Source organism: Hordeum vulgare, chromosome 6H (genome assembly GCF_904849725.1).
Source record: "Hordeum vulgare subsp. vulgare chromosome 6H, MorexV3_pseudomolecules_assembly, whole genome shotgun sequence".
Classification (NCBI taxonomy): Eukaryota; Viridiplantae; Streptophyta; class Magnoliopsida; order Poales; family Poaceae; genus Hordeum; species Hordeum vulgare.
Window position 1 is genome coordinate 532685026 of NC_058523.1, and position 72089 is coordinate 532757114.

The 72089-nt window shown below is 46.6% G+C and overlaps 2 protein-coding genes across 2 annotated transcripts; both read right to left on the reverse strand.

The window, feature by feature from the left end:
* Positions 1–30553: 30553 nt before the first annotated feature.
* On the reverse strand, positions 30554–33644 carry LOC123403022 (U-box domain-containing protein 35-like). The gene is made up of 4 exons (XM_045097001.1): positions 32759–33644; positions 32409–32676; positions 31012–32319; positions 30554–30911 (listed from the first exon to the last, which is right to left on the reverse strand). The coding sequence occupies exons 1-4, from the start codon at positions 33436–33438 to the stop codon at positions 30840–30842; spliced, it is 2328 nt and encodes a 775-aa protein (XP_044952936.1). The 5' UTR covers positions 33439–33644; the 3' UTR covers positions 30554–30839.
* Positions 33645–33747: 103 nt separating this feature from the next.
* LOC123403023 lies at positions 33748–37593 on the reverse strand. The gene is made up of 10 exons (XM_045097002.1): positions 37146–37593; positions 36991–37058; positions 36447–36517; positions 36069–36320; positions 35340–35503; positions 35193–35248; positions 35027–35079; positions 34814–34931; positions 34483–34580; positions 33748–34207 (listed from the first exon to the last, which is right to left on the reverse strand). The coding sequence occupies exons 1-10, from the start codon at positions 37553–37555 to the stop codon at positions 34139–34141; spliced, it is 1359 nt and encodes a 452-aa protein (XP_044952937.1). The 5' UTR covers positions 37556–37593; the 3' UTR covers positions 33748–34138.
* Positions 37594–72089: the final 34496 nt, after the last annotated feature.

The following is a 72089-nucleotide window of genomic DNA, read 5'->3' on the forward strand; positions in this document are numbered from 1 at the left end:
GAAGGATGCCCGTCAGTCCGGACGTGTAAGGTTGGTTTGAGAGGTCTTCGTTAACACACCATCGTCGTCTTCCAAAGCAACTATTGTCGTTCTTCCTTCCCTTTCATTAGCCACGCCGCGACGCATACCCGTGCAAGCTGTTCTTCAACAAGGCGCCGACGCCGTTCTAGTAGCTTCCAAACATATTCATTATTCGGATAATGAAGATGAGTACGGGCAGTTAGTGACAGCTCACGAATCGGATCCGTCCAAGCATCCACTCACATTACTGTTCCAACGCCAACCTCGTGAAATTGTCCAGTTCCGTGGCTACATGTGTTTATTTGGGTACGTTTTGTTTTGTATTCACAATCAATCTGGTAATTCGCGACCTGAGATAGTATACAGTTTTTAGAAGGCGAACACCGTATGCAAATTACTACAGTACTACCAATGAGGTTTCATTTCAGCATAGTTTTTTTTTATTATTAGAGCATCTACAACCATAATTTGCAAATCTCGTCCCTTAAATGTGTGGACGCGTCCGGACATGTTCGCGAATAATAATCCGTCACGCCTCAAATAATGCATTCTACAACCGGACATCTTAAATTAGAAACCTCAAATCCATATTATTACATGCATCGTAAACCTAGTAAGCTAAGCTCGTCTCGCTACGCCTGCCCATGTTCGGCGGCCGGCTGCGCCCCTCGCAATGTTAGTCCGGTCGCCGGCGAGGTAAAGTTAGACATGGGACACTAGCTGGCTCACACGAGTCGAGCTCCCGTCGTCTCCATGCCCTCCTCGTCAGAGCATGTGACCCGGACGGTGTCGGTGGACGTCAAGTCGATGACGGATCCTTTCTGGGAGGAGACGATGTTGACCACGACGTGGTTGCTGCGCCCGCACTCGTGCATTATACCGGGCACCGGAGAGTTCGACTCCACCTCTCCAACGTCCACCGCCGTTAGGGCCTTTGACGCCTCCAACGCCCGCTGCCTCGCACGACGGGCACGCCGCGTCATGTTAGCGTTTGAGGACGCCCAAGGTGCGTACTCGGCGCGCCAATGGAGGGGTTGTGCATCCACCACGGCGTTTGAACGCCATACGGACCGCACCGCCTCCGGTGAGGCAGCGATGCCGGATCCAGGCACCGGCTTAGCAGACGCAATGGATTCCCGACGTTGCGAATCCCCGCGCTGCCGAAGGGAGGCCGCCTCACGGGAGCGGTGGAGCGCAAGCCGGACGACCATATCCTCCTCGGGACTGCGTGAGATGAGCTCGTGGTCGACGTATCCGGAGGTGAAGGACTCGGATCCGCTGCCCGCGCATGCCAGAGGTGAGCTTGGGTGACGGGTGGGAGTGGAGTTAAGTGGCTAAGGTTTGGTCCGATGAGCAGATGGAAACGAATATATGTGGGGTCGATGTGGGCCAGCGTGGGCTAGTGCGGGCCAGGCGGACTTGCCCGGGGTCCCCCATACCCGCCCATATTTGAGATGGATATGTGGGGAGCTGGTCAGCCCGGGCATTTGAGACTCGTTTGAGGGGTCCGGCCGGATCGATGTTTCTTTACCGGTTAGTGGTTAGGCGGCTTGCTCGGGCGGTTGAGGCGGGTTTGAGGGGTTCGACTGTAGATGCTCTTAGGTAACATAGATAGAGCTTTGAATTTCATATCCAGGTTTGCCCCTTGCTCCTCTTACTCGTCGTCGTCGTCAGTGACCCACCGCATGACGTAGCCCTTGGTGCTGAGCTCCTCGCGCATGGCCTCTTGGCGCTGTTGGACGAACTCGAGGATGACCGTCAATCGCTTTCGAGCCTCGAGGATCATGTGTTTGATAACGGGGCCCGTTGGGATCGACTTGGGGTTGATGGAGAGCTTGCGTTGCATCGTTCCCATGGGCAGCTTCCTACACACCATCCTCTTGATATCGATCACTTTGCGCTCCCGCGACTCCTCCTCCTCCATCTGCGTCCCCCTCCTCTTCTGCCTGCGGCGCATGATCGTCCTGTCCTCCTTCAACTAGGGTGTTAGAGGATTTGCGGTCTGATTTGGGATCCTACAACCGGATGCCTCAAACAACCCTCATATGCCCGCGGACGCGCCTAGTCTGTGACCGGACATGACAGAGAAGGAAAAAAAATGATCCAACCACACCCCTTATATCATCCCTATACTCCGAGCTTTCCGCGAACCCACATATACATCTCAAATATGGGGAAGATATGAGGGCTCGTAGACGCGCCCAGGCATCCCTGCTAAATATGCCACGTAGGACCATCTTTTCCTTTTCTTTATTCATTCTCTTCTTTCTCTCACTTCCTCTCCACCAATGACGTGCAAGTGAACGGACATATGAAGAAGAAAATGAGGAGTGTGGCTACGCGGACGGACAAGTAGGGGACATGCTGATCACTGATCGGGCGCATCCGCGGGCGTTTAGGGGGTCATATTTGTTATGTCCGGCTATAGATGCTCTAAGAGCAACTCCAATCGGGTGACCCATTTATCAGCGCTCGTCCGTTTGCATCGTCGCGGACAGAAAACACGGTCCAATGCGCCGAACTAAACGGACGCACATCCGCTTTTTGTCCGCGTGTGACCCAGTCTAGGCCTAAATTTGGGCCACATTTGCGTCGACGCGGGCACAAAACGGGCATCCGCCTCGTCCGCGTGCTCCCGGGCCCGCCCGTCGGCGACACAATCTCGCCCTTTTCATCCCCTTTCCCCCTCTGTCGCTCGCAAGTGCATAAACCCTAGGCTGGCACCCATGTTTCCCCGGACACCTTGCTCTCCAGTCCCTCCCTCCTTCACCCAGTAGCACATCCACCGACGGGGTGTCTCCTTCGTGCCGGTGCGGAAGGCTAGTAGATCTTCGGCAGTGGCGGCAAGATTTGGCGCATCCTACCGATGGGATTTTGCGAATCTGGACGGCGGCGAACTGCGTTTGCCATGGATTGGCCGGGTACCGATCCACCCAGTCTAGGCAATGCCTCGATGTCGCATTCACGCACTCAATCCGCCTCTAGACGCTCGGATCTATACCGTCGTCGGTCCGCCGACAAAGCCACGTCCAGCCGTGGCCCTAGCTCAGCATTGGCCCAGATGCTTGCTGGCTCACCTTTGCCGTTCAAAACATGCGGCGACTGTCCGGTGTATGTTGTCCGGCGCGTTTCTTGGACACCGGAACATCCTGGTGCAACTTTTGGTATTGGAAAGAAGAATTCATCGATATATTGTTCGTCAAATGCAAAAATGACGGGGTAAGATTTTCGTGCGGCCTTTTGCTCGTAGATTCGATGCAATATTGGTAGCTTACTTTCTCAATTTTGTGTGTAGGCTGGACGCAAATTTTGGTATTGAAAAGAAGAATACATCAATATATTGAGCCTACGAAATTTGCTAAAAGTTCGTGCACATCTAGCTAGAACTGAAGCTATAGATGAGAGTAAAGAAGAGACCAAAGGAGAAGCAACGTCTAATTCTTTAAAATCAAAGAAGAAAGACATTGCTAAGCTCAAGAATCCACACATCTATAACCAAAAGATATAGAAGATCTTAATTCAACTAGTGAGAGCAGTTATGAAAGTTGTACATCTTTTAAAATGTTTAACTATGCTTTTTTTTCTTTGGTCTTATACTCATAATGAAGAATTGATAAAAAATGTATCCATTGAAATGTATTTGGTGAAATAAAAATAATGTGCAAATCTTAAACAAGAATAATGTATTATAAAAAATGGATGCTGGTCAACCGCGAGGACACGATTTAGGTTCATCCATCGAATGCACGATCAATTCATTTAAAAAAGAAAGCAAATACGTTGATTCAAACGAAAAAAGGACACTTTCATGTGGGAGAGACACGCGGTTGGAGTTACTCTAAACTCTGACTAGGATCGAAACCGGGGCGGACACCACATCCTAATCGTGACCGTCTTCATACTCAAAAAATAAAAAAATTGTGACCCACTTCAAACTTAATCAGGTAGGTGCGTGATCATTAATCGTGCAGCAATCGTGAACCTCTTCCATCTTTTTTCTAAAGATCCTACATCGCCGAAGCAACGAAAAACAACAAGATGACGAAGGTTTTAGGACCAAAAGATACAAAGATCAAAGAAAAAGAAAAATAGCAGTCCTAAAAAGCTGCAGCCTAACACTCCAAACAAATCACACTAGGTAGCGCATCTCCGACTACGACGGTGAACAATGGTGGAAAACAAGGCGAGGTTGGCGTCACTACGGGGTCACCGAACGAACCGTCTGTCAGGCGTCATCGTATACCATTGGTTCCCCATCGCGGCTTCACCTTAGCAGCAATAGAGAGACGAGACACATCCAGGACACGTCGGTGAAGAAGTGTCGGCTACCATGACCAAGGCCACGCCTCCGAAATTGCTCGTCGACGTCATCGTTGTCACAGAAGCCACCGTGCACGTCCAGTCGTAGGAAGCATCAAAGGGACCAAAGTCTTCAAGACGATGTCCTAAAAAGAGGAACGACGTTGAAGACGACGCCACCGCCCGACCCTACAACAGGATATGGGCTTTCACCCGAAAGAATTGATCCGGAAGAACTGGCTATGAGATTCCCAGCGACCCCTCCAAGGGTGATAGCGATGCCCGCACGCACCGTCGCCATCGGCCGGTCAACACCGGCCAGGATTTCACCCGAGCAGCCACTCCCGTGCAGTCAGACGTGGTCGACCTGTAACTCCATTGGACCCCCCCCCCCCGACACACAGCAAGCATGCCACTGATGTGCAGGGCCACCAGCAAGCCTTCCGACAACGGGCCTGTAGAGACTAGATCGGATCCTACACCCCGCATCCAGCCGCGGCCGGAGCCTCCCTGCTCCAACAAGCGACAACCGAACACTATTACGAGCCGACAATGCCCCTCACGGGCCGCCAACACCAGTAGAACTTGTAGATCCGGGCCCCTCGTGCTTCCGATGCGCCTGCAAAACCTCTCTACAACACGGCCTCGCCCACCTCAACCTTTGTGGGAAAAATCGACAAATTTGACCTTTGGGTCCAAAAAATTCACAAACTGAACTGCTTTCAAAAATATTTTGCCCGACTGACCCTTTTGTGTGGCGTCCGACACTTAGGCACCACACTACACTGTGTGACGCCTTAGCCGTAGGTGCCACACACTCGGCCACCCTGACACTGCAGGCCCCACCTCCAACAGTGTGACGTCTAAGCCTCAGGCGTTGCATTTACGGAAGTGTGACGCCGAACGCACGCCACACCCGAGTGATCAAATTCGCTACAGTAGGTTGAATCGCTAGTGGTCAACGGTCAGTGCCCCGATTCCCCTCTCGCCCCCACATCTCATCTCTTCTCCAGCGTGGCCCGACCACTGCGCTTCCCCACACCCTTGATAGCTCCAGCTTGGGACGCCACCTCACCGAACCACCTCGGCTGCTAGACGGGACGCGGGCTTGCCGACTCCTTCTTCCATCAGGCTTTGATCTGTGGCTGGGAGCTCACACTTGTCGATCTGAGTTGAGGCTTGACAGCTTGATCATGGAAGGATCCACTCCCTCGATCACAAGGTACATACTAGAGGTCGTGTCTTCATGTACTTTTTGGTATGGAGATGAGTCTCGCTAAAATCTAAACTCCACCAACCACCGCTATGTACCGGCGTTGCTAGGATTGTTGTGGTCACCGCTCGGAGCAAGGGGATCGGGCTGGGGGCGTGCAAGCAGCTGGCAGGCAGCGGCATCACGGTCCAGCGCCAGGAACCGCAGCCTCGGCAAGTCGAGCGTGGCCACGATCGCCATGTTCTCCCAGCCGTGATGCATCAGGGTGCCTCTCCCAGCAGTGGGTTGCTCGAGAACAGCAGGTCCTGGAGCGTCGGCATCCCCTTCACGAACTCCGGCAGGCCGTCGGTGAGGCTGTTGTTCTGGAGGTCGAGCAGCGTGAGGCTCTCGAGCCCGGAGAGCTCCGGCGGGATGTGACCGTCGAGGCGGTTGTTGCTGAGGTCCATGAGCAGCAGCAGCCACGATCATAGATTTAAGTGGCAGTGTAGCGCCGAGGCCGCTAGTGTAACGCGTGTCGCTTAGGCGTCACACTACTAGGGGCAGCGTGATTAAAGGTGCGGCGTCTACGACTAAGACGTCATACAGTATAGTATGACGCCTAAATGTCGGGCACCACGTAAAATGGTTAATTGAGTGGAACTTTTTCATACAGTATAGTTTGTGAATTTTTTACGTTCACGGATCACATTTGTCTATTTTGCCGCCCTTGTGTGCCGTCCGCTTCCTCCAACGCCGGATCCGGTGCGCCCGAGCCGTCATCGCGCAGCCACCCTGCTCGGAGCCATCATGCCCGCAGCCTCCCCGACACAGTCTTGCTGTGCCGCCGCACGCGCGCCTCCACGCGCTGAAGCACAGCCACCCTGACCCATGCACGCGCCAGATCGGACCGGATCGTCGCAACCTGTGGGTTACCCTGCTTCTCGTTGCAGTATACCAATACCAGCACTTGAGAGTTTCAGAGGACAGGCGGGCGTCTCTGCTTCTCTGAACGAGAGGACGAGGCATGCTCGTCTGTTCCGTTTTGCGCAACAGTACTGGCTACCACGCGGCAAAAATCAGCAGCGGCAGCAGGGAACTCGTGGGAGAAGAGTTGGCACAACTGCACAAGAGTCAGGGTCGTCTACAGACAGGCGAACCAAGACAACGTTGGTAGTATGTACAGGAGGTACCACGCTTTAGACAGGGTTTACAACGAGCTGGTGAAATGCTGTGATCGATCTGGTGCCGCAAGCATCCGTCAGTTTGGTGCAGGGGCCAGCTACAGAAATTACGAAACCAGGAGAAAGATTAGTTTGATCGGACAGACATTCAGACCAAGCATCAATGGTGGAAGCACTACACAACTATTGATTTCAGTACATGGTTTATTTTTGCGGGATAATACTTGTATTACTCAAAATCAAAATCAAGAATTAAAGTCACCACTGATAATGTCGAGAAGTTCATTTGGACCAGACCCAAGCCACACACTGTCTGATTCTATGTCGATTGGTCGGTTGCTCCACTGCAATGCAAGCATGAGTCCCTCCCCTTAGCAAGAATGACGGGTTATGATTTTCGTGCGGCCTTTTGCTCGTAGATTCAATGCAATTTCGGTACCTTAGAGCATCTATAATCGGACCCTTTAAATATGTCACGCCCAAGATGCGACCCTATCCTCAATTTGGCACGAAGGCCTCGTCAGGGATAGAAGCGCATCTCGTCGTGTCGCAAGAATGGATATCGTTACAAGTACATGTACTGAAAAGAAGAGATATATATACAGAGTTGGCTTACACTCGCCACACGCTACATCAGAGTCACATCAGTACATTACATAATCATCAAGAGTAAGAGCAGGGTCCGACTACGGACGAAAACAAACGAGAAAATAAGAACGACGTCCATCCTTGCTATCCCAGGCTGCCGGCCTGGAACGCATCCTAGATCGATGAAGAAGAAGAAGAAGAAGCAACTCCAAATAACAATCAACGCTCGCGTCAAGTAATCTTTACCTGTACCTGCAACTGGTGTTGTAGTAATCTCTGAGCCACAGGGGACTCAGCAATCTCATTTCCAAAGGTAACAAGACTAGCAAAGCTTAATAGGTGAGGCAAGGTTAAGTGGTGAGGTTGCAGCAGCGGCTAAACATATATTTGGTGGCTAAACTTACGAGTACAAGAATAAGAGGGGAAAGATCTACGCATAATGGACGTGAACTACAGATGATCAAATGAATGATCCTGAACACCTACCTACATCAGACATAACCCCACCGTGTCCTCGATCGGAGAAGGAACTCACGAAAGAGACAGTCACGGTTACGCACACAATTGGCAAGTTTTAATTAAGTTAACTTCAAGTTATCTAGAACCAGTGTTAAACAAAGTTTCCACGTTGCCACATAACCGCGGGCACGGCTTTCCGAAAAGATTTGACCCTGCAGGGGTGCTCCAACTAGTCCATCACAAATCACCACAAGCCGCATAGAAATCCTAAATCACGACGCTCGCGATCTCGTCGGATTCCCTAGTGGAAAACCTCAACTCTGAGATTACCCAAAGCATCACCGGAATCCCGATGCACAAGATATCTCGTCAAAGGTAAAACTAATCCAGCAAGGCCGCCCGGCGTGTCGACGATCCCGATAGGAGCCGCGTATCTCGTTCCGAGGACACGACGGATGGAACTAGCTACGGGTGCCAGACCTCGAGTTTCCCCGTGGTGGCCCCGCAGGCAGACCGTTTGGGACCAACACCATGAGCAGTGGCCCCCTCTGTTTATGTAAAATTACTCCTCGGGTTCATGACGCCCTATGCATTTCAATATTAACAAAATTATTATGTTGGGAAAATGTAGAACCAATGTTGGGTCTTGCCGGACCAGCTTTAATCTAAAACGAATTATCAAGGGGGTCCCCATAACAACCCCGATCGTGTTAGGAGCGCTCGTTTATGGAACATAACATCGGTAGCCGAAACTAAGGGGGCAAAGGTGGAACAAAACACCAGGCTAGAAAGGCCGAGCCTTCCACCTTTTACCAAGTATATAGGTGCTTTAAATTAAATAACATTTAATATGGTGTTATAACAAGGAACCCATGCTTTCACATGGAAGCAATGCACCTGCAACTAGCAACGCTAACACAGGGTTAAGCAAGCGGTAACATAGCCAATCAGTGGTTTGCTAGGTCGAACAGGTTGAAGGTTATCATGGCATGATTGAGAGGCTCATATTTAACAGGTGGTAAGCAACGAGACATAATTGAAAGCATCGAAATAACTAACATGGCAATGATAGTAATGGTATCTCGGGAAATGGTCATCTTGCCTGAGATCCCGATTAGAAGAAGAATGCCTCCGTGAAGCAGACGAACCGACGTAGTCGAACGGATCCTCACTTTCCGACACGCTTGCGGAACTCTAACGAGACGAAGCTAATGGAAACAAGAATCAACACACAATATTCACCACAGCACATGCACAACCGGATGCACTACCCAATATGATGCATGGATGCTCAACCCCTATTGATGCACTTAACCCATCCTACATCGGTAAACAAGTGCCACCTCATCATGAGTTGACACTTCAGCAGGACTCCCAAAACTGGAAATTACTACCTCCATTGGATTTACTCGGTTCTTCTACCCCAAATCCATATATCACACTGCTATATATGCATGCAGAAAACAGCAGTAACATCAAAGGAAAAACTACACAAGATCAAACTCCGCTAATAACAAGAACATGGGTTGTTCTTGATATGCCAGATTTGGCATATTCCTCTTCTGGAAAATTCCAGATTTGGATATACAACATAAAACTAAACAAACAAAACTAATTTAATCCTCAGGGGGTCCCACTGGTCATACACACCAGGGCCCCTAGTATGGCATGTGGGCTCTGGGCCCACTGACAGTGGCACACTACAACAAGCAACTAAAAACACAAGAAAAAAAATAACCTGGGAGTAGGGGACTCGAACCCACTACCTATTTGCAACATATCAGGGCAAACACCACTGAGCTAGGCTCGGTTCCCTGCCCTGACAGGGGGAGTAAACTACCTAAGCTATCTATGCACGCAGTGCAACAGGTTGAAATAAAACACAATAAAAAGTGGCGCGCGAGGGCTCGAACCCTCGACCTACTGGCGCTGCAGTGGCTCGGTTGCCACTACGATGGTGAACTGCTACTGCTAGAACAGGGAAAGAAAAGCAGATATGCAGCTAGCAGAGGAGAACAAAAATCGCAGAGATAAAAAAATGGGGTCTCGAACCCGAGACCTCGCAGTCTCTGCGCAGCGCTCAAACCAGTCGGACTAGGTGGGGGATTCTGAACTGAAACATGATCTGCACAGAATAAGCTAACAACACGGGCACCCTTCTTCTACCTCCAGACTGGAAGTACAGAGTAGAAGAGATCGACGCCGGCGAGCGGTGAGGCAACAACGGCGGCGAGGAACTACCGACGGGGGTGTGGGAACCCTAGGGGGTTCCATTCCCGGGGCTACGAGGCTCTAACGAGCTCGGCATGGCGGAGGCGTCGAGCTCGAGCACGGCCCGCTCCTGGCCAGGGACGCGGACGGCTACAGCGAGGCTACACGAAGGTAGGCACGCACGGGGAAGGGGGGATGCTCACCGAGGAATTAGGAGAGGAGATCGGGGCGGAGAAGACCGATCTACGCGAGCTCGAGTCGCAGGGGAGCGGCTGCCGGCGCGGGCGGAGATGAGGTAGAGGCCGAGGCGTTGAAGGTGCTTTGGCCACCCTAGGGCGGGAATGGAACGGCGCAGACGCCCTCGAGCACCTAGCCAGGCCATCACGGCCAGTCCCCACCACGACGCGAGGGGGGAGGCTCTAAACCTCCGACTCTTCTCTGAACCTCATGCCTACCTACCTGACAAAGAAGAAGATCGAGGAGAAGGGGGGAAATGGAGGGGAGAGGGAGATGGCGGCGGAGAGGAGGAAAGGGAGGAAGCTAGGGTTGCACGGGCTCCCTAGGGGGGTGGCGAAGAGGAGGAAGGGGCGGTACGGCAACAATCAGAACGGAGCCAAGGAGATCAGACGGTTCTCCATGGGTTCGTACAAGGAGGTGACGTAGGCAGAAGAAGGGGTGGTGGGCTTAATGGGCTGAGATCAACCAGGTAAGAGTTGGGCCTGCTCTGTTTATGTCTTCCTAGCCATTAATTCAATGAACAGATTTGGAGAAAAAGAAAATGAGAGGTAGAGAGAGAAATAGAGTTGGAGAAATATTTTTGAGGACCCATAAAAATATACTCTATTTTATAAAATTGGTTTGGAGATTTTTTACAGGAAACAAATTTAAACAAGTTTGATTTAAACTCATGCTTGCCTGAATTTAAAACCTAACCAAACCAATGTCAAATGGGACGAAATTTTGGAGGGTCACCCTACATAATAAATATGATTTATGGGAACAAGATGAACATTTCTGAAGGAAGTAAAAAAAATACCAAACATAATGAATTAAATTCGTTATGCTTGAATTCAAACTCCCTTTTAAATGAACTAAGGATGGGGGAATTTAAGAGGGTGGCTGGACCTTAAGCAAAAGAATTCTGTGCAAAGTTGAAGGCAAGAATTAAGATAGAAAAGAATGGAGTTAAATTGCAAGTGTGTTATGATTATAATATTTCTTTATAGCCCCCTAATGATATTGGGAGGATATGTTATATAGAGAAATCACCATGTGAATTCCCTTGATTTAAATGGACCAAGGATCTGTACCATTTATGCATTTGGGTTGCAAAAAAAAATGACGTGATGGCATGATGACATGATGAATGCAACAAACAAAATAAAACACATGGTGACAAGGGAATAAAATGGGAATCTTCTGGAGCGTCGGTCTCGGGCTGTCACAACTCTCCTACACTACAAGAGGATCTCGCCCCGAGATCCAAGAATGAAAGGGGGTGAGGATGAGAAAGAACAAGAGGTAAAACTTATTCGCTTCTTTGACAAACGAGTGAAACCAACAATCCTTGAAGGTTGCAGATAGATGAGGAATGATATGAGAAAGAAGCAAGAATTCACGGAAAATTTCGGTAGCACTTCGATAGGAAAATGGGATAAAAAATTCGATACAAAGAGAGAATTAGACAATATTCACAACAAACAAGTAAATAGAACAAGGGAACACCATGATCTTGATAGAACAACATAATAGACCCAAAAGAGCAACATCACAATGCCTCCGGAACAAGAGAATATGAACTAGCTCAAGCGGAAGAAGAGAATGAAGAAAGAATGCCAACTATCATCAAAATAGAATTGAAGAACCTCCGGACAGAGAATTGACGGAGTAGTTGGAGAATCAACAACGAAGAACAAGATAGTAGTGGGCTTATGAGAATCATCTCAACAAATGTGAGGTGACAACCAACCACTAAAAGAAACAAGGATAGATTGGGAGAAACAAGACATGAACAATTTCTTACACCAAGAGGACACATTGAGAACTTGGATTAATGACAAACACCATGATAGCAACAAACCATAGGAAAGGCTTTAGGTGAAATCCAAACCAAGATAGCTCAATGAAGAAATCATGGGTTGAAAATATCTCATGATCAAAGAATTGGTGGTTTTAATTATCTCATACTTGAATGGAAGTCTCTTCGAGGCTCCTACACTAACAAGAATGCTATAATACCACCTCAAATGATAAAGAAAGAACAATTGCACATATGAATGCAAGAGAAAGGATACTTGAGGTACTCCAACAGGAATTTTGAAGAACGCTTCAGAATGAATGAAATCTTGATGAACCACCAAGAAGGACCTCCGTATACAAATGAATGATGCAAAGACATGAAGGTAGAAAAAGAATAAGATTATGACCTTGTCAAGATTTAGATGAAGCTTCACGAAGAGATACTTGAGAAAACTTGGAACTCCGGAAAAGAAAAGATAAGAACACTTGAGAAAAAGGAATCGATATCATGAGCCACTCCGGAAGAAGAATTCAGATTACTGTGAACAAGAAAAAGATTTATGTTATGCTTATCCTTCATCAAGTTTAATTGATGACAAGCAACGAATTTAGCATACCACTTATTCCTCTTGAAATAATTTTGAAGAGATAGGGAGATAAGCACCACTTGAGGCATAATTGAAGGAAGCACCGGTAAGAAATCACAGTTCAATGGAAAACCAACAATCAATGGAGAAACAAGAGAATGAAGAGATCATAAGCCACCTGAGAGAAAACTTGAATAAGGCACTGGAATAATCGAGAGACGAACGAAGAGACAATAATTGAGAAGAATTGAGGATGAAAGCTGAAAGCTGAGAACGAAGAATCTTCTGAAATGATGGCCTTCGGAGGATCAAGAATGAAAACAATTCAAAATGCACCGGATAGCAAGAAAGGGATACTCATGATTGACAACAAATGAGAGGATACACGAAGCTGAGATGACAGACTTCACAAGAATGGAACAAGACTAAGAGAAACACTCCTTCGAAACTTCAATGGAGAGAATGACGAGAAGAACATCACCAAGAATACTGAGACACTCCGGAATAATGAAGAATGAAAGGTTTAGCCAAATATGAGAATTAATTCGAATAGATCTTGGAGAAGGGGTATGACTGATGAAATTCATACTTACGTCATAGTTGAAAAGAATTAAGGATCTCCGGAAAAAGATTAAAAGAGTCAGGAAAGATCCTGGGAAAAACTTGTGGGTTATGGGCCCACTCAAAGAAACCACCGTTGAAAAGATTGCTAGAACGAGAGATATTGCACCAGTATGAAGAGAACTAGATGAGGTTAGCACCTCGAAATAATTAAAGATCTGAAACAAGAAACTCTGAGATATCTTCAACACTCCGGATAGAATAGAGACAAATGCCAACAGAAGACTAGATAAGAATCTCTAACACAAGAGAGAATTTAAAGGATGAGAGGGATATGATGAACACGGATAACTGAATTAAATTCACCGGTAAGGATGACAAGAATGAACAAACATGACATGAATCTCCTGAGAATCTTCACAACGAATCACCGGGTAAGAGAGAAAAGAATAGACAGCGGAAGCACAATGAAAAGAAAACTCTTGGATGAACATTGAATCACTGAGAAAAGGGGGGAGGGTGGGGAAAAACAAAGAGAATTTGGGACAGATGAGATGAACTCCGGAATAAAGGGAGAATGATCTTGCAAAATTAGAAAATATTGAATTCAGTGAAGAGAAGCACACCGGTTAAAAAGGAATTAACATGACGACTCCGGTTAACAAGAATTGACATGACAATTGAACGAACAAAAGAATTTGCATTCTCACATAAAAATATGAGAACACCTCTTAGGAAAGATCTCAAATCACCACTTGACATCGAAGCAACTTGAATTACCATATTCCAACAAAACAAAGGGTGAGGCTTATGAAACAAGCCAGAACAAACTCATGAGAAAGATTTCGCCCGATATTTTCGTGGACAGGAATCCACTAGATGTCGAACCCCAACCTAACATCATGTATTTGTTGGAAGATTGTCCTATAAGCAACTACATGAATTCCCACCTATGAATCCCCGAAATATCTGGTCATGCAATCTGGTACACGGATACAAGGAGTAATAACACACAACTCCTATACTAACCCGTCACTTGTATCACATCCGTCGACACACGACCAGAATCTCGGACCTTCATCTACAACAAACCCTCGTGATCACAATGATACAAAGTATGGCAGTACTCCCGAACAATCTGCACCAGTACTGGGGACATCGGGGTTATCTCGCCACTACTAGTATTAAAGCAATTACGAACATCCTTCGTTCTGAGATACTAAGAAATCTGAATGATAACGATGTGCTCCAGAATCCCCTGGAGCTCAACTCCCCTGAGACTTAAAGCAGATAGGAGGCACCAAGACAGAACTCCGTCACATCGGCATCATATAGATCTCAAGAATATCCACGTGATCCTAAAAAAAATTTGAGTGAGAAGAGGAGTAGAGTAAATTATTACGTCAAGATTCCTCACCAGAGCATAAAAGAGGAGAAAAAAGAATCCTACTCTCCGATATATAACTAAGACTCAAATAGTTTTTCACTAGACTCGACTCGGCCAAGTTCGATCAATCAAGGGGGCTCCTAGGTCCGTACGGCTCTGATACCAACTTGTCACGCCCAAGATGCGACCCTATCCTCAATTTGGCACGAAGGCCCCGTCAGGGATAGAAGCGCATCTCGTCGTGTCGCAAGAATGGATATCGTTACAAGTACATGTACTGAAAAGAAGAGATATATATACAGAGTTGGCTTACACTCGCCACACGCTACATCAGAGTCACATCAGTACATTACATAATCATCAAGAGTAAGAGCAGGGTCCGACTACGGACGAAAACAAACGGGAAAATAAGAACGACGTCCATCCTTGCTATCCCAGGCTGCCGGCATGGAACGGATCCTAGATCGATGAAGAAGAAGAAGAAGCAACTCCAAATGAACAATCAACGCGCTCGCGTCAAGTAATCTTTACCTGTACCTGCAACTCGTGTTGTAGTAATCTGTGAGCCACAGGGGACTCAGCAATCTCATTTCCAAAGGTAACAAGACTAGCAAAGCTTAATAGGTGAGGCAAGGTTAAGTGGTGAGGTTGCAGCAGCGGCTAAGCATATATTTGGTGGCTAAACTTACGAGTACAAGAATAAGAGGGGAAAGATCTACGCATAATGGACGTGAACTACAGATGATCAAATGAATGATCCTGAACACCTACCTACGTCAGACATAACCCCACCGTGTCCTCGATCGGAGAAGGAACTCACGAAAGAGACAGTCACGGTTACGCACACATTTGGCAAGTTTTAATTAAGTTAACTTCAAGTTATCTAGAACCAGTGTTAAACAAAGTTTCCACGTTGCCACATAACCGCGGGCACGGCTTTCCGAAAAGATTTGACCCTGCAGGGGTGCTCCAACTAGTCCATCACAAATTACCACAAGCCGCATAGAAATCCTCAATCACGACGCTCGCGATCTCGTCGGATTCCCTAGTGGAAAACCTCAACTCCGAGATTACCCAAAGCATCATCGGAATCCCGATGCACAAGATATCTCGTTAAAGGTAAAACTAATCTAGCAAGGCCGCCCGGCGTGTCGACGATCCCGATAGGAGCCGCATATCTCGTTCTCAGGACACGACGGATGGAACTAGCTACGGGTGCCAAACCTCGAGTTTCCCCGTGGTGGCCCCGCAGGCAGACCGTTTGGGACCAACACCATCAGCAGTGGCCCCCTTGTTTATGTAAAATTACTCCTCGGGTTCATGACGCCCTATGCATTTCAATATTAACAAAATTATTATGTTGGGCAAATGTAGAACCAATGTTGGGCCTTGCGGGACCAGCTTTAATCTAAAACGAATTATCAAGGGGGTCCCCATAACAACCCCGATCGTGTTAGGAGCGCTCGTTTATGGAACATAACATCGGTAGCCGAAACTAAGGGGGCAAAGGTGGAACAAAACACCAGGCTAGAAAGGCCGAGCCTTCCACCTTTTACCAAGTATATAGGTGCTTTAAATTAAATAACATTTAATATGGTGTTATAACAAGGAACCCATGCTTTCACATGGAAGCAATGCACCTACAACTAGCAACGCTAACACAGGGTTAAGCAAGCGGTAACATAGCCAATCAGTGGTTTGCTAGGTCGAACAGGTTGAAGGTTATCATGGCATGATTGAGAGGCTGATATTTAACAGGTGGTAAGCAACGAGACATAATCGAAAGCATCGAAATAACTAGCATGGCAATGATAGTAATGGTATTTGAGGAAATGGTCATCTTGCCTGAGATCCCGATTAGAAGAAGAATGCCTCCGTGAAGCAGACGAACCGACGTAGTCAAACGGATCCTCACTTTCCGACACGCTTGCGGAACTCTAACGAGACGAAGCAAATGGAAACAAGAATCAACACACAATATTCACCACAGCACATGCACAACCGGATGCACTACCCAATATGATGCATGGATGCTCAACCCCTATTGATGCACTTAACCCATCCTACATCGGTAAACAAGTGCCACCTCATCATGAGTTGACACTTCAACAGGACTGCCCAAAACTGGAAACTACTACCTCCATTGGATTTACTCGGTTCTTCTACCCCAAATCCATTATTCACACTGTTATATATGCATGCAGAAAACACCAGTAACATCAAAGGAAAAACTACACAAGATCAAACTCCGCTAATAACAAGAACATGGGTTGTTCTTGATATGCCAGATTTGGCATATTCCTCTTCTGGAAAATTCCAGATTTGGATATACAACACAAAACTAAACAAACAAAACTAATTTAATCCTCAGGGGGTCCCACTGGTCATACACACCAGGGGCCCTAGTATGGGATGTGGGCTCTGGGCCCACTGATAGTGGCACACTACAGCAAGCAACTAAAAACACAAGAAAAAAATAACCTGGGAGTAGGGGACTCGAACCCACTACCTATTTGCAACATATCAGGGCAAACACCACTGAGCTAGGCTCGGTTCCCTGCCCTCACAGGGGGAGTAAACTACCTAAGCTATCTATGCAGGCAGTGCAACAGGTTGAAATAAAACACAATAAAAAGGGGCGCGCGAGGGCTCGAACCCTCGACCTACTGGCGCTGCAGTGGCTCGGTTGCCACTACGATGGTGAACTGCTACTACTAGAACAGGGAAAGAAAAGCAGATATGCAACTAGCACAGGAGAACAAAAATCGCAGAGATAAAAAAAATGGGGCGCTGGGGTCTCGAACCGGAGACCTCGCAGTCTCTGCGCGGCGCTCAAACCAGTCGGACTAGGTGGAATAAGCTAACAACACGGGCACCCTTCTTCTACCTCCAGACTGGAAGTACAGAGTAGAGAGATCGACGCCGGCGAGCGGTGAGGCAACAACGGCGGCGAGGAACTACCGACGGGGGTGCGGGAACCCTAGGGGGTTCCATTCCCGGGGCTACGAGGCTCTAACGATCTCGGCACGGCGGAGGCGTCGAGCTCGAGCACGGCCCGCTCCTGGCCAGGGACGCGGACGGCTACAGCGAGGCTACACGAAGATAGGCACGCACGGGGAAGGGGAGATGCTCACCGAGGAATTAGGAGAGGAGATCTGGGCGGAGAAGGCCGATCTACGCGAGCTCGAGTCGCAGGGGAGCGGCTGCCGGCGCGGGCGGAGATGAGCTAGAGGCCGAGGCGTTGAAGGTGCTCTGGCCACCCTAGGGCGGGAATGGAACGGCGCAGACGCCCTCGAGCACCTGGCCAGACCATCACGGCCAGTCCCCACCACGACGCGAGGGGGGGAGGCTCTAAACCTCCGACTCTTCTCTGAACCTCACGCCTACCTACCTGACGAAGAAGAAGATCGAGGAGAAGGGGGGAAATGGAGGGGAGAGGGAGATGGCGGCGGAGAGGAGGAAAGGGAGGAAGCTAGGGTTGCACGGGCTCCCTAGGGGGTGGCTAAGAGGAGGAAGGGGCGGTACGGCAACAATCAGAACGGAGCCAAGGAGATCAGACGGTTCTCCATGGGTTTGTACAAGGAGGTGACGTAGGAAGGAGGGTTGGTGGGCTTAATGGGCTAAGATCAACCACGTAAGAGGTGGGCCTGCTCTGTTTATGTCTTCCTAGCCATTTATTCAATGAACAGATTTGGAGAAAAAGAAAATGAGAGGTAGAGAGAGAAATAGAGTTGAAGAAATATTTTTGAGGACCCATAAAAATATACTCTATTTTATAATATCGGTTTGGAGATTTTTTACAGGAAACAAATTTAAACAAGTTTGATTTAAACTCATGCTTGCCTGAATTTAAAACCTAACCAAACCAATGTCAAATGGGATGAAACTTTGGAGGGTCACCCTACATAATAAATATGATTTATGGGAACAAGATGAACATTTCTGAAGGAAGTAAAAAAAATACCAAACATAATGAATTAAATTCGTTATGCTTGAATTCAAACTCCCTTTTAAATGAACTAAGGATGGGGGAATTTAAGAGGGTGGCTGGACCTTAAGCAAAAGAATTCTGTGCAAAGTTGAAGGCAAGAATTAAGATAGAAAAGAATGGAGTTAAATTGCAAGTGTGTTATGATTATAATATTTCTTTATAGCCCCCTAATGATATTGGGAGGATATGTTATATAGAGAAATCACCATGTGAATTCCCTTGATTTAAATGGACCAAGGATCCGTACCATTTATGCATTTGGGTTGCAAAAAAAAACGACGTGATGGCATGATGACATGATGAATGCAACAAACAAAATAAAACACATGGTGACAAGGGAATAAAAGGGGAATCTTCTGGAGCGTCGGTCTCGGGCTGTCACAAAATGATCCTTCATACATTCACGAACGCGTCTGGTCATTGATCGGGCAAAAGAGAGATGATAAAAGTGACCCAATCAGGTCCTTCATACCGTACCTATATGTCCGGACTGTCTGCGAACCCTTATGTTCATCTCAAATATGAGAAGGATACGAGGGCTCGCGGATGCCCCCGGGTGTGCGCGATCAGTCTGCCACATAGGATGCGATCGCACCCCGGATCACCTTTTTCTTTTCTTTATTCTATCTTTTCTTTGTCTGTCTTCCTCTCCACCAATCACGTGTAAGTGACCGGACATATGAGAAAAGAAAAGAGAAAATGTGGCTGCACGGACGGACAAATAGGGAACACGCCCGACCACTGACCGGGTGCGTCCGCGGGCGTTTGAGGGCCCGAATTTGCAAATTGTGACTGAAGATGCTCTTATTTGCTCAATTTTGTATGTAGTTTGGATGCAACTTTTGATATTGAAAAGAAGAATACATTGATATATTGATCTCATAAAAATTGCTAGATGTTCATGCACTTCTAGCTAGAATTGAGGCTATAAACCAAAAGGAAACAATATCTAATTGTTAGAATCAAAGAAGAAAGACGTTGTTAAACTCAAGAATCCTCATATCAACAACAAAGACATAAAAAAGATCTTAATACAACTAGTAGAAGCAGTTATGAAAGTTGGACCGGTTTAAAAAATACAAACACGTCTATTCAAACAGATAAAAGACGGACAAAATGTGCGTTTGTTTGAAACGGATGCACAGGTAAAGTTGCTCTAAACCCTGGCTAGGATCCGGAACCGGGAGGGACTCCGCACCTTAATCGTGACAGTCTTCGTACTCAAAAAATAAAGAAAATCGTGACCCACGTCAAACTTAGGTCCTGTTCGGTAATTATCCACTCCCAAAATCTGCAGAGCGGAGAAAGTGCAGCTCTGTCATTTTAACCTGCAGCTCCGCCAACTCCGCTCGTGGAGTTGTGGAGCGGAGTGATACCGAACAGCGCCTTAATCCATCTAAAAAACAACTTAGGACTAGTTCTTTTGATTGGTTCTCCTAGAATCGCCCTTCACATCAGCTTCTTTGAGAATCGTCACTTCATATGTTTTTTAAATCCTATTTAGTTAAGATCTAATTAGTTTGGATTGTAGAAAAATAATATGATGTGGTGATTCTATGGGAAGCTGGTGAGCGGGACGATTTTGGAATATACCCTTAATCCGGTAGGTGCGTTATCATTAACCGTGCACTAACCGTGAACCTCTTCCGACCCTGTCGCAACCTGTGGGTTACCCTGCTTCTCGTTGCAGTATACCAATACCATCACTTGAGAGATTCGGAAGACAGGCGTGCGGCTCTGCTTCTCTGAACGAGGGGACGAGGCATGCTCATCTGTTCCGTTTTGCGCAACAGTACTGGCTACCACGCGGCAAAAATCACAAGCAGCAGCAGCAGGAGGGAACTTGTGGGAGAAGAGTCAGCACAACTGCACAAGCTTCAGGCCAACTCCACCCACAACCACATTCTGTCCGGTCCCGTCCGTTTAGGGTAAAAGAGACAAGCAGGTCGGCCCAGCGCGATACGGTCCGTACCCATCCTGTCCGTTTTGTGTTCGGCACGACCCATTTCGAACGCAAACTTGCGCGGATTTGGATCGCGGCGGACATCAAACGGGCGCGCGCTCGTCCGCGTCGGGGACGCGTGGCACGCGGCCACCAACCTCCCACCCACCCGCATCAATGCGCACGAGCGGCCGGGCCGGCCTGTCATCCGGCAAGGAAACGGTCACGGTCCTTCTTAATTGAGGAAGCCGTGAACCGGTCGTCCACGGTTCCCATCGCCACCCCGCGGCCTCCTCGAAACACGACAGCCGCGAACCCTAGCCTCCTCCTCGAACTCGCCGGCCGCCACAGCCATGGGCCTGTGGAACTACGGTCGCAAGCGCACCCACGACCGCGAGGCTGGCTCCTCGTCGGGACGCCGCCGCGGCTCCGTGAAGGAGGAGGCCGCATCGCCACCGCGCCAGGCAGCGGCTCCCTTCACCATCGGTCCTAGGCCCGCCGGCCATCGCGTCCGGCAGTACCTCAACGTTGAGGTATGCTGGCGCTACTGGGAGACGAGGACGCCGGTCCCGTGGAGCGATGTCCACCTCCCAACGCGTGGCATCTCTCTACCGACCGTGTCCCTATCCCGCCGGTACCGACGAGCGGCCGTGCGCGTCGCAAGGAGATCGAGCGCCGCCGCCGCCTCCTCCCCGACGACCTCTACTACGACCCAAGGTACGTCGCCAACTCCACCCTTTGGGACACCTGGCTCAGGGACGAGCACGACGTGCAGCGTGCTCCCTACTTCGTCGGGACGGTCGCGGGGCCGCGGCGGGCACGGGAGGTGTGCGGTCGTACACGGGTTCGCGGCCTCACGCCCATGTTGTCGCCTTCCCCGTCTCCGTCACAACCTCCACCTCCTCGCATGACGGAGGAGGAGGAGGCCCGGCTCATGCAGCGCGTCATGGAGGACTCCATGATGACGCATGATGAGCGCCAATGGCCGGGCATGGACCACGCCATGGACCTCTCTGCGGCCGGCGACGTCGCCATCCCCGAGCCGATGGAGGAGCAGGAGGTGGCCGCGTTCCTTCCGGAACTGGTGGGCGCGTCGTGGGGCTGGTCGTGCACCGCGCCGGAGATGGCGCAGGGAGTGGGGGCCGTGAACTGGTGCCCCATGCCGCAGCGGTCACTCGAACGGGAGGCCTCGTCACGGGAGGAGGTGCTGCAGACCAGCTTCCAGCCCGCCGCGCGCACCAGGGACCGTCGCCCCATCTCTGGACACCGCCGCCCTACATCGACCTCGTCAGCGTAGGCGACGACGACGACACCGGCGACTAGTGAAGACGACGACGGTGACGGCAACGACGGGCTATTTTTTTATGTTAATTATATTAAACAGGACCGTTTTGTGGCCGTGAAAACTAGATTTTTTTTAATGTTAACCTTATTATGTTTTAAGCTTTTAAACTTCGTTTATTTATTTTTAGTTGAGTTTTCCTTTTTTTAATGAAGTCCACCACGAACATGATTTGGGATGCGGCCGCGCGATGGGTGCACGCACGACCCAAGGGACAGAGACGGACATGGGTGAATCCATTGACGTCTCAAACGGACAAAATTTGATTAAACCGGACGTCCGTTTGGGGTCGTGCGGTGGAGTTGGCGTCAGGGTGGTCTACAGACAACAGAACCAAGACAACGTTTGTATGTACAGTATAAGTACCACGCTTTAGACAGGGTTTACAACGAGCTGGTCAAATGCTGTGATCGCCGCAAGCATCCGTCAGTTGGTGCAGAAGCTCTAGCTACAGAAATTACGAAAGGAGGAGAAAGGTTAGTTTGACCCGACAGACATTCAGACCAAGCATTAAAATGATGGAAGCCGGCGGCACACAACTATTGATTTCAGTACATTGTTTATTTTTTGCCGGATAATACTTGTAGTATTACTCAAAATCAAGAATTACAGTCACGACTGACAATGTCGAGAAGTTCATCTGGACCAGACCCAAGCCACACATTGTCTGATTCTATATCAATTGGTCGGTTGCTCCACTGCAATCCAAGCATGAGTACCTGATCCCGTTAGCAAGAATCTCAGTCTCTAGAACATCATCACATTTAAATAAATACCTGCACAAGCTGAAGATAAATACCACCTCCATCATCTCTCAAGATCATCCTGTTCCATCGACCCCATTTGACGCAGACCCATCTGTGTTGAGCTTCACACGTACAGCCATTGGTGGTTCCCACAGGCTAAGGACCGGTCACTTAACATTGTGTGTCGGCGCTAACAGAGGTAAGCATATTTAGCTGGGTACTTGCCTAGAATTCAGCAAGGCGGTACAACTAGTTAAGGCCCTGTTTGAACCATAATAGATTATGATAATCTCGACTATGAAAATAGATTATACAATCTAGTTTATAAAAAAATCTAGATGGACATGTTTGAAAGCCAGATTATATAAACTGTAATCCAGGTTTTACATTGCATAATGACTTGTCTGTCCTCTATTTTTTTTTTGAAAAAAGAGAAGGGGTGGCGGTGGTAGGAATGTAATTATCTCCAACTTTATAAGGGTAATGGGTCATTAGCAATCCATAATCTGATTTTAGCTGGTATAGAGTAGATTATGAGTTTTTAATAATCTATCCATCTAGTCTTTATAATCTACATCATAAGTTGTTCTATTTGGAGACGTAATAGATTATAAAAACTGGATTATATAATATGGGTGGTTTCAAACAGGGCCTAAGAAACGGCAAGATACATCGACTGGTGGTGCTGGTTTATGGTGAACCCAGGGCACCATTTCATTTTGGACATGCCAAATTCGCCAAAGCAACATCATTGTGTGCAGCCGGGGTGATTCACTCAAATCAGAGAATGGTGAACCCAGGGCACCATTCTCTGACAGTCTGTGGTATCTTAGTAACATCCGGGAGCTCCAATTCAGCATTCATTGCTTGCCACAAGCGTCGTGCATTGATGCAGGTACAAAAGTTATGAAAAGAGTCCTCCTCTTCATAGCCGTAGATCGGACAAATAGCAGTAATCTCAAGCTTGCGTTTCTGTTTGTTTTTCCATGTCGCAAGTGAGTCATTTGCAAGCCTCAAAGCGAAGTTAAGCACTTTTGGTGGTGCCGGTGTGGACCAAAACTAGCCCTGAGCTATGCCATATGAGACCAAAACTCTGCCTGAGCGAGGAAAAAAAATCCCGAGGAGATTAAATGTGTGATCGACAAACCAGAACTATAATCATATCCGCGTCAATCATCTCATGGCATCACAAAGACAATGAGATTCTTCAACAACAACACTTCAGTAAGGAAGTGATGCTCAAACGTCATTGTCACCGGATCCAACTGCCATAAGTCAGATTCTTAGGTTTCATCATGAAAAACAAGTCTGAGCATATCCGAGTAATGCCTTTAACGAGATAACAATGCAAAAACTTCACTATTTTCAGGTATAACAAATTCGGGGCAGGCCTAGGTTTTCATGCAGGCCTAGGTTTTCACCTTGGAACCCGACGAAGCCGATCATGTACCGTCGTCATCATTTTTTCGCGATCTCAGCAACCGCATGCAGTTTGACTAAAAAACTGACCATCGTCGCTACACAACCATGCCCTCTGCGTCAAGTCGTCGTCTGTAGATTACCGCTGACCGCGGAAGGCAACCAACAGACCTAGGGATCCCTCGTGAAAACCTTTGGATTGCCATCAAAATCATTAGCAATGTCGCCGTCGCAGGTCGGAGTGGTCCCAACGCCGGAGATGAGGAAGGTGACTTCGTAAAAAACGGTCCCACCTGGCATCCGCGAGGACACGGCTACCCCAGCATAACCATGGATCCTCCAAGATCTAATCCCACGGCAGCCGAAGTACACATCCACCATTGTCGTGCCGGTCTAGATCTGAACCACAGACCATGTCCACGTGGCTGGACGCTAGGGCCGGACTCTGCCTAGCCCGGGGAAGAGCCATCGGAAGGAGGCGCAACGAGGACGACGGCGACAACACGAGACACGCAAGAGCGGCAGGATCCAATCGAGAGAAGACTGCTGGAGAGCTCCAGCCACCGCCGACCACCGCGCGAGGCTTTGCCCCGACGGCCCCGGCCATACTCTGTAATGTGTTCAATAGTATTACTTCCTCCGTTTCTAAATATAAAACCTTTTAAAGATTTCAGTATAAACTACATACAGATGTATGTAATCATATTTTAGAATCTAGATTCACTCATTCTACTTCGTATCTAATCTATAGTAAAATCTTATATTTAGGAACAGAGGAAATAGATCACACGATCATTGTCTCCCAAAGCGACTACTGTCGTTTGTTCCCTTCCATCAACCACACCCGCAATAAGTTTTGGTCATTGCATTAGCTTTACAATTGACTTATGCATTTCGTCGAACACTTGCCACACGTGGAACGGAGTAATCAGGCACCACGGTCGTGCGAGTGTGGAGACGGGGGCACAATGCGGGACGTGAGGACCAATGGACCTGGACATCGACCCGGGTGTGCTATTCTACGCCGCGAGCGTCATTGGCAAGGCAACAACCACATAGTTCATCATCAATGGAGCCAATGTTGTCATCATTGACGTGCTAGACGACCTCGACCGCTCGATCGCTGCTGTTGACTGGATGCAGCCTACGGTTTACGGCGAGGTTGCCGCCGTCAAAGGGGACTTCACGTGAGTCACCGGCCGGCCATAAGGGGGTCTCCACGTGAAGAAAAGTTTTACTCGGGCGAGTAGTGATCTAGTAAAATCAGGGTCAGTTTTTTTTATTGGCTTTTAAAATAAGCTCAAATAAGATGCCTCTTATCCAGTCTATTCTAAAAGTCCAACCAAATTTATATTTTATAAGCCTATTAATTAGGACTTAACTAGTAGGTTTTAAAAAATATATTTTTAGTTAAGCTTCTAGAATAAACTGGATAGAGACAGCTTATTCTAAAAGTTCAAAAAACTAAAAAAAAAACTGACCCTTAGACGCGTGCGCAATTGCTCACGCCGCAACGTATGCGTGTGCAAGCTGTTCTTGTATAAGGTGCCGACGCCGCTCTAGTAGCTTCCAAACAAATTCTTTATTCGGATAAGGAATATGAGTACGGCCAGTTAGTGACAGCTCAGGAATCGCATCCGGCCAAGCACCCACTCACATTACTGTTCTAATGCCAACCTCGTGAATTTTGCAGTGTCCTGGCTACCTCTATTATTCAATCTTCTTAACTTCCTTGGTGTTAATCTCTCTCCAAATACGCACAAGATGCAACTAAATTAGTACTGTATCAGGCAGTAAATTAATACATAGATGAAGCCCTGAATTTGATATACCCACGTTTGTGTCTTGCTCCTCCTACTCTTCGTCGTCGTTGATCGGTGACCCACCCCTGACATAGCCCTTGGTGCAAAGCTCCTCGTACAGTTTCGGCGAAATGAATCCTAAAATCAAAATCTATGTCGATTGCATCTGAACTATGCAATCCTGGTCTAAATCGAGTCCTGTGATTGTTTGCCAAACCGGAATTCAAAAGAATGGATGGGATTGTTCTTTCCAAACAATGGGCTGGGGGAAAAGTCTAGGCCTGCCTACTTTGCTGTCCACTTCGAGCCCAACAACCTATTTTCAGACTTTTCTCAAAACAAAAATCTGTTCTCAGAAATTTGAATAGTTCATGGAAATAAGAAAAAGTTCACGAATTTGGCAAAAAGTTCATGCAGTTGAAAAAATTAACAATTTTGAAAAAACGTGACGAAATTGTGATAAAAATCACAAGTAGTTTAAAAAAATGTTCAATGCATATTCAACAATTCAACATATATATATTTTTTATAAACTGATGAACTTTTCTTAAAAATTCAAAAAAAATACTTTTTTTTTGAATTTTGCACTTTTTCACTTTTTTAAATATAAAAATTAAAAAAACACATTTCCAGAAAATGTTTGCACATTTCCAAAATATTTGCACTTTTTAAAAAAAATCAGAAATTAAGAAAATGTTTGAACATTTCCAAAATATAAACTTTTAAAAAGCAAACTTTTTTTAAACAGAAAATATCGCTGCAGTAATTTATTCTAGTTTGCTACATTAAGTGATTCAAATTCGTTACAGTAGAGCGGCCAGGTTTAAAAATATATTTTATCAAATTTTACTCGGTAGTTTAAAAATATTTGCATTTGGCTAGTTTTGTTTTGGAATTTCATAAAATGTTCCCCTTTTTAGAAAAAAGTGTTCGTGATTTTAAAAATGTCATGCTTTTTCTAAAATAATTCATTTTTTAGAAAACCATTCTCAAATTAAAAAAGTGTTCACGTTTCACAAAACACCCAGTTTTTTAAATGCATCCAAAATTCAAAAAAATAATTCAGAGCTGCCTTGTGAGTTGGTTCTTAAACATTTGATACTGTTCATTAATCAGAAATGCTCGCAGAAAGCCCACTGGTCAGCTGCTCTGTGCGAAGCCGCACGAAAAAACTATAATGGGCCGGTATATCAAGCCAGCGTTTTTTTTTAAACCTAAAACGATGTCCGGATTCAATTTAGACCGAAATTGCATAATTCCGGATGCAATTAACATGAATTTTGACTTAAAGTTTCATTTTGCCTTGACCTCTATAAATTTAAGGTTTACAATTAACTTTTTCCGCTGCTAAACCCTGGCCAGGAACCGGACCCGACACGGACACCACATCCTAACCGTGACCCTCTCAAACTTAATCCGACTACTAAAAAACACTTGATCCGGTAGGTGCCGAATCATTTTATTCAGTAACCGTGCACTGATCGTGACCCTCTTCCATCTCTATCGCAACCTCTAAGATACCATGCATGCAACCTGCTTGTTCTCGTTGCGCAACAGTAGTGGCAACCACGCGACAAAGGATAAGCACTGGGGCGCTACAGATGAGTCTGTGCGTACCAAAGCGGCAAGCGATGGGCCACTGCTAGCAACGCATGGGCTGGCGGGAGCGAGGTGATTTATAGTGTATGACTGGGCCGTCGTGCCAGTGGTCTAGGTGGGCCGCAGGCCTTGTAATAGAGAGGGAACCGCACTTATAAGCGGGCGACCCAGGTTGTACCCGGGCATCGATCAACAAAAAGAATATTCTGTCTCTCTCTCTGATTTGTCTCTCCCTCCCATTCGCTCTTATCCCGTCTCTGTCTTCCTCCTCTTCTTTGATTCAAAATTCGGGTGCGGCTACGCCTAGCTAGCTCGAGCTCATCACCGGTGGTTGATCTGTAACCTTCGCGTCGGATTTGGGTACGATTCGGGAAAAAAAATTGAGGCGCCGAGGACCAAAAGCTCTTAATACCATACTGTCATGACCCAGCGGCGACATGAGGTGGGTTGATTTGGGGAACAAGCAAGGTGACGACGACGGCGTTCAAGCCAAACCCGCAAACGCGTTGTCTAGCCAAGCAAATGGAGGAATTCAAGGAGAGGATGCTGCATGATTTCGCCGACATCCACGCGATGCAGAGCAAACTGATGTGGTTGAAGGAATTTGCACTCAGTTGGAGGCTCTCGATGTCAAGCTAACCGAGCAAGCGTCCCGTCTAGATCAGGTATAGATGAAGGTTAACCTCTCCTGTGATGCTATTGGCAGGGCACGGCAGGGACACACGTTTTCCGCACACGCTGGGAAGCAGCCACAGGGACCAGGCAACGTGGAGAGTTCATCACCAACCGCATCTGAAGTGTTCGATGGGATACTGGGAACGGCACCAATGCTGCTCATGCAACGGCCACCTCCAATTCGATATCCTCTAGTGCAGGTGCGTGGGCCAAATCATGAACAGAGGATGCAGTGTGTAGTTGAGGACTGTGGAACCAAGAGGGGTTGGATGCCTAAAATGATTTTTTCTAAGTTTGATGGTACTGAGGTCAGGATTTGGTTGGACAAGTGTAAGGCATTTTTCCTGTTGTATAACATCCCTCAGAATTTCAAAGTTTCTTCTGCATCCCTCTGCTTGTCTGATAATGCTGCTCACTGGTACCAGTCAGTTAAGCAGTTTGGTGAAATTAACTCTTGGGACGAGATTGTGTGTAGTAGTTATCCAGGAATTAGATGTGAATGTCTACAAGCAGAAGATGAAGAAGTTGTTGTTTGTGAAACAGGTGGACAGTGTAGAAATGTACAAACAGCAATTCCTGCAGCTGGTCTATCATGTGAAGCTGTATGAACCAACTCTTAGTGATACATTTATGGTTACTAGATCTACCATGGGTTTAAAGGAAGAATTGAGGAATGTGGTGGAGCTTCAAATGCCTGCTACAGTACAACTGGCAGCAATGTATGCCTCTGTGCAGGAAGGGTTGCTGCTGAAACAGAAACAACCAAAGACCTATTATGCAAAAACTGCTTTGGGCAGGATTGATAACAAGAGTTCCCTGCCTACAGGAGAACTATGAAAAGCTAAACAGTTGAAAGAGTATAAGCGTGCAAATGGTTTATGCTATAAGTGTGGAGAGAAATTCATACCAGGCCACACTTGTAAGCAGCCTGATGTATGTACCTGGAGGGCAATTAAAGGCTGCAGACTTGCGGGATCCTCATGAGATCATCTCTGATGCAATACTGGATGCCTTGGTCACACACAATTCCGAGGAATGTGCAACAATATCTACTACTGCATTGTCAGGGGCAAATCATCCTAAAACAATTAAGTTGAGAGCATTGGTAGGTAATTAAGTGGTTCTCATACTGGTGGATTCTGGGAGCACACACACTTTTGTGGATCAGGCCTTACTCAATACGATAGCAGTAAAAACTGGAAAACTGCCAATACCTCTCCAAGTTAGAGTAGCTAATGGGGAACTGGTGTCCTGTACTGACATAGTGCCTCAGTTGACCTGGTGGATACAGGGACATAGTTTTAGCAATGCCATGCAAGTGTTTCCTTTGGGTGGACATGACGTTATTTTGGGATGGACTGGTTGGAACAGTGGGGAATGATGAAATGTCACTGGGCTGAAAGGTGGATACAATTTCAACATGAAGGTCAAGAGTTAAGACTGCAGGGAGTCATTCCAGTGCAACAGGACCAACTCAAAGAGATATCTGCTGAACAACTCATTAAATGGGAGAAGGGTAATGATGTATGGGCTACAACTATTTTGAATCACATTGTGATGACACCATCTGTGGAAGTACCCCTTGCAGTTCAACAATTGTTAGCCAAGAATCAGACTGTGTTTCAAGAACCTAAAATACTACGTCCTCATAGAGCTCTGGATCACTCTATCCATCTGGTCCCTGATGTTGTACGTGTGAATTGCAGGCCCTATAGATATTCTCCTCTGCAAAAAGATGAAATTGAAACACAATTACGTTGAATAATTCACGAACAAACACAATGGCGAATAAAGAAACAAGTAAAGAAATGCAAGTTTCATACCTTGCACCCATTTCGTCAACCACGTTGCATGCCGCGACAACATAGTTGTCGACGGGCATCCTCGAGGTTGCTCTGCCGGTGCAATCGGGGGAGCCGTTGGCAGGGTAGCTCTTGCGGACGCCTTCTTGCGTTTCACACCCGTCACCTTGCCTGGCGGAGGGCACGCGTGCCTTCCCAGTGGGGGCTGCGGAAGGGCCGCCATGGATGACGACATTGCCCTGCCGCCTGCGGGGTGGCGGGGTCGAGGGTTCAACGACGGCGGGCGTGACATGGCCGGCGACAAGATCTGGCAGAGGGGTTGGCGCGTGGTTGACTCCGACGGTGACGGGCGACGGCTCGGAGGCTTCCATGACGGCGACGAGCGGCCGTGGATGGCGGTCTGGAGCGGACGGACGGAGATTAATGGAGATGGAGGGAAGGGGAAGCGGATACCGCCGTTCGAAAATGCCCCTCACAGCAAAAATCGCTGCTGATAGGGGCCAAGCTCGGATCGTCCTTCCAACCCGTGAATCTAAAGGTTAAGGGCGAATGTTGACTGCGCCCCGTGATTTTTTTTTACGATTCCGCATCCGATACGGGATCTGTCCAGGTCACTTTTCCGGTCACTTTTTCAACACGAAACCGTAAACTGACGGTCACAAGTCCGGTAAGAGAACGCAAGCATCACAGGGCAAGAAGCAGCAGTGAGCAAGAAACAATGCGATGGTGGTGGTTTAAAACAAAGGCTGGATCAAGAAATCATCGCTACGTTTTACACACGATTGCTTTCACCAGTATAGTACAGTTACATTTTACAAAATTTACAACAACGAGCGCATGCATGACGAGTGGCTACCGACCGACATTTAAGGAACCAGGACCAGGTATTAGGTACGGGCGAAGAATTACACAGTTTGTTTATGAAAATGATGAATCCTCGAAACGCTCTGCTCTGCTCTTGGGCCTAATGATCTGAGAAATATGAAGCACAGCGCAGCTTCATGACAAGACTTTGATCAGTTGTAGTTGGGCCTTCTCGTGTTCCCGCCGCCGTACTGCGACCTCGAGAACGGATCGCTCATCTGATCCTGCATGCACATGATTTACCATTGTCAGTGTGGATCGTCGTCCTTGCAAAGAGGAGGAGGATGAGAAATGGTGGATGGTCATTCGTGTTGGTTTTCTTACGTGCCGTGACTGCGACATGGCGGAGTTGCTCATGTACGCGGAGCTGGTCATGCCGGTCCGCAAGCCGCCGCCCATGCCGCCCATGCCGCCCATCATGGGGTTGCAGAACTGCATGTTGTCCTCGGCGAGCTCGCGCAGCCGGTTCAGCTCCGGGAGCACGCCGGTGGCCAGGTCGGGCCGGTCCTTGCGCCGGAGCTCGCAGCACCGCAGCGACATCTCCGCGAACCGCCGCGCCTCGTCCACGGGCCAGTCCTGCACGGCCGGGTCGAGCAGGTCGGCGATGGTGCCGTGGTCCAGCGCGCGGGCCACGTGGTGGGTGAGCCCCATGGGCGGCCGCGCCGTGATGATCTGCAGCAGCATCACGCCCAGCGAGTAGACGTCCGACTTGACGCCCAGCATCCCCGTTTGCTGGTACTCCGGGTCGATGTAGCAGAAGGTGCCCGCGGCGCTCGTCATGTGGCACTGCGTCACCGTGTCGGCCACCGACGGTGGCACCAGCCGCGCCAGCCCGACGTCGCTGATCTTGCTCACGTAGTTGCGGTCCAGGAGGATGTTGCCCGGCTTGAGGTCACGGTGGACCAGCGGCTCCGGCTTGGCCTGGTGGAGGAAGAGCAGGCCCGTGGCGATCTCGGCGGCGATGCGGAACCGGTGCTGCCAGGGGAGCACCGGCCCGACGCCGCCGCGCCGGAAGAGGCAGTCGTCCAGGCTGCCCATGGCCATGTACTCGTACACCAGGCAGCCGTACTCCGGGCAGGCGCCGAGGAGGAGCACCATGTTGGGGTGGCGGATGCAGCTGAGCACCTCCACCTCCTGCTGGAACTGCGCCTTCCCCTGCGCGGCGTCCGGCCGGAGCACCTTGATGGCTACGGGGGTGTGGTCGAGCTGGCCCTTGTACACCGGGCCGTAGCCGCCCTCGCCCACCTTGAGCGCGTCGGAGAAGTGCTCGGTGCCCGCCTCGATCTCCTCGATGGAGTACCGGCGGTACCTCGCTGACGAGCCGCCGGCGCCCTCCTTGAGCGCCTTCCTCTCCGCGGCAATCCGCTTCTGGGCCTCCAGCTCCGCCAGGCGCTGCGACGCCTCGGCGGCCTCGATGGCCGCCCGCGCCTTGGCTTTCTCCTGCTCGATGAGCGCCAGCGCCATCTCCTCCGTGAGCCGGCCGTCATGCGAGCGCTGCTCCTCCTCCTTCCAGCGCTGCAGCTCCGTGGCCTTCTGCTTGGCGGTGAGCGCCTCCTTGCACGCCGTGCTGTACATGTCCATGGTCTGCTTCAGCTCCAGCCGAAGCCGCCGCATCTCCGCCTCCATGTCCTCCTACATTCATGCATTGAGGTTTGCAACAAAGAAAGATTAATGGCAGACATGCATGGCAATCGTGCATGTTGATCGCATGATGGGGGTACCGTGGGGAGGGAGGAGACGCTGGTCTGGGAGTTGGAGGTGCTCTCGTTGCCGAAGGAGTCGCCCCATGCCGGGCGCGATGCCTCGAAGCTGTTGTGCTCGTACTGGGAGTCCGACCCGGTGGACAGCCGCGGCGGGTACGACGACGGCCGGTCCACGCTCCGGCGCTGGACCGGGGCTCCGATGAAGGATATGTCGGACGACTCCGGCAGCGAGAAGTCCGGGAACGCCTTCCTCGCCGACGTGGTCGGGCCCCTCGAGAACGGAGACCTGCCACGTAACCATGGGCGATCACCACCTCCACCTATCTGCTCGTCCATGCATGCATGCATGAACTCGAAAGAAAGCTTACATGATGAAGTTGTCTGGCGGCTGCAGCGTGGGCGCGCTGGCAGTGTCAGCTCGCGTCGCCTGAGGAGGAGGCGGCGCCGCCCACTTCTGCGCGGGCGCGGGCGCCGCCGCCAGCTGCTGCGGCTCGGGCGGCTTGGCGGCGGCGGCGCCCTGGATCATGGTCCGGAGCGGGGAGACGGAGGGGGCGGGGCGGACGGCCTGGCGGACGGAGGTGACCTTGCCGCCCTTGTTGACGACGTAGACGCTGGTGAAGTCGGGGGCGGTCTTGCAGACGCTGTTGGGGACGTCGGCCTTGAAGCGGACGAAGCTGCTGCGGGTGTTGGCACCGAGGACGATGCGGTCGATGGCGGCGTGGGCGGCGAACTCCACGAGGGACTTGGCGACGTCGTGGTCGTCGAGCACCACGTCCTTGCACTGGATGTCCTTGCGGGTGCAGAAGCAGCGGAAGGGGAGGAAGAGGTCCTTCATCACCGGGTCCGCCGGCTGCTTGTACCCGGCGGCGTCCTCCACGCCGCTGGAGCTGCCGCGGGTGTTGACGTGGACGAGGACGATGGCCTGCCCACGGTGCACCAGCGTCTCCGTCGCGTACTTGAGCGCGTTCTGGCTGTTCTTGTCCTTGTCGATGCACACCGCCACCAGCGGGTAGCTGCCGCCGGCGTCGCCGTCGCTGTACTTGCCCATCCCCGCCACCGCCGCCGCCAAGCCCCTTCCTCTCCCCCTTCTGCCCTCCCTAACGTCTCTACGCTATGCTCCTGCAATTCTCCCAAGGAGCTATGGAAGATTGCCAAGGGAGGAGCTGTTGGTCAGGAGGGGAGGAGCTCTTTTAGGCAATCTGCTCCTCTTCTCTGACCTCCATTGACTATTATTAAGCATGGCCTGGTTAAATGCATGTGGCTGGCTCTTACAAAGGGAATGTTTTCCCATTTCCAGCTGAGTTTGCGGATGACCACAGATTCTGCTCGTTTCCTGACAACACTGTTTGCCAAGCTCTGCAATTGCATCATTTTTAATAATAACTTTCATGGTTATCACCCAGTAATACAAGGTATCAGAGCATTCAGCACCATGCATTGTTCCAGCTTAAATACAGATTCCAATGTACATCCAGATCTCCAGGAGATATAAAAGCTTCTATCTCTAAATACTAAAAGAAATTTGACACCATTGGGCTAATATTTACAGTATTGTGACCCAAGTCTACAATATTCAGGAGGTCACATGTTGTGATCACTGACTGTGTATGCTCCCAGAAACCATCATGTATGATGGCCTGCCAGGAAATCAATCGATAATCTAACTAGAATGGAGTTATGCCGTCATATAGACGACAGGTTACTTTTCCAGCTGAATCCACTGGAAATAATCCACATGACGGGCCAGTCTAGACTAGAAAATTGTCTATCATATGGTAGATGACATCTTCTCCCTCCAAGTTCATTGGGGTCCTAACCTGCATATGGGTTTGCAGGGTTCAGTCCTCGGTCAAATGTTAAGACTTCTTGCAATGTAGTAACACTACTTGTAAAGGTAGAATTCAGAAATCATGCAGCACTATTTATCTAACAGCAAAAGGTCGTCCCGCACATTCCACGGGTAGTTCAAAAGACAACAATTTCGTTGCAATGTTAATTGAACCATCAATCCAAGCACAAATGTTGTGAGCACTACTGGCAGTGAGGGCAATACTATGCAAATAGCTACAGTAGTTGAAGGCTTGAAGCTTACCTGGATATTGTAATGTGCATTGTATTTTAGCCGGCTCTCATGAAAGCATACATCGACCCGTTCCCAGGTCACTTGTTTAAGGCCACGGATCATCTCCTCTGCAATAATAATGCCAAATGTCAAAAGTAGAAAACCAGTAGCACAAAATCTCTGGTCTGTATTTTCAAATTTCCAAGGTTCTGAATCTACTGATGACAGGAGAGTTTAGAACGTCTAGAAATCGACAACTTATTGGTTTGTAGCTTTATCTAAAGTGTCACTCAAATTTTGCAGGAATTCTATCCCAGCTTTATTAACAGAACGCAACCAAGCTTGCAACAAGGATTATTACCTTCAAGGCTATCCGTGAGCGAAGTTTCTACAGGATCCTCTTGCTGAGGGCCCTCTGAGTTAGCAGTATCAACATGGATAACGTGCGGATACTTTTCATCAATTGCTGTTAACTCAAGCTACAACACAGTCAGGGCAGATAGTTAAAATTCTAGGGACAAAGAAAGATTGTTAATACTTCTTCAAAAAATAAAGAGGTGAAGTTTTCACTTACTTTAGGTAATTCGTGTTGTCGCCGAATCGACGATGTACTCCAACCAACTATATCTTTTTCAAAGTTAAGGGCACTGGCATCAGGAGTTGATTCTCGAACAATAAATAAAAAACCGTCACAATACAAAAAATATATAAAAGTATAATTTGTGGCATCTATTGGATACGGTCATATGTTATATTTGCATACGCAACACGGCGCTTAAAAGAGCGCAAAGCTGACCTGCATAATAACAAGGTAATAAGCAAGTGACATTGCAACAGAACAGGCGTGAAGGTATCAATATCATTTTATGCAGATCATGAGTTCGTACATGAATTTTCCATCATCGCAATCTTCAACCATTCGCACGAGAAGTGGAGGCTTCCCGTCGTCCCTGTCCGAGAGAAACAAGTGTTTACCCGTTCTCCCAACTATAAGATGTGCAGTTTCTGCAGCGGTTTGTTCCAAAAGTGGAACACCGAAAAGGAAGGGCAGCTGTGGAGAATAGAAATGTCAAATAGGTATAAATTTTTCTGTCTTTATTAAGATTTTTCCTGATTGAGTTCAGGCACAAATACAGATAAACAGTGCACATTAATCTCAGAGTGCAAGAAACTTTCTGGAAGGAGGAAACCATAAGATATATGTAGCATCAGTCTACGGCAGGGAAATAACCTCTTTTTAATAGGAAAAATAAGAAGTGTGTATTGTAGGAATTATAAGTTCACAATGATGCCTTTATTTAGAAAATTATGCTATTTGGTTCATGGAAAATAATACTTCTAGCTCCTTAGCAAGTGGATGTTCAGAGGTTCAAGGTTCCAGTTTGATTGGAACAAGAATGAGATGCAGTAGCAAGGCGATATGAGATACACAAGAGTCTTGGAATCGTAAGAATATCAGAAGTGCCCATAAAAATGCAAGAAGCAAAAACTAATCACTGCCCCGGTGTAAGGAAGGTATTGTAATTGATAAGTTTAGTAGCAAGCATATATTTGGCCTCCCACTGATAGAATGGTATTAGTCCCATTACTGGACACAGGATAACCCTGAATCTTACTTGTTTATTCCACCTTGAGCCCAGGTGTGGTGTAGCAGACGCAATGAAGTTCATTGGTTCTAAGCCAGCTATTTTACCACCCCTGCTTATATTTTCTTTGTCAGAATGCTTCTCCATATTAAGGCATGGCTCTTCGCTTGTTGATTCTTCATAGAGTCTTCCAATTGCATATCTTGAAATCAATCCACCAAGTGAATGAGCAACAATAGAGACTTTCCGCAAATTTCCTTTCCTCTGGACAACTTGGTGTACCTTGATAATAAATATCAGTTTGGCATATTATTTTCAACGATTCTGCAGCTCCTTGTAAGTACAGCATGCATATTTTAGTAGTGACTAGAACCACTAGAACACTGCCAAAGTCAATAATGATGATACCTCTTCAGCCAGTCTTTCGCCCATTATATCAACTCCATCGTATGTTAACCTTGAATGATTGCACTCACTACCTGCTCAGATAAATTTCATAAGACATGTGTATCAAGTTCTACCAGAAAGTAGTGTGCATCATGACGTAGACATATCAACGGTCAATTAATCATATAGCCGACACTGGAAAGGGTAAATTATATTATATTATTATAAAGGTATTAGTCCGAAAGAGGTAATTGCAGTTATATTTGCAGTGGTTGGGTGCTCAGTTGCGTTCCTATTAGTGTAATACTTCTTTCTACATTTTTCTAAACAACAATCAAACATTCAGCTGAAGGCAAGTCCTGGAACCTCTGAACTCTGAAGTGTTGGTGCATTTGCTGCTGGTCATGCCTTTACAGGTTAACGGAATAGGAAAATTTAGCTATGGTTTTACAGTAACTCCTACCTTTCTAGTTCCAAACTAAAAAGCTCCAATTCATCCAAAAATTTCGACAAATAAACAGAATTTGAAGTCATAGATGTCAATTGTGGTAATGCGTCGACTCACGATGCACATAGACTTTCCCCGGCAGCCTCTTCACGAACTGCTCCGCCGCGAACTTCCAATCCGCCGAGCTGTTCAAAGCCATAATAACTGAGTCAATATACCAAACTACTGACCATGGCGAATAAAACAGAAGCGAGAGGGTGTCTTCCACCCACCTTCCGTAGAGCCCGTTAACCATGACGACGAGGTGATCGGCCTCCGCGCCGCCGGCCTCCACCTCCACGCGGTTTCCGGCGTCTCGCCCCTCCTCCTCGGCCTCAATCTCCACCTCCGTGTTCTGGGGCGACGGCCGCGACAGCGCGCGGCGCAGCCGGTCCCCGAAATTCAGCCTCTCGCCCGCCGGCCTCTGCTTGCGGCCGGGCGGCAACCCTAGATCGAGCCGGAGCGCCGGCCACCGCGAGTCGCCGCGGCCGCCGCCCGAGGGCGAGCTCGCGGACTGGCCCATGGAGGAGGCGAGCCGGCGGCGGCGGCGGCGGCGGCGGCGGGGCGGGGAAGGGGGGGTGGGGACGGGGGAGGCCGCGAGGGAGCACGTGGCGTAAGCGCAGAGCCTGGAGGAGGCGGGCATTCTCGTCTCGGGTTGCTTTGAGTCGAGACGAGTGTGGGCCCGCGCCGACGGTTCTCGAATCCCGGGGGTGGCTTTTGCGGAGGGAGACGTCTCCCATCGAACGGCTGAGAAGCGCTCAAGGTCGGCTTCACTGTTTAGGGCCACTCATCTTGCTGACATGGCTCACTGGTCACCACGAACAGCAGGGACAAAGAACCATGGCCATTGGGGCTCTGGTTGGACGGAACCATCGAGACCTAGCCGACACACAAGGGCATCTTTAGTTTCACCTAAAAAATTCTCTATTCTTAAAAAAGGAATAGGTAGGCCGTTCAGTTGGTTTGCACGCAATCTTTAATGCAAAATCATTTAAAACTAAAATGCCGAATCAATTTTGTAAATCATGAGATTAATGAAGTCAATTACCAGATTATTAATTGTGTGTGTTATATGCAACCATTCCATTCTTTGCAACACATATTCCATATATATATATATATATACATACTCCCACCGTCACGGTTTAAAAGGCGTGTGTTCGAAGTTCTTTGGAACCTAGGTGATTATTGATTGGTTGTGAGATGAACTGAAAAAATAGCATTCACATTACGCATTGCATATAGAAGTAATATGATGGAGTACTGATTAGCTACTAGGAATAAATGCAATGCGCCATAAACCTTGTTTATTATGGAGATGCACGTAAATTTAACCGTGCCTTCTAAACAATTTTGAAGGGAGTACCAAACATCAGGTGTGTCATTAATTTGCTTCCTTCATTCCCTTCCCTTTCCTTCGTCCCTGAGTCCCACACTCATGGCGTTGAAGTTGCGGCGACACGCGATAGCGGTGAGGACAACCCGTGGCAGCCTCCGAAGCACCCACACGACGACACTCTGTTTGCGGTCTCCATACGATGAGTTCTCGTGATTCGCATCCTACTCCCTCGCTTCCTCCAAATTTCTCGACCCCTACCGTCTCGATCACGTCCACACTCTGATCGGAAGGTCGATGCAGCTCCGTTCGATTGACAATGGAGGTTCGGGATCATTCCTCTCAGCACCCACTCCTGGAGGAATCAACAACACGCAATGCAGATGAACCTTGCCAAGATCACGGGATGCTTCCGCACGGGGCTCGCCAAGATTGTTATTCCGAACTTGTCATAATATACTTGTAAACAAAGTGAAGAGTGGGACAAGATCTGCAGTTGTGCTAATAACAAATATACTTGTGTAGGGTTTTTTTTAACAATACAATTGTCGTTTATCCTTTTGTTGCTGAAAATTGTTTATTAATTATGACATGGATTTATTTCTTCTAGATGTTATATATTCTTGGATTGACGGGACTGTTTGAGAAGGCGAAAGAGCTAATGGTTGTAGTTACACACCAATGCAATGTGTTTCGTTGGAGTGTTGGACAGGTCCGTGAGGGACACTTGCATTGGTGCTCCTTGAGCCTATCCACCCGTCTCGGATTCTTAGGATCCGATTTGATTGAAGTTCTCAAATCCTTACTTATGTTTCATCTTCTTTTGGTTTTCTTAGGTCTGTGGCGAATCAGCACCTAGTCTCGACCGAAAGCATTAGGCCAAGAGAAGAAGGGTTGCACGACGCCTCGCGCCCTCGCATGTGGCCGTCTCCAACCCCTTGCGGTTGTCAACGCGGACATTGCTAGGCCGTCGCGCCCGCCGTCCCCGACGCCTGTCACTCCTCTGCATGCGTCAGCCGTGCCCCCAGGCGCCAAGCCGCGTCGCCTCCATCGCGGGGCGCAACGTAACGGCGGCGCCACGCCCGTGGTCGTCCGGCCTCGCCCAGCGCTCGGCCTCCCGGCCTCCGCTCCGCCACCCACGCGCATGCTCGACGTCGCCGCCTGGCCCGTGCCGGCGCCTCGGTCGCGCTCACGCGCATCAGCGCCCGGCCCGCGCGCCCGCCTGCGTCGTGGCCTTCAGCCTCATCGGTGTCCAATGGCCGGAGCACCGCATTCGGCCACGCCCCGCGCGGCACCCGCATCGACTGGCCTCTGCGCCGCATCGCGGCCACGAGCGCCGCCTCCGTGCGCCGTGCCCCACGTCCGGCTGCCCTGTGCGACCGTGCGCCACACGCCGCACCCGGCATCGCCAAGCCGTGGCCGCCCGCACTCCGCCCATCGACCGCCCCGAGGCCTCGCCCTCGGCCACCTACATCATGGCTCTCGCCCGGCCACCGCGCCGACTCGCCTTGCGCCCCGCCGCCCTTGGTCGTGGCCGTCAGAGATAAGCCGTGGTCGCCCTTGGCCACGCCATCTTGAGCCCGCCCGCGCCTGGCGGCGGCAGCGCTTGCCCGAGCCTACCCGCACATAGTCTCGGCAGCGCTCACCCCCGCCAGCTCGTGCCCGCGTCTAGCCATGGCGCCGCTCGCACTTGCCCGCCGACGCTGTGGTCGGCAGCGCCAGGATCTGGCCACCGCGCTGCAGAACGCGGCCACCGCGCCGCGCCCGCCCGTGCCCAGCGCCCGTCCGCCAGGCCGCTTGCACTGCGCCACGAGGCTCGTCCCGTGGCAGCGGCGGCGCACGGCCCCAGCTTCGACGGCTTCCCAACGCGGCCTCCCACAAAACAGCCGCAGGCATGGCCGCAGCGGTGACAATCTTCGGCCTCCAACGCGAGGTACGACAGCGCTTCCTCCGGATCGGGGTGGATGCGGCTCCAACCTAGGGCCCAGCGCATCGACTGTCTCTCGACGGCGACGGTTATCACGGATGGACCAAGCCTAACTACGGGAGAGAAAAAGGAAGAGAACCTTATCTCTTCATCTGTTTTCGCATCAGCCCTTGTGGTTTTTCATAATCACGAATGAGTTTCTGCAATTTTTCCCACAATCACGATTGAGTTTCTGCAGTTCTCTAAGCCTCCCTGCTTATTTTTCTGTTGAGTTTCAAATTCAAGAATTATGTGGCTGCTAATGCTTAACATGTTGATTTGCGATTGAGAATTTTATTCTTTCACAAAATAATCTCATTGCGATCGAGCTTAATTTTCTCTCGCAAAATATTAATTCACCTCGCTGAATTATCTTGCAACTTGCTACAAGATCATCTCATTTAATTTGAGGTCTATACAATTCAAGTTTTTCACTTGAGCATCAAGTTTGCAACATCATTACTATTCATTGCAATAGTAGTATATATCTGTTGAGTACTGAGATGTATTCCAGATCTCAAGTTGACGTAATATATGTCCACGTTTATCACGTGTCGAGATTAATTACATCCATTTGCAATTGAAATTTTAATCTCTTGCAAAGATAATATGAGTACCTATGCAGTACTATTATTTCGTTGAATACGAGATATTCCGGAATATTTCTATGATGTATCTAATTTCATGTTAAACACATGTTGAGATTAATACGTCTTTTTGCAATTGAGATTTTCAATTTCTTGCAAATAGAATCAATTCATCTTCATTGAGACTTTGGCTTGATACAAGCAAGAATTGATGTGCAAAATCCCAAGTGTTGTTTTTCAAATTGATGTTTTTGGGACCATAAGGTAGTGTGTAGATCTACTGCTTTGCGGATTATCACCACTACTGATAAAGCCTACATTTTGTCGTTTCGATATTATGTTTGCTTTACAAAGTGCTCTCCCACACATTTTACTAATTCATGACATAAGGCATTACAAGTAAGTATCTACTGATTTCATCAGATTATACTCTCACTGCTGCGAGATCTACTCCATTTTGGAGATTATCTTCAAGGTGTCATATTTAGCAATTTGAGATTCACACTAATGGTTTCAAGATAATTTCTTGGAATACCCATTGATTTTGTTAAATTCATTACAACATCAACCATGATGGTCTTTAATTTACTAACCGTAAATTGATTATCCCTGGTTTACCCATAGCGGTAAAATATGGCTATAGAATTTGAGGCACTCGCCCTCAATGGCCACCATTGCCCTATCTGGGCCATAGACATCATGATCGCTCTTGTCTCTCGTAGGATAAAGTGTGTAATCCAGGCCTCTGGTAAGGATCACACTGCTAACAGAAAAATGGTGTCTTATATATCATAAGGCATTAGATTCAGATCTTAGCATCTGGGTATTATGTATTAGCAGTTCCTGGGATACAATGAACTCAAGGGAAAAGGCTTGAAGCTCACTTCAACCTTCAACCTGACATCACTAATGATGACGGGACCCTATGGGCATGGAGAACGTGTGGTTGATTATGCCTCAACTGACATGTTTGGAGACTATGAGTAGTCTCTCAATCTCTTGAGTGTTCAATATTTATTTATGTCCATTTATGATGTTGTATCAACAACATAAGTATTGTTGTCATCATATATTGTATATCACAATATATTGTATCAGCATTTTGGTACAAATACATTTATATGTATTATATATATCTGACTGTGATTTTCATATTGAGAATCTTCATGTCTATATATAGATTTCTACGGGCGTTAATCCAATGAAAAATGATATGTGCCTTGTGGACATATGCACCACAAACTCTATACTCAGGGAAGTCCAATATTTTTCACTCTCGTTGAGAGAAAGGAGATACTTTAAAATTGCTAGACGCAATGAGGTATTTGTTGGCTCAACTCGAGCCATATTTACTATCCCTCTGGGTACTCGAGTAATGTCAGGATGCTTTATTGCTTCTTGGTTTAACTCGTACCCTACTAAACTATAGAGATATCCGTCAAAACAGTTTCCATAGAGAAACTTATGATGACAATAAAGAGAAATGACTTATCTTTACCATATGCAACGGATATGGCAAGCACATTCTCTATGTATCATCTGGATTGTACTACACATACTACACAACCCGTAGCACATGTTGCGCCCAAGACAGTTCCCCAAAATGTCTTGTACATGACAAACTTGGCATACTCGCCTTGGTCATCGAGATATTGGGTTGAAACCGGAACTATCGGCAATTTCAATAGTTTATGATTATTATGATGCTAAATTCTAACAATATTGGATTTTATGTGTACTACAAGTGACACAGGGAAGCTAATTTTAAGGCTCACGCACCTTAAAATCTACGCTAAACCACCCAGACTCCTTGAATGCATCAACTCGAGGTGAGTGGCTCTTCCCATCCATTGACTAGACCATTCAGGTATTCCATGGTTTTAAAAGACATATCTAATACGATTGTCTCAAGTGTGATTTATCCACATGAAACCATTGGCTAATTATCCTGACATCGATTTCAAGCAAATCGAATGGATAACATTGCAGAATTCTCCTTGAGTGCCTTCTCTATGATCCTTGGATTGAAGGTTAGCAATTTGTCCTATTTGTCTAGACTCAAAATGGTTTGGTAGAATCTTATCCAAAGAATTAAGCTCATTGCATGATCTTTACTTTGGAATTGCAACTTACCAACTTTACGTTGGAGTCATGCAGTTTTACACGCTCATGAGAGAACTGCATAATATTATTCCCCTCTATCTTTGATACGTGGAAATCAACCAAGTATTTCCCATCTGCGATAATTCGGTTGCATACCGATATCACCACCCGACATACATCATTGGCCCCTCAACATATAGTTGGGATCTATGTGAGGAATAACTATATTACCGTCAATACCTCAAACCCCTCACATGGGGAGTTATTCAAGGCTAGTATGCTGATTCAATGAGGAATATTTCCAGGCATTAGGGGGAGAATTCAAGTACCATTAAGAATGCCAGGAAATTAGTGGAATGTTCAACACATATTTGCCTCAAATCCACGTACTCAAAGATCTGAACCATGCGTTCAGAAGATTTGCAGCACATTGCAAACAACCTGCCAGATTCATTTACTGACTATAAAGGTGTCACCCAATCCTACAATCCTGTAAAAGTACACCTGAAAGAGTGGAGGTACCAACAAAAGCACTCCGCTCCCCGTTCGATGCAACAGGAGGAGTTGTATGGCAAAAGTACATTAGGATTCAGCTTCTTGCAAGCAAGGATATCAAGGCCTATGAATCAGTAAATGCAAGTCAACTTTCCATTGACAGACACCTAATGGGTAGCATACCCAGTGGATGGGAAACCTCCACCAACCCAGGTCATAGTGCACACAATGACCGGGACATCGGAATACCCGACTCAATCGCATTGGGAAATCGCGAGCAGTCACCATGGGTAACGATATTTCCATCAACTATATATTGATATATAGATTCTGGATAAACATATAACCGGAAGTCTTCAAGTGTCGACACATATTTCTCAACTAGATTGCAAAATCCTTTCAAATGATTCAGATCCAAAGACCATGGCCATGGCATAGTGTGAACAACACTCGGACTGAACTCAAGCAAAGGTTATAATCTAGGTAGAAATGATCTTGCTCAGTAGTGAGAAGGTATTCATAAGAAATACCTACACCAGTTTTCTTCTGGAAACAGAATTGAGAACAACGAGGTGGTGAAACATAGAGCAAGTATTGTAGCACAAGGGTTCACGCAGATACCCAACTATTCTCCACAGGTGGAATATCTTTTCGATAATTTATATCATTGGCAGTACATAATCATCTATCTTTGCAGTTGATAGATGTAGTGATCACATATCCATGTGGTTCACTAGATTCAGACATATATGATTGATTCCCGATGAAATCTCACTTCTGAATTGAAATGCAAAATGCAACATACATTGTGTAAAAATCAGTAAGTCACCATACGACTTATTGTTGTCGGTACATATGGTACAACCGACGTAGTGAGTTCCTTATGCATAAGGATTACTCCTACAATGATGATTATCCATGTTTGTATGTGTGCAATGACGACACATGTAATCATCTAAATGACGGAGTTTAAAATGAAGGATTTGGGAAAACCAAAATACCGCTCGTTGCTACAACTTGAGCACCTTCATTTATACACTATGGTATACTATGTTGTCTATATACATAATATATTAGGGAAATTCATTATGGACAAATATTATCCATCCATAGCTCTCATGGTAGTTCATTCTCTAGACATAGACCAAGAGATGATGGAAATGAGATATTGGGACTCAACGTTCCATAATGCCATTGGATCCACCAAACACAATTGGTTGGTACTCAAGAATATCTTTCGATATCTCCAAGGCATCAAACATCCTGTCCTGGGTTTTCAGTTTCACAGAAATGTGAGCACCGATATTATTGGATACATCGATCAGATCCCCACTATGTCAGATCGTAGACAAGCTTAGTGTTCATACTAGGTGTGGTAGCCCTCTCATGAAGAGTCTTAAAAACGGACCTCATGGCTACATCCACCAACCATTATCTCAAAGATAATGTTGCTTGTGTTGCCCGGATGCAAACATGTTACATAATAAGAAATATCGCTATATTGCATTTCTTGCAAATCAAATCATGTGACTGATTTGGTCACATAATCTCTACCAACTTTTACATTCCAGAAACATGTTCATGGAATTGGTATGTGACGACCGGCTTCGAAATTTGCAAGAATCAGGGGAGTATCTTCCTGAAGTGTTCCTGTTCAATGCATCATATTATACTCTTTTTCCCTCCATGAGTTTACTATATAGGTTCTCATGAAGGTTTTTAACGAGGTAATATCAAACACATGTTCATATATCATACTTTCAGTTTTCCCCACCGGGGTTTTTAGGAAAGTATATACGACATATTTATTGTTCTCTTGATTCTATGAGTTTTCTCGTATTGAGTTAAAGGAGACAATAACCATATATGTTGCGACATTTTCTCCTTATTTTTCTCACTGGGTTTTGAAGGAGTTTTGGCAACATATCAAACACTATACTCCTCATATTTTTCCCACAGGGTTTTTGGAGGAGCCTCTAATCAAGATGATGATTCTGGATGGACAAGGATAGATTAGGGGGAGTGTTAGAGTTTAATTAACATGTGTTAATTATGGGGTAATCTCCCCTTGTAACTGCCATCTCTCCCGAATAGATGCCTCTTCATTGCATCTCTTCTCCTTGTATATATATCCATATTCATCTAATGAAAGAGAAAGAGGATTCATTCTAATAGCTGACATGGTTCACTGGTCACCACGAACAGCAGGGACAAAGAACCATGGCCATTGGGGCTCTGGTTCGAGGAACCATCGAGACCTAGCCGACACACAAGGGCATCTTTAATTTCACCTAAAAAAATCTCTATTCTTAAAAAAGGAATATGTAGGTCGTTCAGTTGGTTTGCACGCAATCTTTAATGCAAAATCATTTAAAACTAAAATGCCGAATCAATTTTGTAAATCATGAGATTAATGAAATCAATTACCAGATTATTAATTGTGTGTGTTATATGCAACCATTCCATTCTTTGCAACACATATTCCATATATATATACATACTCCCTCCGTCACGGTTTAGAAGGCGTGTGTTCGAAGTTCTTTGGAACCTAGGTGATTATTGATTGGTTGTGAGATGAACTGGAAAAATAGCATTCACAGTACGCATTGCATATAGAAGTAATATGACGGAGTACTGATTAGCTACTAGGAATAAATGCAATGCGCCCTAAACCTTGTTTATTGTGGAGATGCACGTAAATTTAACCGTGCCTTCTAAACAGTTTTGAAGGGAGTACCAAACATCAGGTGTGTCATTAATTTGCTTCCTTCATTCCCTTCCCTTCCCTTCGTCCCTAAGTCCCACACTCATGGCGTTGAAGTTGCGGCGACACGCGATAGCGGTGAGGACAACCCGTGGCAGCCTCTGAAGCACCCACACGACGACACCCTGTTTGCGGTCTCCATACGATGAGTTCTCATGATTCGCATCCTACTCCCTCGCTTCCTCCAAATTTCTCGACCCCTACCGTCTCGATCACGTCCACACTCTGATCGGAAGGTCGATGCAGCTCCGTTCGATTGACAATAGAGGTTCGGGATCGTTCCTCTCAGCACCCACTCCTGGAGGAATCAACAACACGCAATGCAGATGAACCTTGCCAAGATCACGGGATGCTTCCGCACAGGGCTCGCCAAGATTGTTATTTCAAACTTGTCATAATATACTTGTAAACAAAGTGAAGAGTGGGACAAGATCTGCAGTTGTGCTAATAAAAAATATACTTGTTTAGGTTTTGTTTTAACAATACAATTGTCGTTTATCCTTTTGTTGCTGAATTTTTTTTATTAATTATGACATGGATTTATTTCTTCTAGATGTTATATATTCTTGGATTGACGGGACTGTTTGAGAAGGCGAAAGAGCTAATGGTTGTAGTTACACACCAATGCAATTTGTTTCGTTGGAGTGTTGGACAGGGTCCGTGAGGGACACTTGCATTGGTGCTCCTTGAGCCTATCCACTCGTCTCGGATTCTTAGGATCCGATTTGATTGAAGTTCTCAAATCCTTACTTATGTTTCATCTTCTTTTGGTTTTCTTAGGTCTGTGGCGACACCGACATCCGTGGATGGTTATGAGCTTGATCACTTCGATAGCTACAAATTGTGAAAGGTACCATGGTGGCTTGTATCATGCCATGAGGTAGAAGATGAGGTCTCCGCCAACGATGCAACCCTTAAGCCCTTGGTTTTGTCATACTATGCATAGTTTCCATCAAAACTTTGCCACTTATCGGTTATTTCCTGACACTAATCCTTCGAAATTGAAGAGAAACCATTTTCCATTGTTTGGCGGGAAATATTTGTTGGAAATATGCCCTAGAGGCAATGATAAATTAGTTATTATTATATTTCTTAGTTCATGATAATCTTTTATTATCCATGCTATAATTGTATTGATTGGAAACACAATACTTGTGTGGATACATAGACAAAACACTGTCCCTAGTAAGCCTCTAGTTGACTAGCTCGTTGATCAAAGATGGTCAAGGTTTCCTGGCCATAGGCAAGTGTTGTCACTTGATAACGGGATCACATCATTAGGAGAATCATGTGATGGACTAGACCCAAACTAATAGACGTAGCATGTTGATCGTGTCATTTTGTTGCTACTGTTTTCTGCGTGTCAAGTATTTATTCCTATGACCATGAGATCATATAACTCACTGACACCGGAGGAATGCTTTGTGTGTATCAAACGTCGCAACGTAACTGGGTGACTATAAAGATGCTCTACAGGTATCTCCGAAGGTGTTAGTTGAGTTAGTATGGATCAAGACTGGGATTTGTCACTCCGTGTGAACGGAGAGGTATCTCGGGGCCCACTCGGTAATACAACATCACACACAAGCCTTGCAAGCAATGTAACTTAGTGTAAGTTGTGGGATCTTGTATTACGGAACGAGTAAAGAGACTTGCCAGTAAACGAGATTGAAATAGGTATACGGATACTGACGATCGAATCTCGGGCAAGTAACATACCGAAGGACAAAGGGAATGACATACGGGATTATATGAATCCTTGGCACTGAGGTTCAAACGATAAGATCTTCGTAGAATATGTAGGATCCAATATGGGCATCCAGGTCCCGCTATTGGATATTGACCGAGGAGTCTCTCGGGTCATGTCTACATAGTTCTCGAACCCGCAGGGTCTGCACACTTAAGGTTCGACGTTGTTTTATGCGTATTTGAGTTATATGGTTGGTTACCGAATGTTGTTCGGAGTCCCGGATGAGATCACGGACGTCACGAGGGTTTCCGGAATGATCCGGAAACGAAGATTGATATATAGGATGACCTCATTTGGTTACCGGAAGGTTTTCGTGCATTACCGGAAAAGTTTCGGGCTCATCGGTAGTGTACCGGGAGTGCCGGGAGGGGTGCCGGGGACCATCGGGAGGGGTGTCACGCCCCAAGGGGTCTCATGGGCTATGGGAAGAGATAAACCAGCCCCTAGTGGGCTGGAATAAGTTCCCACTAAGGCCCATAAGGTTTGAGAAGGAAAAAACACAAGGTGGAAAGAGTTTCCAAGTGGGAAGGTGGAATCCTACTCCAAGTAGGATTGGAGTAGGACTCCTCCACCTCCAATTTCGGCCAAACCTTTAGGTTTTGAGGCTGCCTCCTCCCCTCCCTCCCACCTATATATACGGAGGTTTTAGGGCTGATTTGAGACGACTTTTCCACGGCAGCCCGACCACATACCTCCACGGTTTTTCCTCTAGATCGCGTTTCTGCAGAGCTCGGGCGGAGCCCTGCTGAGACAAGGTCATCACCAACCTCCGGAGCGCCGTCACGCTGCCGGAGAACTCTTCTACCTCTCCGTCTCTCTTGCTGGATCAAGAAGGCCGAGATCATCGTCGAGCTGTACGTGTGCTGAACGCGGAGGTGCCGTCCGTTTGGTACTAGATCGTGGGACTGATCGCGGGATTGTTCGCGGGGCGGATCGAGGGACGTGAGGACGTTCCACTACATCAACCGCGTTCACTAACGCTTCTGCTGTACGATCTACAAGGGTACGTAGATCACTCATCCCCTCTCGTAGATGGACATCACCATGATAGGTCTTCGTGCGCGTAGGAATTTTTTTGTTTCCCATGCGACATTCCCCAACAATATTGTATATGGAACGAATGTTGGGTAACGTAGCATAAATTCAAAATTTTCCTACGCCATATTCAGATATTCCTATGGAGAGACCAGCAACGAGAGAGGGGTGAGTGCATCTTCATACCTTTGAAGATCGCTAAGCGGAAGCGTTGCTAGAACACGGTTGATGGATTCATACTCGCGGCGATTCAGATCGCGGTGTGATTCCGATCTAGTGCAGAACTACGGCACCTCCGCGTTCAACACACGTGCAGCCCGGTGACGTCTCCCGCACCTTGATCCAGCAAGGAGGAGGGAGAGGTTGGGGAAGGTCTCCGGCAGCACGACGGCATGGTGTCGATGGAGAGTCGAGGTCTCCCGGCAGGACTTCGCCAAGCACCGGCAGAGAGGAGGACAAAGAAGAGCAGGGCTACGCCGAGGGAGAGGAAGATTGGTGTCTCCAACAGCCCAAAGTGCCCACCATATATAGGGGGGGAGGGGTTGCGCCCCCTTGAGGGTTTCCCTCACCTGGGAGGGGCGGCAGCCCTAGATGAGGGGAGGTGCGGCGGCCAGGAGGGGAAGAGGGGTGGCGCACCCTTCTGGTGCGCCTTAGGCCCACCCGCGCTAGGGTTTCCCCCCTCTCCCCTCTTCTTGCGCCATGGGCTGAGTGTGTGGGGGGGGCACCAGCCCACCTAGGGGCTGGTTCCCTCCCGCACTTGTCCCATCTAGCCTCCCGGGGTCGTTGCCCCCTTCCAGTGGACCCCCGGGGCCACCTCCGGTGGTCCCGGTAGTCCCAGTACGTTACCCGTGACGCCCGAAACACTTCCGGTAGTCCCAGTACACTTAGGATTGGGTCTTGTCCATCACATCATTCTCCCAATGATGTGATCCCGTTATCAATGACATCTAATGCCCATGATCAGGAAACCATGATCATCTATTGACTAACGAGCTAGCCAACTAGAGGCTTGCTAGGGACACATTGTGATCTATTTATTCACACATGTATTACTGTTCCTGTTAATACAATTATAGCATGAACAATAGACGATTATCATGAACAAGGAAATATGATAATAACCATTTTATTATTGCCTCTAGGGCATATTTCCAACAGTCTCCCACTTGTACTAGAGTCAATAATCTAGTTACATTTTGATGTATCGAACACCCATAGCATTATGGTGTTGATCATGTTTTGCTCGTGGAAGAGGTTTAGTCAACGGGTCTGCAACATTCAGATCCGTATGTACTTTACAAATCTCTATCACTCCACTTTGGACATGGTCCTGGATGGATTTGTAGCGGCGTTTCATGTGCTTCGTCTTCCGGTGAAACCTAGGATCCTTGGCTATGGCAATGGCCCAGTGTTATCACAGAAGAGTGTCATTGGACCCGACGCGCTTGGAACCACTCCAAGGTCGGTGATGAGCTCCTTCATCCAAATTCCTTCATGAGCTGCTTCTGAAGCAGCTATGTACTCCGCTTCACATGTAGATGCTGCCACGACTTCTTGCTTGCTGCTGCACCATCTCACTGCCCCACCATTCAAAACATATACGTATCCGGTCTGTGACTTAGAGTCATCCGGATCTGTGTCGAAGCTAGCGTCGACGTAACCCTTTACGACGAGCTCTTCGTCACCTCCATAAACGAGAAACATTTCCTTAGTCCTTTGCAGGTACTTAAGGATATTCTTGACCGATGTCTAGTGTTCCATACCGGGATCACTTTGGTACCTCCCTACCAAACTTATGTCAAGGTTTATATCAGGTCTAGTACACAGCATGGCATACATAAGAGAGCCTACGACTGAAGCGTAGGGGACAGAACTCATCTTCTCTCTATCTGCTGTCGTGGTCGGTGACTGAGTCTTACTCAATCTCATACCTTGCAAAACTGGCAAGAACCCTTTCTTTGAGTTTTCCATATTGAACTTCTTCAATATCTTGTCAAGGTATGTACTTTGCGAAAGACCTATGAGGCGTCTCGATCTATCTCTATAGATCTTGATGCCTAATATGAATGCAGCTTCTCCAAGGTCCTTCATTGACAAACTCTTGTTCAAATAGGCCTTTATGCTCTCCAACATCTCTATATTATTCCCCATCAATAATATGGCATCCACATACAGTATGAGGAAAGCTACAGAGCTCCCACTCACTTTCTTGTACAGACAGGCTTCTCCATAAACCTGTATGAACCCAAACGCTTTAATCACCTCATTAAAGTGAATGTTCCAACTCCGAGATGCTTGCACCAGCCCATAGATGGAGCGTTGGAGCTTGCACACTTTGTTAGCACCCTTAGGGTCGACAAAACCTTCTGGTTGCATCATATACAACTCTTCCTTGAGGTTCCTGTTAAGGAACTCTATTTTGACGTCCATTTGCCAAATTTCATAATCATAAAAGGCGGCAATCGCTAACATGATTCAGACTGATTTCAGCTTCGCTACGGGAGAGAAAGTCTCTTCGTAGTCAATTCCTTGAATTTGTCGAAAACCCTTTGTGACAAGTCGAGCTTTATAAACGGTTACATTACCGTTTGCATCAGTCTTCTTCTTGAAGATCCATTTATTTTCTATGGCTCGCCGGTCATCGGGCAAGTCCACCAAAGTCCACACTTTGTTCTCATACATGGATCCTATCTCGGATTTCATGGCTTCAAGCCATTTGTTGGAATCTGGGCCCGCCATCGCTTCTTCATAGTTCGAAGGTTCATCGTTGTCTAACAACATGATTTCCATCACAGGGTTGCCGTACCACTCTGGTGCGGAGCGTGCCCTTGTGGACCTTCGCGGTTCAGTAGTAACTTGATCCGAAGCTTCATGATCATTATCATTAACTTCCTCTTCAGTTGGTGTAGGCGCCACAGGAACAATTTCCCGCGCTGTGCTACTTTCCTGTTCCACACGGGATGTAATTACCTCATCAAGTTCTACCTTCCTCCCACTTACTTCTTTCGAGATAAACTCTTTCTCTAGAAAGGATCCGTTCTTGGCAACAAAGGTTTTACCTTCGGATCTAATATAGAAGGTATACCCAATAGTTTCCCTAGGGTATCCTATGAATACGCATTTCTCCGCTTTGGGTTCGAGCTTTTCTGGTTGAAGTTTCTTCACATAAGCATCGCAGCCCCAAACTTTAAGAAACGACAACTTAGGTTTCTTGCCAAACCATAGTTCATACGGTGTCGTCTCAACGGATTTAGACGGTGCCCTATTTAAAGTGAATGTTGCAGTTTCTAATGCGTATCCCCAAAATGATAGCGGTAAGTCGGTAATAGACATCATAGATCGTAACATATCTAATAAAGTGCGATTACGATGTTCAGACACTCCGTTGCGTTGCGGTGTGCCAGGCGGCGTTAGTTGTGAAACGATTCCACACTTCCTTAGGTGTGTGCCAAACTCGTGACTCAAATATTCTCCTCCACGATCAGATCGTAGACACTTCATTTTTCTGTCACGTTGATTCTCGACCTCACTCTGAAATTCCTTGAACTTTTCAAACGTCTCAGATTTGTGCTTCGTCAAGTAGATATACCCATACCTACTCAAATCATCGGTGAGAGTGAGAACATAACGATAGCCACCGCGAGCTTCAACGTTCATTGGACCATACACATCAGTATATACTATTTCCAATAAGTCGGTTGCTCTCTCCATTATTCCTGAGAATGGAGTCTTAGTCATCTTGCCCATGAGGCACGGTTCACATGTGTCAAATGATTCAAAGTCAAGAGACTCTAATAGTCCATCAGTATGGAGCTTCTTCATGCGCTTAACGCCGATATGACCAAGGCGGCAGTGCCACAAGTATGTGGGACTATCATTATCAACTTTACATCTTTTGGTACTCACACTATGAATATGTGTAACATCACGATCGAGATTCATCAAGAATAAACCATTCACCAGCGGAGCATGACCATAAAACATATCACTCATATAAATAGAACAACCATTATTCTCTGACTTAAGAGTAGCCGTCTCGCATTAAGCAAGACCCTGATACAATATTCATGCTCAAAGCTGGTACTAAATAACAATTATTAAGGTTTAAAACTAATCCCGACGGTAGATGTAGAGGTAGCGTGCCGACGGCGATCACATCGACCTTGGAGCCATTCCCGACGCGCATCGTCACCTCGTCCTTGGCCAGTCTCCGCTTATTTCGCAGTTCCTGCTTTGAGTTGCAAATGTGAGCAACAACACCGGTATCAAATACCCAGGAGCTACTACGAGCGCTGGTAAGGTGCACATCAATAACATGTATATCGCATATACCTTTAACGTTGCCGACCTTCTTGTCCGCTAAGTATTTGGGGCAGTTCCGCTTCCAGGGACCCTTTCCCTTTGCAATAGAAGCACTCAGTCTCAGGCTTGGGTCCATTCTTTTTCTTCTTCCCGACATCTGGCTTACCGGGTGCGGCAACGGCTTTGCCGTCTTTCTTGAAGTTCTTCTTACCCTTGCCCTTCTTGAAACTAGTGGTCTTGTTGACCATCAACACTTGGTGCTCTTTCTTGATTTCTACTTGTGCAGACTTGAGCATCGAGTACAACTCGGGAATGGTCTTCTCCATCCCTTGCATGTTGTAGTTCAGCACAAAACCTTTGTAGCTTGGTGGGAGAGACTGGAGGATTCTGTCAATTATAGCATCATCCGGAAGTTCGACTCCAAGTGAAGTCAGACGACCGTGTAACCCAGACATTTTGAGTATGTGCTCATTGACAGAACTGTTCTCCTCCATCTTACAGCTAAAGAACTTGTCGGAGACTTCATATCTCTCAACACGGGCATGAGCTTGAAAAACTAGCTTCAGCTCTTGGAACATCTCATATGCACCGTGTTGCTCAAAACGCCTTTGGAGCCCCGTTTCTAAACTGTATAACATGCCAAACCTAACCAGAGAGTAGTCATCACTCCACGTTTGCCAGACGTTTAGAATGTCCTGGGCTGCTGCAGGAGCGGGGGGGGGGGGGGGGGGGGGGTCACCTAGCGGCGCATCAAGGACATAAGCCTTTTTAGCTGCTTCAAGGATGAGCTTCAAGTTGCGAACCCAGTCCGCATAGTTGCTACCATCATCTTTCAGCTTGTTTTTCTCTAGGAATGCGTTGAAATTGAGGTTGACGTTAGCCATCTACAATATTTATAAAGACAACTTTTAGACTAAGTTCATGACAATTAAGTTCATTTAATCAAATTAAGTATGAACTCCCACTTAAATTGACATCCCTCTAGTCATCTAAGTGATACATGATCCATGTTGACTAACCCGTGTCCGATCATCACGTGAGACGGACTAGTCACCATGGTGAGCAACTTCATGCTGATCGTATTCAACCATACGACTCATGTTCGACCTTTCGGTCTCTTGTATTCGAGGTCATGTATGTACATTCTAAGCTCGTCGAGTCAACCTAGGTGTTTCGCGTGTGTAAATCTGGCTTACACCCGTTGTATGCGAACGTTAGAATCTATCACACCCGATCATCACGTGGTGCTTCGAGACAATGATCCTTCGCAACGGTGCACACTTAGGGGAATACGTTCTCGAAATTTTAAGAGGGATCATCTTATTATGATACCGTCGTTCTAAGCAATAAGATGAAAAACATGATAAACATCACAATGCAATCATATAGTGACATGATATGGCCATTATCATCTTTGCTCTTTTGATCTCCATCTTCAGGCATCGCATGATCATCATTGTCACCGGCGTGACACCATGATATCCGTCATCATGATCTCCATCATCGTATCTCCGTGAAGTCGTCACGCCTACTACCACTATCACTACTACTATAGCTAACCGTTAGCAATGAAGTAAAAGTAGTAAGCACATGGCGTTGCATCTCATACAATAAATTAAGACAACTCCTATGGCTCCTGCCGGTTGTCATACTCACCGACATGCATGTCGTGAAACCTATTACAATAACATGATCATCTCATACATCATACATGCAACATCACAACTTCGGCCATATCACATCACATGTCAAACCCTGCAAAAACAAGTTAGACGTCCTCTAATTGTTGTTGCAAGTTTTTCGTGGCTGATTTGGGTTTCTAGCAAGAACGCTTTCTTACCTACGTGACAGCCACAACGATGATATGCCAAAGATATTTACCCTTCATAAGGACCCTTTTCATCAAATCCAATCCGACTAGAGTAGGAGAGACAGACACCCGCTAGCCACCTTTATGCACGGTGTGCATGTCTGTCGGTGGAACTAGTCTCACGTAAGCGTACGTGTAATGTCGGTCCGGGCCGCTTCATCCCACAATATGCCGGAAAAGAATAAGACTAGTAGCGGCAAGCAATTGACAAGTCATCGCCCACAACCTTTTGTGTTCTACTCGTGCATAGAATCTACGTATAGAAAACCTGGCTCGGATGCCACTGTTGGGTAACGTAGCATAAATTCAAAATTTTCCTACGCCATATTCAAATCTTCCTATGGAGAGACCAGCAACGAGAGAGGGGTGAGTGCATATTCATACCTTTGAAGATCGCTAAGCGGAAGCGTTGCTAGAACGCGGTTGATGGAGTCGTACTCGCGGCGATTCAGATCACGGTGTGATTCCGATCTAGTGCCGAACTACGACACCTCCGCGTTCAACACACGTGCAACCCGGTGACGTCTCCCGTACCTTGATGCAGCAAGGAGGAGGGAGAGGTTGGGGAAGATCTCCGGCAGCACGACGGCGTGGTGTCGATGGAGAGACGAGGTCTCCCGGCACGGCTTCGCCAAGCACCGGCAGAGAGGAGGAGAAAGAAGAGCAGGGCTGCGCCGAGGGAGAGGAAGATTGGTGTCTCCAACAGCCCAAAGTGCCCACTATATATAGGGGGATGGAGGGGTTGCGCCCCCTTGAGGGTTTTCCTCTCCTAGGAGGGGCGGCAGCCCTAGATGGGGGGAGGTGCGGCGGCCAGGAGGGGAGGAGGGGTGGCGCACCCTTCTCGTGGGCCTTAGGCCCACCTGCGCTAGGGTTTCCCCTCTCTCCCCTCTTCTTGCGCCATGTGCTGAGTGTGGGGGGCGCACTAGCCCATCTAGGGGCTGGTTCCCTCCCGCACTTGTCCCATCTAGCCTCCCGGGGTCGTTGCCCCCTTCCGGTGGAGCCCGGGGCCACCTCCGGTGGTCCCGGTAGTCCCGGTACGTTACCGATGACGCCCGAAACACTTCGGATGTCCGAAACCATCCGTCCTATATATCAATCTTTACCTCCGGACCATTACGGAGCTCCTCGTGACGTCCGGGATCTCGTCCGGGACTCCGAACAACTTTCGATAACCTCGTATAACAATTCCCTATAACCCTAGCGTCATCGAACCTTAAGTGTGTAGACCCTACGGGTTCGGGAGACAGGCAGACATGACCGACACACCTCTCCGGTCAATAACCATCAGCGGGGTCTGGATACCCATGATGCCTCCCACTTGCTCCACGATGATCTCATCGGATGAACCACGATGTCAAGGATTCAATCAATCCCGTATACAATTCTCTTTGTCTGTCAGTATAGAACTTGCCCGAGATTCGATCGTCGGTATACCTATACCTTGTTCAATCTCGTTACCGGTAAGTCTCTTTACTCGTTCCGTAGTACGTCATCGTGTGACTAACCCCTTAGTCACATTGAGCTCATGATGATGTTCTACCGAGCGGGCCCAGAGATACCTCTCCGTCACGCGGAGTGACAAATCCCGATCTCGATTCGTACCAACCCAACAGACACTTTCAGAGGTACCCGTAGTGCACCTTTATAGTCACCCAGTTACGTTGTGACGTTTGATACACCCAAAGCACTCCTACGGCATCCGGGAGTTGCACAATCTCACGGTCGAAGGAAAAGACACTTGACATTAGAAAAGCTTTAGCATACAAACAATACGATCTAGTGCTACGCTTAGGATTGGGTCTTGTCCATCACATCATTCTCCCAATGATGTGATCCCGTTGTCAATGACATCTAATGCCCATGATCAGGAAACCATGATCATCTATTGACTAACGAGCTAGCCAACTAGAGGCTTGCTAGGGACACATTGTGATCTATTTATTCACACATGTATTACTGTTTCCTGTTAATACAATTATAGCATGAACAATAGACGATCATCATGAACAAGGAAATATGATAATAACCATTTTATTATTGCCTCTAGGGCATATTTCCAACAAGGAAACAAAGGGGAATCACTGCAAATCAAGCAAAATGGAGCAACTTCCATGTGGATAGTCAAGCCACCAAGCACACTAGAGCAAAAGACGGCCTTCCATACAATTGCAAGTGCTTCTATGAGGTGGCAATAGCTCCACCACGTCTATATAAGATACTTTCGTGAAGGTACCCAAGGAAGGAGAGAACCCTAGTCGCCGCCACCACATCCAAAATAGAAGAGGAGGAAATCTGAAGAACCTTCGGAGATCTCCTTAGTGTTGGTCCTTTTATCTCCATCATCATTATCATCCTTTACTATTGTAAGAGAAATTCCAAGTTGTGAGAACAAGTTTTAACTTATACCCAACTTGGCAAGGGGGTTGTAAAGCCCCTTGTCTTGCTAGCTACAAGATTAAAACCAAATAGATATATAGTGGTATGGAAAAGTAAAAGCAAATACAAAAGAGAAAATTTGTAGGAGTTTGTATTGTTAAAAGAATAGACACGTGGGGCATAGTTTCACTAAAGGTAAATCTCTCGAAAAAGGCAAGCAACATGGCAACAAATTATAGTTGGGAAATTGACAAGACTGACAATGAGTATGACTATGATCATTCATGGTGTAATGTCATATAGGCATGCATCCATGACAAGTAGACCGTTAATCCAACTGCATCTACTACTATCACTCCACCCGAAGACCGCTATCCAACGTGCATCTCAAAATATTTAGTTCATAAGAAAAAGAGTAATGCTTCAAGCAAGATGACATAATGTAGATAAGAAGAAAACTAGTAATAAGATAAAACCCCATCATTTTCTCCTCAGTGGAAACAACATAAATATGTGTCGTGTCCCCATTCTGCCGCTCGTAAATAGCAATCGCCGCAAGATTGAACCCACTACCATGCACCACTTCCTCTCAAGATCTACCAACCAATCTTTGCTAGAGAAGAAAAAGAATACATAGATTCAATGAACAATGTGATCATAAACTCGTAACTCATGATCTTCCAACAAACACACCACAAAACTACATCGGACTAATCTCAATCACAAAAGGAAGAAGGGGACCATGGCATTGAAGATCCAAAGAGAGAGAGATAGATAGATAGATAGATAGATAGATAGAGAGAGAGAGGGGAGGGAGGGAGAGAGATAGATAACCATCTAGCTACTAGTATGGACCTGTAGGACTTGAAGGAACTACTCACACATGGTCATGGAGGCATCGAGGATGATGAAGAGGTCTCCTCCAATGGCTTTCCCCTCCGACAGAATTTCAGAACTTGGCTCCAGATAGGATCTCTTTGGAAAAAAGGCTTGTGGCGGAGATATTCTTTTCTGAAGGAAGGACAGATGGTTTGGGGATTTATAGGAATTGATGGGGCGGAGTTAGGTAAAAAAAATTTGGGGGGCCCACTAGCTCAAGGGAACTGTAACGTCTCCAACATATCTATTCTTTTTTAACTGTTAACTGCTACTATATTATCACTTTCTATGTAGTTTATATTATTTTTATGGACTAACCTATTAATTTAGTGTCCGGTGTTAGTTTATGTTTTCTACATGTTTTTGGTTTCCGAGAAAAACCATACCACGTACATACACAATGAAATTTTATGAGGATTGTTTATGAAAAATAAGAAACAACATAAGCTTCAAGAGAAGACCAGAAAGAGGTCCACATGGCCCACAAGCCAAGGGGGTGTGGCCAACCCCCCAGTCTACACTAGCTTTGTGTGGACCGTGTGGCTTTTGTTTGACCTAATTCCAGGCCTATAAATACCAACTATTTCATAACCCGAAAGAATTTTATCACCGTCGCAAGCCTCTGTTCCGAAGCGATCCCATATGGATCACTGTTCCTATGCTCTGCCCGGCGGGGAAGCCATTGGGGAGGCCAACTTCATCAACCTTGCCGCCTCAATCATGATGTGTGAGTAGTTCCATTAGGACCTATGGGTCCATAGTAGTAGCTCTCTCTCCCTGCCTCCCTCTCCCTCCCTCCCTCTCCTCTCTCTATCTCTTTCTCTCCCTCCCTCCCTCCCTCCCTCCCTCCCCCTCTCTTGCTCTCTCTCCCTCCCGCCCCTCCCCTCCCCTCCCTCTCCCTCTCTCTCTCTCCCTCTCTCTCTATCTCTCTCTCTCCCTCCCTCTCCCTCTCCCCCTCTCTCCCTCTCTCACACAGTACAATGATCTCCTGTGAGATTAGTGTGATGTAAATCTTCTGGTGTGTTTGTTGGCATTTTGTTTGGCCAAGATAGACGAGTCTTTCTTCAGAGGAAGTGGTGTATGCTAGTGGGTTTAATCTTGTATGATATTGTCCAGTGACAAAAAGGAGGAAGACACGTATTATATTGTTGCTACTAAGGATAAAACCACGGGGTTTAATGTCACTTCTAGGTTTCTTTCTGTCTATATTATGTTATCTTGCTTATTGTGTTACTCTGTTTCTTGAAAACTTAATACTTTCAGCTGCATGCTGAATAGCGGTCTTCGAGTGGAGTGATAGTAGTAGACGCTAGTAAGTTCAACGGTCTACTTATCATGAACGTAATGTGTATGTGAGATTATGCCATGAATGATCATAATTGTGAATTGTCGCACTGTCAATTATCCAACTGTAATTTGTTATCATGCCACTACATGCTTTCAAGAGGGATGCCGCTAGTGAACCTATGAGCCCCGGGTTTATTCTCCATTAATACAGAAGCTCCGCCAAATTTCTCTTTACTTTCTTGTCAGTTGCCCTATGTCTATATGTTTTCTTTTAATCTCGTAACTAGCATGAACAAGGGTATTGTCAACCTCCTTGCTAGTGTTGGGTGCAAGCAATTATATTTATTTGTGTGTAGGTTTTGTTAACCTTGTTAGCTTGGTGCCTCCTACTGGTTCGATAAACCTTGTCTCTTAATTGAGTGAAATACTATATGTTGTTGTGCTACATCACGTTTCCTCTCCAAGGAATCCAACAACTCATGCGGGAGTAGCAGTCCCGACCACTCCTGGTCCCACCACCTGGCCTTGTGGGCTCACTAGGGCTCATATCGAACTCTCAAGAAGCTTAGAGTATTCCCGCTGGTCCTTTAAAAATCGTCAAAAATCGGCATCGTGTTTGGACCTTCGTAGGTATTGATTTTCCATGAAACCAAAAAACAAGAATTGTCAATGGGCACTAGATTAATAGGTTAGTTCAGAAAGTAACATAGATTGATACAAAAAGTGTATAAAAGTGATAATATAATATTATTTATCACAACGCGACGTCCAGCTCGGTGTTCGCCAAGTCTAACGAGGTGCTGGACCGGGTCCACGCTAACCCAGACCTCATGAAGGCATGTGCCAGTGACTGATCACTCACCACTGTGGAGAAGGCCATGCGCCGCCACCGCCTTGAGAGGAAGTTCACCAAGGTCGTAGATGAGTGGTCTCTTAACAACACATCTGTCCCCGACGACAGAGGCAAGCCCAGTAGGGGCACCCGAGTAGAGTCGGCATTGTCCGAGCCGGCCCTCCACACAAGGTAGGAGGAAGCGGAGCGGCTCCTCCGCGAGCGCCTGAGAGTGGCCGGACAGGGCTGTCATGCCTTTCTGCCGAGTACTTCAATGATGATGACGACGACAATAACGACATAGACGACGGCAACAGTGCCTCTGGTTAGGTCGGCCATGTGTACGTTGTCACCGTTCACTATAAGATAATTTAGTTTTTTAAGTTTTAGATAGGCGAAATATCATCCGCTTTATGTAAATTATGTTTGAACTTAAGTGAATTCCACCATTTTTTGCATGAATTTCATTTGGTTTGTTTAAATTTGTTGTGAAACATATGCATACACGGTTGAAAGGCTAGCCCCGTTTCACTTTGTGCGGATATCTATTTTACGGGTGAGCGTTGGAGATGTCTTTACTACTCCTAGATGAAATAGGTGATGAGAAGTAAGGGCATCTCCAACATGGACCCTCAAACCGCCCCGTCTGTCCAGATCGCGGTCCGGTCGTGTTTTTCCATCCAACATGATCATGTCTCGGTCCGATGGCCTATATGTACATTTTCCCCCCGCAAACCCAGGGGGGGGGAGCTTTGCGGGTGTCCCAAAAAGCTACCACACATGCCTCCTACAAAACGGGCGACGTGCTCATTGCACCGAGATGGTGTTGAAAGAGCGGGAGGCTGCATTCTAGCAAGCGCAGGCCGACCACGACTACAGCCTCCGCCTCCTCGATAACCGCCGACACGTAGAGGAACAACTCACCTTCGACATGGGTGTTGCACTGGACATGGACGAGCAACATGCACTGCTCCTATCCTACCGCTCCGCCCACAACATCTCCCGTGACTGCTGGCGGTACCGCGTTCGATAGGCGGAGTTAGAAGCCGCCTTTAAGGAGAACAACGAGGCGACAGATGTTTTTTTACGACAAGGATGAGGACGAAGTCGCCACATCCCTGTCGGCCACGTCCCACCGCATGACGACCAAGACGACACGTCCGTCGGCGTTGCTGGCAAGAAGGAAGCGTAGAGATTGTGATTCCGCCGGTTCTCGGGTCCCACGAAGGCCAACACTCCTCCCCTCCCATTGAATCTAAGTTTGGAGGGCTCATCATCGTCGGTTGATTAGCCGCTTGCCGGCTTCGCTCATGGCCGGCCGACAAGCTGTCGAACATTTGGAACCCACGCCGACGGCCATTTAGACTTGATTAGAATTGTATTTAGCTCAAATATGTTAAATATGCAATGCATGTGCTCTGGTTTAGATGTAAATCTTTCGAATTTATGTAAAAAATATCCAATTAGTTTACAACAAATTTGTTTAATTTCGTTAAATTTCCTTTAAAATGTCTCTGTACATTTCTGGATACAGTTAGATGATTGATTTCTAAATACTATTTGAGGACTGGTCCCACCGGTGTGCTGGATACATGTCCTATTTAAGGGTCAACGTTGGAAGTGTCCTATAATAAATAACTAGTAAGAGTGTTCGTGCGTTGCAACGGACGAACACCAGAAATTCATAAAAGTTATAATGCCCAAGAGAAAACAATTCAAGTTCATCAAATTGCACCAATCTGATGTAAATCCTACAAATCATCTGGTTGATGCAAAAGTGGAGGATTAATATCTGGTTGATGCAGTGTTATATTTAACAATTGGACATATCAAGAAGGGCCACAAAATCTCTTGAATAGGAAAAAATACCGACATAAACTCCTTTGTTCCTCCGGTATGCTTGACATTAGCTAATTGTATATGCACATCTTAGTTCCTATGTCAACCATGTATGGATCGGTAAAATTTAAGCTGGCCAAGGAATGAAAAGAGAAATATGATCATTGTAGTCTACGACAATTTATTGTGTTACAAAAAAGGCCATGAAAAAGATATGTAAATGAAAACGAGCAATACCCACCCAAAGACAGTTTGTTAGCACTGAAGTATCGAGTGAAAGGGAAACTAAAAATAGTTCAAGTCTAGAAGAATAGCTAGCTATTCGAACAAAATTTAGAAATAGCACAACTGCTATTTTAACAACTGAACTAAGTTTTCTCTCTACGCATAAATCATCCATCAGATGTCCAGTAATTAGTTGCCAAAGGTTGAGCTTAAAATTATAGACCTTATAATTACTCCCTAATAGACCCACGCAACGTGACACATTTATCATTGCTAAAACATTGATATCTCAGGATCCTAGATTATACAGCGATAGTCCTCCCATATTAAGATAAGAAATAATTAATTAACAAACAAAATAACTATAATTCAGTGTTTCAAATAAAGCGACTGGTTCGGTTAATTCTTTAGTCGACGGCTCTGTTGTACCTGATGGAATTATCGTCCTCGTTCCAGTCGAGCATCTTGACCCGCTCATCCTTAACGCGACATCTACACAACCCATTGCACACTCAAAGATACAGGTTGTTAACTCCACTAACGTCCTGTAATTGGATTTAGATTTCTCCTCATGGAGCGAAAATCTTTTAAAGATCATGCCGTACTGTAATTTCATGGCAAACATGCAAGTATGTTAGCTGGACTTTTTGAGCTTTACTGTATATGCATTTCTTAATCACTTTATCTAAATAAATACCCATGCACCAGGTGAGGCAGGAGCACAATGTGCATCACTATGTAAGAACCATAAAGGGTGACAAACAAACAGATTCCCCGAAAAAACAGACTTTGTAAGAATTCTATATTTATACCCAAGTAGCATGACTCACCAATATTTCATTGTGACTTGTGAGCGACATGCGCATGCTGTTGCTTCAGAGGATAGGGATACACTTTTTCTGTGCTTGAAGATTTCTACGCCAGGTAACTGACCTTAGTTTTAGGAAATCTCTTGTAACAGAGTTTGAAGATTAGCACAAATAATTGGTTCTTGTCAGAAGATCTGTTAGTTGATATGTGGTTGACATGGCATCCTTAGCACATATAAGGGCATGTACAATGCGTAGCCTCGGGATGATGCCCCATATACCATGTAGGATCGGATGTCAGAAAAAATAGGTTCAGATAAGGAAGCGGGATCCTATGCAGGAGGCGGGTGCTTGAAGAGAAAATGTGTGGTCCGGTGTAAAAAGCTGAAAAAGTTAGAATGAAAAATAGAGATGCATGTGTATTAGAGTCTTTATTTTTTATTCTTTGATGAGGCACCCTGATGGTAGCTTGCATTGGAGAGAAAAAATCAATATAGATGCCTCAAGCTACTTTTTATCATGGAGCATCTGTATCCATACGCCATCATTGGACATGCCCTAAGGGGAGCGTCTGGTGGCTGGCGAGTGGAGACAACGACTTGGGGGCAACTGACAGTGGCAGCGAGGCGACATGTCTCAAAGGATCATGAAGCAAATAATCATCTTCTCGCAAATGGAAGATAGCCCATCAATTTAAGCATAAAGAATTTGTGAGAATAAAGGATTCAGTGTGCTTGAAGACATGTTTGTTCTCCCTGACAATAAAACATCAAAACTTACTACCAAACAATATCCTAAAAATGTCCAAAAGGAGAACTGCTCCCCATTTTTCACGGACACTAATTCCTGTCAAAATATTAGAAGATTACATGAGATTCCACAATAAAGAGCCAAACTATGAATGTGAGGAAAACATGGTGTCGTAGAATGAGTAATTTCTGCAGCTGAAGAACATGGCGAATGAGAACCAGATCGAGGGGAAGTAGGAAAAGAGGGAAGATGATGGATTACTTCGTGATCAAGTCCTCATTCTTGCCACCTTCCACTTCCGCCGTGTCGGGCCCCGCCGTCGCTCGGCTCCGGTGAGCGCCTACCTTGGTCACCGCACCACCCCTCCCTTCTCCCTTCTTCTCTTCTTCACCTCTCTGTCTCCTTCCTGCCCAGGAGCCATGGATCCGCCCGAGAAGCCGCGCTCCGGCCTTCCGCGTCACCACCGACGAACCCTGCCTTGACTCTCACCTCCGGATCATCCTCCCCTGCCCCTTTGCACTTGGATCTAGCCCCTGCACTCCGTCCGCCGCCGCCATTTTGTATCGAGCAGCCGTGCCACTCGAGCCGTTCTATAGGGTCGCCCTCGCTCGCATCCGAGCCGGTCCAACGCGCCAAAGGCCCCACCGCTGTCGGATCCGCGCGGGGGCTTCGCTAGGAGGACACAAATGGACGACGACAAGGGAGGATGAGAAGGGGAGCGTCCACTGCGCAGGCGAGATGCGCGAGAGTGGCAGAGCTTGGTGACGGGAGGGGAGCGACTCTGTCCAGAGGTTTTTTTAAAAAAAGAACGAAACGTTTTTCCCACTAAATGAAGGACCGCAGGTTAATTTCGATAAAACCGAGGGTCTTTTGTAAAAAAAAAGTCACGACTGTTGGAATTATGCCCTAGATGCAATAATAAATATAGTTATTATTATAATTCCTGTATCAAGATAATCGTTTATTATCTGTGCTATAATTGTATTGAATGAAGACTTATATACATGTGTGGATACATAGACAAAACACTGTCCCTAGCAAGTCTCTAGTTGGCCAGCCAGTTGATCAAAGATAGTGAGGGTCTTCTGACTATGTACAAGGTGTTGTTGCTTGATAACTGGATCACGTCATTAGGAGAATCACGTGATGGACTAGACCCAAACTAATAGACGTAGCATGTTGATCGTGTCATTTTGTTGCTATTGTTTTCTGCGTGTCAAGTATTTGTTCCTATGACCATGAGATCATATAACTCATTGACACCGGAGAAATGCTTTGTGTGTATCAAACATCGCAACGTAACTGGGTGACTATAAAGATGCTCTATAGGTATCCCCGAAGGTGTTCGTTGAGTTAGTATGGATCGAGACTGGGATTTGTCACTCCGTGTGACGGAGAGGTATCTTGGGGCCCACTCGGTAATACAACATCACACACAAGCCTTGCAAGCAATGTAACTTAGTGTAAGTTGCGGGATCTTGTATTACGGAACGAGTAAAGAGACTTGCCGGTAAACGAGATTGAAATAGGTATGCGGATACTGACGATCGAATCTCGGGCAAGTAACATACCGAAGGACAAAGGGAATGACATAGGGGATTGTATGAATCCCTGGCACTGAGGTTCAAACGATAAGATCTTCGTAGAATATGTGGGATCCAATATGGACATCCAGGTCCCGCTATTGGATATTGACCGAGGAGTCACTCGGGTCATGTCTACATAGTTCTCGAACCCGCACGGTCTGCACACTTAAGGTTCGACGTTGTTTTATGCGTATTTGAGTTATATGGTTGGTTACCGAATGTTGTTCGGAGTCCTGGATGAGATCACGGACGTCACGAGGGTTTCCAAAATGGTACGGAAATGAAGATTGATATATAGGATGACCTCATTTGATTACCGGAAGGTTTTCGGAGTTACCGGGAATGACGAATGGGTTCCGGGTGTTCACCGGGGGGGGGGGGGCAGCCCACCCCGGGGAAGCCCATAGGCCTTGGAGGTGGCGCACCAGCCCTTGGTGGGCTAGTGGGACAGCCCAAGAAGGCCCTATGCGCCATAGATAGAAAATCAAAGAGAAAAGAAAAAAAAGGAGGTGGGAAGGGAGAGAAGGACTCCACCTTCCAATCCTAGTTGGACTAGGATTGGAGGAGGACTCCTCCTCCCCTTGGTGCGCAGCCCTTGGGGCTCCTTGTGCCTCAAGGCAAGCCTCCCCTCCCTCCTCCTATATATATGGAGCTATTAGGGCTGATTTGAGACAACTTTTTCAAGGCAGCCCGACCACATACCTCCACGGTTTTACCTCTAGATCGCGTTTCTGCGGAGCTCGGGCGGAGCCCTGCTGAGATTAGATCACCACCAACCTCTGGAGCGCCGTCACGCTGCCGGAGAACTCATCTACCTCTCCATCTCTCTTGCTGGATCAAGAAGGCCGAGATCATCGTCGAGCTGTACGTGTGCTGAACGCGGATGTGCCGTTCGTTCGGCACTAGATCGTGGGACGGATCGCGGAACGGTTCGTGGGACGGTTCGCGGGGCGGATCGAGGGACGTGAGGACGTTCCACTACATCAACCGCGTTCACTAACGCTTCTGCTGTGCGATCTACAAGGGTACGTAGATAGGAAATCCCCTCTCGTAGATGGACATCACCATGATAGGTCTTCATGCGCGTAGCAAATTTTTTGTTTCCCATGCGACGTTCCCCAACAACGACGTACGGGCAGAAGCGGTTTGTTCTTTTTTTCCGAACTGGGCTTCCCCCTTTCCATTATAAAGCATAACGGAAATACACAGTTTTTTCTCCGAGCCAGAACAGGAACAAGGGAAAGAGGGAGAAGCGAGTTCGGGGCAATACCAGGAAACCCACCGTCTGTGCCTGTCATCAGGAACACAAGACTATGGGGCGAAAACCTAGTATCACCCAAACCCGCCAGAAACTAGGAAAGAAAAACCACCACCAAGTACCGCAAGCAGTTCTACCAAACAACAAGAACAAAAGCCACCAGTACTATGACAGACCACACATGGGCCAGCAAAGCATAAACAGTAAAAGACCAACTGGAATGCCAACATCAGCACATTCTCCACCAGCTTTATACACAACCCAACAATTCACCACTCATCCCATTTGTCGTCTTCCTCGCCCTGCTCGCTGGATTCTGGCATTGGAGGTCCATAGAGCAGCAACAATTGCAATGCATTTTCCTTCAGCATCTCAGCACCTTTCTTAATCACCTCAGCCATTTTCGGCTTCTGCAGACCTGCCCAATATAGTATAAAAGCACATGATGTGAAAACAATTTCGAAAGGACTATTAATCCATTTTTTTGAAAGGTGGCACGGTTGCGTGCCAGCCACATCACCCAGCACATCGCAGCAAGGCCAATAGTATGAACATCATTACAGGTGGGCAAGAAATCATTAATCCAAGCATAATATTGCCACATAGAGTTACGGCCACACCCAGTTCCCAGCATTGAACCCACAATCCTCCACACTACTCTAGCAACAGGACAAAGAAATATCAGGTGCTCGGCAGACTCCAGCTGATCACAGAATGAACAAGTTGGCCCCCCTGCCAGTGTCTTTTTTTCAAGTTGTCTCTAATTAGAATGGCCTCTTGGCACAATTGCCGCATAAAGATGTGGATTTTCAAAGGTAATTTTGCCCCCATATCCATTTATAGTTAGAACCAGCCAAATTTCTCTCTAGCCAGCGATACATAGATTTAGTAGTATATTCCTGAGATCTATCAAGTTTCCAATAGATTTCATCATCGTTTTCTCTATCCATCTTCTTCACAACATAATCCTTATGCTCATTCCATTTCATGAGCATATCATTGGTAAGCCTTCTTCGAAAGGAAGAACAAGGATTCATAGATTCAACTTTGTCCACCGTATTATTCTGATCTATACAAATCTCAAATAGATCAGGAAATTTGTCTTTTAGAGTGAAATTATCACCCAGATCATCAAACCAAAGGCTAGCGATATTACCCTTGTTAACCCGAATACCTCTACTAGCCATATAGTAAGCTTTCACTTTCAGAAGCGCTTTCCAGCAGGGGGAATCACTGGCTCTCTGTTTAACCAACACAACAGATGATTTTTTTAGATATTTGGCCCTCACAATGTCCTGCCACAATCCTTTCTTTTTATCTAATTTCCGCCACCATTTGGTCAATAAACTGATGTTCTGCTTTCTCAAGTCCTTGACTCCAAGCCCTCCTTTCACTTTAGATCTACAAACTCTTCCCCATTTCACCATATAATACCCTCTCTTCTTGCCATTGCGATGCCAAAAGAACTTTCTCCTAGGTTTATCCCATCTCTCCAAGGTTGACTTATTAATAAAAAATATAGACATATAGTAATGAGGGAATATGGGATAGCACTGCATTAACCTTGACAAGCCTAGCCCCACTAGATAAAAGTCTCACTGATCTAGGATTCACCATGGCTGACAAACTTATCATCTACAAATATCCAATCACTGCCCTTAAGGCCAGCGTAGCTAACAGGGACCCCCAGGTATTTGATAGGGAAATTTCCAATTTCACAACTAAACATGTCAGCATATTTTCTCACAGTATCATCATCAGCCCCAACTGAAAAAATCTCACTTTAAAAAATAATAATCTTCAAGCCCGGCATGATTTCAAAAAGATACAACAGAAGCTTGATGTTTAACACTTCCCTAGGGTTATCTTCAAAACAAAGGATGGTATCATCTACATACTGCAAGATGGCAACCCCATGCTCTACCAAGTCAGATACCAAACCTGTAAAAAGACCATTCTCCTGCGCTTTAAGGACCATTTTGGTCAAGCAATCAACTGCCAAATTAAACAGAAATGGGGAAAGGGGATCACCCTGCCTCACTCCTTTGGCACTTTGAAAGTAGTCCCCTACCTCATCGTTCAATTTCACACCGACTGTACCCCCCACCAGGATTTTTTTAATCCACCCTACCCACTTGGGGTTAAAATTTCTCTTAGTATGGCATTCAGGCAAAAAGTTCCAGTTTACTTTATCATAAGCTTTTTCAAAATCAAGTTTGAGCACAATTCCAGATTTTTTATGAACATAAGAATGATGCATGATTTCATGGAGGGACATAATCCCATCCATAATATCTTTACCTTTAATAAAAGCATTCTGATGTCTACTGAACAAAATATCAACAAAGGGTTCAAGCCTGATAGTAAGCACTTTAGTGATTAGCTTATATATGCATCTAAGCAGGCATATGGGCCTGAATTGCTGAATCTTATCAGCCCCAACCACCTTTGGGAGTAAAGTAATAATCCCATAATTGAAGAGCATTCTCACATCATTCTTCACCACACCCCAGCAACTTTGAAAGAACTCAATCGGGATATTATCAGGTCCTGGAGCTTTATTATGTTTCATAGAAAATAAAGCATTCCGAGAAGAGTCTTAATAAGATAAAATTGTCAATCTCCTTCACTTTCTCCTGCTCTTTCCATATGTTATTGTCTATCCCACATAAGTTCCCAGGAGCCGGGCCAAATAGTTCCTTGCAGAAGTTTGTAGCATGCCTAAGGAGACTCTCATTACCTTCAATAACCATACCATCACAGCTAAGAGAGACAATAGTGTTTCTTCTCCTCCTTCCATTCACAATTCTATGAAAGTAACGAGTGTTACTATCACCCTTAAGTAGCCTGTTATCATGAGATTTCTGCAGCCATGATATTTCCTCTTCCATCAAGAGGTTATTCAGTTCCACTTCAAGATCCACTTTCTTGCAATACAGCTCACGTGATAGAGCGTCTGTTTCTTGCAACTTTTCTAAGTGCCCAAGTTCCTCTCTCAACCACTTCCTCCTAAGTCTTGCCTTACCAAAGATGTTCGAACCCCAGCCATTATTTTTTTTAAATATCTTTAACTTGATATTCATGATATCGGTAGGATTCTTAGAACCTACAAGTCTCATCCAAATCTTGGCAACCAAAGGTAAGAATTCAGGATTCTGCAACCAGTTTAACTCAAATTTGAATCCCTGTTCTTGGGAGTAAAAGGAATGTTGTCTTCTGTATTCAAGATAATGGGGCAATGATCTGAGATCTCCCTCACAATTTTTCTAACAAAAGTGAAAGGAAAAAGACATTCCCAAGAATTGGACATAAGCACCCTATCCAGTTTTTCAAGGGTTGGATTGTTGTGATTATTGGACCAGGTATATTGCCCACCACTCATATCAACCTCTATCATGGAGAGTGTATTGATAATGTCATTAAAGAGATCAGAAGAGTGACCCAGTTTAGCTTTCTTGTTCTTCTCACTAGTGAACCTCAGAATATTAAAATGTCCCCAATGATGTAAGGGCATGCCACATTCCCACACATATTAGCTAATTCAGTAAGGAAATCCACCTTATGCTCTTCATGTGCAGACCCATAAACTGTCATAATGCAACAATTGTCTTTCCTACACTTATCCCATATTTCCAGTTTCGTTATGTATGTACCAGCTACACAATTTTTAATATCAAAACAATTATTTCCGACTCCACAAATAATACCTCCAGATTTTCCTACAGCAGGAATCCAATTCCAACAAAAATAATCTCCGGGATCAAATTTCCTCAAGAACTTAGAGGAAAAGTCTTTTTTCATCGTCTCTTGAATACACACAAAGTCAAGCTTGAAATCTATAATCAAATCACCCAAGTAAGTAGCCATACTTTTCTTCCCCATCCCCATATAGTTCCAAAAGAGATACATCATTTCTTTTTGTGTTTGGGAGATTGAGCTTTGTTGCCAGGTTTATCAGGATCCATGGTCTTACCTGCAACTCCACTCAATTTCTGGTTTTGACTTCTAGTTACACGCTTAGAAATCACCACATTAACTTTCCTCCTTTCTTTTTTCCTAGACCTGGCAATTTTGAATCCTTCCTCATCCAGGTCCCCCTCATCCCCCCCAAGATGTGTTAAGGGGTGAAGATTCCCCCGCAGCATTAGTAATTAACAACACATTTTCTTGCTGATTTTCATTGTTACTAATATTCTTAGCTATATTAGCTCTAGATCTCTCCAGTCTTCTAATAACATCAATAACAGTAAAGTTATCATCAGGAATATTCACTCCCATTTGCGAGGCCGTGTATATAATTTCCATATTAGATAACACATCAAAAGTATTACCAGATATGGGTTCATTACCTTGCAGGTTTCTCTTTCTTGCCATCTTCTCAGCTCTGGCACCAACATGCTCCATGTTGATCCCAACAATCCTTTTGTTGAACCTGGCCTATACTTCCTCCAAAGCAGGAGGGGTAGGGATAACATCCACAGGCTCACTGGACTCAACAAGAGATTGCATAAAGTATGTTTGATCCTCCTTCTCACAAGCATTACCTCAATTTCCATCTCAGTAACAGTAGGTTCTCCCACACAAGCATCCAGATAAGAGGAAATTTTTCTGTTGATCACATGACTAGGGATAATTTGCATTCAATTCATCACTATCTCCTCATAAGAAGTACCCTGAGTAGTCCCTTTTTCACTTTCTCTTATGTGGCTTTTCTCTGCCTCAGCAGCCATAGTATCTATGAGCAGCATATCATCAACTTCCTCACTCTCCTCCTCAGATTGCATTACATCACTATTTTCATGATTCTGTTCACTCTCATCATTTTCTTGAACCGGATCCAGATTCATGTTCTTCATATCCCCCCCCACACACACATGCCAAAGGGAGCCGAAGACTCCCCTATAGTGGATGAAGAGGCATTTTGCCCCTCGGGTCAATTATTCTCAGTGAGCCTAGCCCTTTTTGGGGAATTCCCCCCATCAGTTTCCATTCGCACATTAACTTTTTCTTTAGGAGGATTTTCACAAGGATCTTATCCACAGAGAATAAAAAATCATAAAATGTCCCCCCAACACTCCTTCTGCCGAAGTAGGAATACCTCAGCATCTCTACATCCCAGCTTTATTCT

What these genes read in the sequence shown, in the direction of transcription:
- LOC123403022 (XM_045097001.1), bottom strand. Translation starts at nt 33,438, where the DNA reads ATGGGCAAGTACAGCGACGGCGACGCCGGCGGCAGCTACCCGCTGGTG. An exon ending in CCGCCAGACAACTTCATCAT is followed by an intron (nt 32,677 to 32,758) that starts GTAAGCTTTCTT and finishes GTTACGTGGCAG; the next exon opens with GTCTCCGTTCTCGAGGGGCC. An exon ending in GCGTCTCCTCCCTCCCCACG is followed by an intron (nt 32,320 to 32,408) that starts GTACCCCCATCA and finishes GCATGAATGTAG; the next exon opens with GAGGACATGGAGGCGGAGAT.
- LOC123403023 (XM_045097002.1), bottom strand. Translation starts at nt 37,555, where the DNA reads ATGCCCGCCTCCTCCAGGCTCTGCGCTTACGCCACGTGCTCCCTCGCG. An exon ending in GCTCAAGGTGGAATAAACAA is followed by an intron (nt 35,504 to 36,068) that starts GTAAGATTCAGG and finishes TATTCTCCACAG; the next exon opens with CTGCCCTTCCTTTTCGGTGT. An exon ending in GCTCACGGATAGCCTTGAAG is followed by an intron (nt 34,581 to 34,813) that starts GTAATAATCCTT and finishes TTATTATTGCAG; the next exon opens with AGGAGATGATCCGTGGCCTT.